Genomic DNA, 72,089 nt, shown 5'->3' with positions numbered 1-72,089 from the left:
GGAGGGCGTCATCGATACTCTAACATGAAAAACCAATGAAACCGAGACTGCATTGATAGGGGGCTCCATAGTGTTAATTATGGTTCCATTGTTTGTAGAATGTGTGCTACCTTAACATGGTTTGCTGGCAGTGATAAGGGAAACCAAATATTTTATGTAAAGTCTCAAGGAGGCGTCTTCTATCTCCGAGAAGACACTCTCATGTGCTCTATGTAGGTCAGAAGCTGCTGAGAAGAGTTAACTCTTTTATAATGAAGGTAATGTTGCTGTTGTCGGGATTATGGATAGCATGATGTTCATTGCAGGATCAGGCACCAATTGAGCTGTATTAACGTTGGGAGAGTTTTTTTTTTCAAAAGCCTGAACCTCTCTCTCTCTCTCTAATCAAAATAGGGAGTGGGGGTGGTTGGGTGGAACGTTCTCAGAGGCTCTTCAACTATTGAGAATCATGTAACCCGAGTGAAAAAAAAGCCATGGAATTTATCACCGTAACAGTGTCTGTTTATAACATCATAAGTGATTGTACATCCCCCTTAATGTTCAATGCAATCACTTTATTCTCTCACTGAGCTTCACTCACTGTTCATGGTGCCATCATTCCAGGGATTAGTCTGGTGAGACTTGAGAGAAAGTCTATCCACAGAAACCCAAATACTGCCTCAACACACTCAGGGATGATCACAATAATCCTTTTCTTTCACTTAGACATCACCGTTTCCTTCCTGTGTTATGAAACGCCATTATTTCTCTATGCACTACGACTGACATGGAATTTATAAGTTTCTTATATCTGTATGTCAGCATCAATAAAGCCAGCACCAGAGTTGCCGATGGAGATGTGCATCACACTCAGGGAGAATTTCAATGAGATCGAATACAAATAAAAGATGTAATGATCACCTACCTGAATAGAAATGAGCTGAACAAATAAGGGAAACTGATAGAGGAAGGGAGCTATCTTTACTTTTGTTCTTCTCTCACAGGATGTATGCAGCCCTGGTCAGGGCAGCATGTTAGGCCAATCTTAAACTGAGTGGCTGGTTCAGTTGTTCCACAGGACAGTAAAGAGTAAAACACATTGCTGGGGGTTTGTAGTGTTACAATTCAGGATAAATTCTCCTGCCTAATTAAAACCAGCAACACAGAAAAGATGCAGTAATGTGTGATAATTCTAGAGTCTAAGAACTATTTAAAGTAAAAATTAACAACTTTATTTCTTAAAGTATGACAGAGAATAATAATCGAACGAATATTTACAACTTCTTCCTCTAACCTATCTTTGACCTTCCCCCTCCACAATACGAGTCCGATAAGACTCCTAATTAAGATTTTAAAAATAAAACTTCTCATCTCAAAACCAGGAAGCTTTCGGTTCTTCTCCATAGTCCTGTCTTTTTTTCTTCGGGGGGATTCTACTTCACTAGTTACTAATCAATGAATATATTTTTAAGGGAGCTATTTTTCAGGCAGTCTTTGCTTGCTGGTAGCTTGGCAGCTCTGCTCTCACATGTTCAATTTTCCATGGTCTTGTACCTCCAAACTATTGGATTGTGTCATTGGTTTTTAAGATTATCAATATATTACATTTAAACTTGATTGGAGGTGGGTCATTTTGGGTATAATTTAAACTGTTTGGCTGAATTTGTTTTTGTCTCAAGACAATGAGCTAATCGAGTTGTTCGATCAAATGTTAAATTATATCTATTTTCAGAAGACTTGGTGCTGTCACGTGTTTTAAAGGTGCAGTACACCCACATATTCATCACTGAAGTCACACGGAAACCTGACTAGGTGAGGTTGACGCATTGACTTACCTAAAGGACTTCAGGCAAGCAGATGGGTTTTTATAACAAATGATAATGGTTGCTTTTAAATTCCACCACTTTCCTTCATGAGATATCAACAGACTATTATTCTGTGGCTCTAGATTATGAGTCAATGACTTGACTACCGTAATTATTTAGTGACCGACATGTGATTAGAAGGCACTTGAAACTGTTGCATCCAGATTGAACAAAGGCAAAAATCATGGTTTATTCAGTAGTTGGCCTGAGCCTGCAGACGAGACTGAGATATCATGATGGTGGTTTTGGACAGGATTGGTGAGTGGGGAGGACATGGAGAGGTAAATCCGTGAAGGACAAAACGGATTATGGAGTTTGAGAACATTCTGTGTCCTTCTCGCATATCAGTGAGTAATTTATAAATAGTAGTTTGATAGTTATAATTTATAAGGAAAGGATTTTTTGTTTGGAACTGAAGATATTGACTTGCACTTTCCAAAATTTGTGTATCATGAGCAGAAATTGAGTTCAACCTGGTTTAGTAGACAAATATAATGACTTACCAGGAACACCAACTATCGCAAGGATGGGATAGCCACCTTGAATAATCCAAAGGATATCCTGGATCCGTGATGCTAATGATATCCAAGGCCGAGTAAGCCAGGAAAGACCCGAGGATAAACTTCTGCTCATTGTTGGAACATTGCAGTCTAATGTTCTCAGATTCTGATCCATTGTTGGAACATTCCAGTCTAACGTTCTCAGATTCTGATCCATTGTTGGAACATTCTAATCCATGGTCCTCAGATTATGAATCATTATTGTAACGTTCCAGTCTAATGTTCTCAGATTCTGCTCTCTCCTCCCGCGCTCTCTCTCGAGCTGGTGATCCCTGTTAGTGCTGTCAGTGATGCTCCTACTCACATTATGTGATAGCAAATTGAACAAAGCCCGTTTATATTTCAACCATGGAAACTCTCCACTGCCATAATTAGGATCCACTGAGATTGATATTAATCACAGTCACTGAACAAATAGCTCCAGTTAACCCCTTTGAATTCAATAATGATTGTATTAAAATTCAAAAGAACATTTAACGTTTACACATTTGGCGTGGGATATGTGTGTGTGTGTGTGGGGGGGGGGGGGGGGAAACAGGAAGAAATATTTGAGATGGTAGTTTGATTGAATGTAATCATTCACTCTGGCTTAGATATTGCAGTAATGTGAAAGGATTGTCAGAAGTTAAACAAGTTTCTCGGCTTATAAATTGAAACATATAGTCTGTAACTACTGATCAGTGATTAATATGTCAGTAAAATATGTAGAGAACTTTTCTAGTCCATAATCTGACAGAAAATTGCTTATGACAACATGAGTGATAATAGACAAATGGCATGGTATGTTAACAGAGAATATGATGTGACACACAGTTCAGATGGTTATTCAAGGATCAGAGAGGGCAGGTAAGGGTCCTGCTGTTAATGTTATCGATGTCAATCAACTGTATTGAAGTAAATTTCACTGAATTTCAATTGCAGTGTGATTATGATATCGGGGCATGACTGCTGAGAGTAGAGGGAGGGAACATGTTATTTACGAGCCATCAGTATTGGAATTTTATTCTTCATAAATCATATGAAGATCAAATTCAAGGGTACATCTCCAATGAGGAATGAGGAGAGCCAATATTAACCACACAACCAGAAGACATTGGAACAGAAATCTGGCCATTAGACCCATTGAGCCTGCTCCACCATTCCATGATGGCTGTTAAGCTTCTCAAACCCATTCTCACACTTTCTACCTGTAACCCTTGATCCCCTTTACAGTCAAGAACCTATCTGTCTCACTCCTAAATATACTCAATGACCTGGACTCGACAGCCTTCTGTAGCAGTGAATTCCATAGATTCACCGCTGTCTGGCTGAAGAGGTTTCTCCTTATCTTTGTTTGTAAAGATCTTCTCTTTCCACTGAGTCCTCGGGTACTAGTTTCTCCTACATTGGATACATCTTCCCAAAATCCCCTCTCTCCCAGGTCATTTAGTATTCTCTAAGTTTGAATTAGACCTCCTAACATCCTTCTGAATTCTACCAAATACAGACCCAGAGCCCTCAAATATTTTTTATATGTTATGCTTTTATTTCCTGGCACCGTTCTCGTGAATCTCTTTGGAAAACGCTCCAGGACCAGTGCATCCTTCCTGAGATATGGGACGCAAAACTGCGCACAATAATCCAAATGTGGCATGACCAAAGCCTTGTAGAGCCTTAGAAGTACATCTCTACTTTTACATTTAAGCCTTCTTGAAATAAATACCTTCATTGTATTTGCCTGCCTAACTACTGACAAACTGTAAGTTTACCTTTCAAGACTCCTGGACAAAACTCCCTAGTCTTTTTGCCCTTCAGACTTCAGAATTTGCTCGCTATTCCGAAAATAGTCCATGCCTCTATTCATCCTGGCAAAATGCTTTCCCACACTTTCCCACATTGTACTGCCGCTTCTTTGTTCACTCTCCAAACCTGTGAAAGTCCTTCAGCAGGTGAATGTGAGGACTGCAGATGCTGGAGATCAGAGTCAAAAAGTGTGGTCATAGAGAAGCACAGCCTGTCAGGCAGCATCCGAGGAGCAGGAGATTCGACGTTTACGGCATTAAGCCTTCATCAGGAATGTGGGGTGGGCGGAAGGGGGCAGAGAGATAAATGGGGTGGGGATGCTGGCGCTGGGAGGAAGGTAGCTTGGAAGGCGACAGCTATATGAAGGTGGGTGATGATAGTGATAGGTCAGAGTGGAAGGTGGATTTGATACTTGGGAAGGTAGATGTATAGGTAGAACAATTCAAAAGGGCGGTGCTGAGTTGCATGGTTAGATCTGGGATCAGTTGGAGGGAGGAGAGATAAGGAAAATGGTGAAATTGTCCTTGATACCGTGTTTTTGGAGGGTCCCAAGGCAGAAGATGATGCATTCTTCCTCCAGAAGTCAGGTGGCTAGAATTTTGCAGTGGAGGAAGCCAAAAGCTTGCAGGACTTTGGCGGAGTGGGAGGGGGAGTTGAAGTATTCGGCCACAGGGAAGTGGGGTTTATGTGTCCAAGAGTGTTCCCTGAACCGGTCTGTAAGTTGACATCCTGTCTCGCCAATGTATAGGAGACAGGAGCAATGGACCGAGTAGAAGAGGTGTTTGAATGCACAGGATGTTCTCTGCCTGGTGTGGTAGGATCCTTTGGGACCTTGGGTGGAGGTGAGGAAGGAGGTGTTGGCACAGGTTTCATATCTCTTGCAGTGTCAAGGGAAGGTGGCTTGGTGGGGGTGTGTGGACCTAACGAGCGAGTTGTGAGGGAATGGTCTCAGCAGTATGATGATAGGGGTGGGGAGCGAAGTATATCTCTGGTGTTGGGGTCTGACTGTTGGAGGCAGAAATGGCGGAGGATGATGCGTTGTATCCTGAGGTTGGTAGGATGGAAGGCGAACACCAGAGAGGTTCTAATTTGTTGTTGTTGGAAGGGTGGAGTGCAAGGGCGGAGGTGTGGGAAGTTGAGGAGATGCGCTAGAGCACCCTCCTGCAGCCGAACCACCTCTTCAATGCTACCTGTCCCTCTATCTTTCTTTGCACTGTTTGAAAGCTTAGTCAGAATGCCCTCAATTCCTTCATATAGATAATGAATGCACAAAGTGAAAAGTTGTGGTCCCAACACTGAGTTTTGTGGAACACCACCTGATACTGGTTGCCATCCTGAGAAAAACACTTTTATCTCCACTCTATGCTTTCTCTCAGGCAGCCAAACATCTATCCATGCTAGCACCTTGTCTCTAATACCATGGGACCATACCTTTCTCAATAGCCTCATGCATGGCACTTTGTCAAAGGATTCTTGCGTGCAGAAGGAAACATCTATTGGTTCTCCTTGATCCAATCTGCTCATTACTCCCTCACTGTTTTCTAGCCGGTTTGGCAGGACTGATCTCCCCTTGATGAAACCATGTTGACTCTGTCCTATTTTACCAAATACCTCCAAGTATCAGAAATCCCATCCTTCACGATGGATTCCAGGATGTTACCCAAAACCAAGGTTAGGCTAAGCAGTCTGCAGTTTTCCATCTTCTACCTAACTCCCTTATTAAATGTGATGTCATGTTAACAATTATACAGCCACTTTTCCGTTTCCTGATTTTAGTCATTCCTGAAAGATTTCCACTTACGCTTGCACTAACTCTTCAGTTATCTCCCTTACAAGGCTGGGGTGTAGTCCAACTGGTCCAGGTGAGCTATCCACATTCAGGCCATTCCGTTTTCTAACATGCTCTTCTTGGCGATGACCACCATATTCAGGACTGCCCTCTCACTCTCTTCAATTCTTGAGAAATTACTCGTGTCTTCCACTGTGAAGGCTGATGCAAAGTTCCTCAGCCATTTCTTTGTTTCCCACTACTGTCTCTCCAGCATCATTTTCCAGTGGTCCATATTCACTTTTACCTCGCTTTTGCACTTTATATATCTAAAGAATCTCTTAAAGTTTCCTTTGTATTACTGGTTAGCTTACCCCCATATTTAATCTTCTCCCACCTTATTTATTTTTCCTTGCCTTCCGTTGGTCCCATTCTCCAGTTTCCCTTTGCCCTTCACATTGCTTGCGCTTTTACTTATATGAAATCGCTGACTTCCCTCGTCAGCCTGGTTGCTTCATTCTCCCTGTACCATGCCTTTATTGCTCAGCATGTATCTCTGCAGTGTCTCCTGAATTAATCTTGGAATTTCCTGCCATTACTGTTCCCCTGTCTTTCCTGCTAGACCCCTGTCCCGGTCAATTCTACCCACCTTCTCCCTTACGCCTCTCCAGTTTCCTTTATTCAGCTGAAATACTGTTAACTTTGATTCTGCTTTCTCTCTCTCAAATTGCAGAATAAATTCAACCATGTTCTAATCACTGCTTCTGAAGTTTTCTTTCACATTAAGCTCCCTTGTCTAGCCTGCGTCATTAAATCCAGTGTCATCTGTTCCCGAGTGGGCTCCACCACATGATGCTCCAAAAAGCCATCCCAGAGACATTCCTCAAATTCCTTTTCTTGCGATCCACTCCCAAAATGGGTTCCCATTGCACTTGCATATTGAAATCCCCCTATGATCACTGTAACTTTGTCTTTCCTACAGATCTTTTCTATCTCCTGGTGTATCTTGTACCCCAGCTCCTGACTACTCTTTGGAGGCCTGTGCAAGTCTCCAACTGTGATTGTCTTATCTTTGTGATTCCTCAATTCTACCCACGCAGATTCTACAACATCTGATTTTACTTCCTTTCTTACTAATGATTTAATTTCATTTATTAATAATGTAAACCCACTCCCTCTGCTAACTGTCTTTTCGATAGGATATATGTCCTTGAATATCCTGATCCCCTTGCAGCCACTTCTCTGTGATGCCCACACGTCATACCTACCAATTTCAATCTGTGCCACAAGTTCATTTACTCTATTCCTTATACTGCGTGCATTCAGATATAACCCCTTCAATCTTGTATTAACGGTTCCTCTTCTCATTTTCATTTGTTTGTCCAGTGTGCTTGAAGTCTGATTGCTTACACTTTCCATACACTGTGTCTTATTTGCGTCTGTGCTGGAGATTTTAATAACCTCTCCTGACCTCTGTACATTTACCTCCTCGTTTCTAATTAAACCCTATAACGGACCCCCGCCCCCCCCAACCCTGCCAACACACACACACTCCTAAGCAGTTTCGACCTCTGTCTACAGCCTTAGTTAGGATTCAATCGGACTGTGGTCCCAACACAAATAAAGGTACAAAAAAATATGCTTTTCTGTACCTACCAAAACATGAAAACTACAAAGATGCAAGTTTGTTAAAATACACTTACGATGTGGAGTTATATGAATTGAAATGTGAATTACAAAATTGAAAACACAGCCGAGGTTTTCAACTTTTATCAGTCATTATTTGACCCACAACTGAGATGCTGATCTCCCCCCTGTCAGTGATCCCCTCACTGAGAATCTCTCGCACTGTCTCTCACACCGTGTCTTGGGGGACTACAAGTTCCTATTGGCCCAGAATATTTAAATTAATTCACCTTCTCTCTGGAATAATCTATTGTTCTTTTGGCTCCTGTTCAGCGTCAGCAACCCGGTTCTGTGAAATTATTGGAGATAAGTGATCTGGGATGACAGCATAGTGCTCACAGGGTACGGCACCAGACAAAGGGCTTGCAATGAAATTTCTGTGTATTTCTCCTCATACTGTCTTCTGATATAACTTCAGACTCGTCTGACACCTCTTGTTCTCACTCACTCTGTGGCTCAGTTTTCTCTCCATTCCTTTTATCTCTCTTCACTTCCTTTTTTCTCTGTTAATTTTTCTCTTTCTCACGCACACGCACAGACACACACATTCGGTTCTCCCTGTTGACAAATTGTGCTGTTGGAGAGCTCGTCGGTGTACAATGGGCTAAATGGCCTCCTTCAGTGCTCTATCAATTCTGAAGTTCTCTGACCCACAATAAAGACTTCAGGTTCCTGGAGAGGCAAGCTGATCCTGCGAAGGACACAGTGTAGAATCATCCTTTATCTCTTCCTGTTGCCTTATATGCAGCGGACCTGAAATATCAGTTCAAAAAAAAAGATAGAAATTCGAGCAGTTGGGAGAACGTTCACCAGATGATTTTGCTGTCAGGATTTAACAAGCAGTTCCCACATACAAATTTGGATTTGCCTGATAGCAGCTCCTCCCAATTGACACGTACTAGCTCTGCCTGATACTGACGTAATTTGTCTTCCGCCAATTCAGTAGATTCCCACAAGGTCCTGACATATCCGTGTTCATAGCTATCTTAAATCTGAAGGAACTGTGCCCACTGTTTCTAAAATTATGTCCCACTGAAAAGTCAGTCACCTGGCCAGGCTCATAAGCCAATACGAGGTCCAGTATGGTTCTTCCTCTCGTTGGACTATCCATATACTGCTGCAGTTAACAAATTCTGCCCCATCTCAGCCCCTTGCTCTCATGGACTTCCAGTCACTATTTGGGATATTAAAGACACTCACTATGACCACTCTTTTTTTTAATACACCTTTCCTTAATCGACATACATATCTGTTCCTCAATCCCTCCGTGGCTGTTGGAGAGATTATAGTAACGCAGTGCTTGCATCCATCTTATTTTTGAGCTTGACCCATATTGCTGCACTGGATGGTCCCTCCTGTATGTCCTGTTCACGTGCAGATGTAGCATTTTCCCTGATCAGTAAAATAACTCGTCCACATCTTTTAGCTTCTTCTCTATCTCGCCTAAACCAATTAAACCCTGGATACTTTGAACGGCCAGTCCTTTCCCTCTCTCAACCAAGTCTCTGTAAAGCCGCAACATCATAGACCCATGTATGGATTCAGGCTCCCAGTTCATCGTCCTTACCCATATTCTTGCATTGAAATAAATACACTTTTGCCAAACTCCATCAGATCCTGACCTGATATTTGGTTTGAGTAACCGTGAGGTACATTCTCCTCGTCTATTCTCTGGTAATAGGAGATTACAAAGTACTGTCAGTAATGCGGAAAATAATGTAAACAGACAATTTCAGTTTCCTCCCTTGTCCCTTTAATCTGTACATTGCATCCCACACTGTCCAATTCCAATAAACTGCTGGGTAATTATTTTGCTTCAAGCAATCGTCTCCAGCCTCTCACTGCACATTCTTCAACTCGCTCTGGACCCATTGGATTGACAGTTTTCTGATCCCTCTCTCAACCAAATCTCTAATATTTGTATCATAGTTATATATACTCATCTGCCTTGCCTGTCACACTGCTCACATTAAAGTCAGCATACTTCAGACTTCCAGTCCCATTGTGTACACTCCCCTCTGCCAGTTTGTTGCTGGAATTGTTGCTTGTACTGGAATTAGTCCACAACTGCTCTTCAGTCACTGTGAACTGGAAAATGGACAATTTAAGAAGGAAGAAAGGCAAAATACAGGAAATCATAGGGCAGTAGAGCCTGGCATCGGCCGTTATTAGGGATTTAGAGTGCACTGCTAGCAATGAGATTGCAGAGTACCTGGAGGTGCATGGTAAAATAGGGCCGAGTCAGCATGGCTTCATCAAGGAATGGTCCCACTGACAAGTCTGTCAGAATTCTTTCAGAAGATAATGAGCAGATTTGACAAAGGGAGGATGTGATCTGATTTGCTAATAGGGAGTGTGTTAAATTTGAATCTGTGTTAAATTGAATCATGTTAATTTATTGGTTGTAACTTGCATAAGCAGATGTACAAAAACAACTAAAAATTGTAAAGGAACAATTCAATACTGGTTAAATAAAGTAAGGATGGAGGGTCGGGTGATGTGTTGTTTCTACATGATGTGGGAGTGATGGAGCCCACTGTGGTTTCCAGTGACCATGTCTGGAATAAATGTTGCATGCTAGAAGAACTCTGTCTCAGAGTCGATGAACTGGAGTTTGAGCTTCAAATATTGTGAGGCATCAGGGAGAGGGAGAGTTCCCTGGATGCTGTAATTCAAGAGACAGTTACACTCTTTAGATCAACTGACTTAAAGTCAGCCAGTGGTTAGAAAGCGGAGGGTTTGGCTATGAGTGAGGCAGGTAGAGGGATCCAGGAGGTAGAGTTGCAGGAGCCTCAGCACCTGTCCATGTCTAACAGGTTCGAGAATCTTGTTCCCTGTGTGGATGAGAATGGAGACTGCAGGGAGGGTGAGCTGATTGGCCTCAGCACCGAGTTGAGGGAAACGTTCAACGGGACAAGAGAAGAGAAATATTATTGTAATTGGGGATAGTATAGTTAGACACTATTCTCTGTGATCGCGATTGTGAGTCCTGAAAGCTGCGTCACCTACTGCTGTTTGGGTAAGGGATACCTCATCTGGGCTGCAGAGGAACTTGGAGTGGGAGGGTAAAGATCCATTGGTCGTGGTCTGTGTAGGTACCAACGACAGAGATAAAACTAGGGCAGAGGTTCTACTAAGGGATACGAAGGTCTTAGAACTAAATTAGAAAACAGAACCAGAAAGGAAATAATCTCTGGATTACGGCCGGAACCATGAGCTAATTAGCACACGGTCAGCAGGAAAATGCGTGGCTCAAAGTTTGGTGCGGGAGAAATGGGTTTGTATCATGGGACATTGACACCAGTACTGGCGAAGGAAGGCACTGTGCTGATCGGACGGTCTTCATCTGACCCGTGTTGGGACCAGAGTCCTGGCAAATCACATAACTCGGGCTGCAGACTGGACTTTAAGCTAAGTGGTGGTGGGGTGGTGTCAGTTATAGAGAAAATTAGAAAACCCGAATTAAAGGAGGGGGTAAGACTGCAGAACTCAAGAAGAAGGCGTTTGGTAAGCTTTCCTTTATTGGTCAGAGTACCGAGTACAGGAGTTGGGAGGTCATGTTGCAGCTGTACAGGACATTGGTTAGGCCACTGTCAGAATATTGCATGCAATTCTCGTCTCCTTCCTATTGGAATGATGTTGTGAATCTTGAAAGGGTTCAGAAAAGATTTACAAGGATGTTGCCAGGGTTGGAGAATTTGAGCTACAGGGAGAGGCTGAACAGGCTGGGGCTGTTTTCCCTGGAGCGTCGGAGGCTGAGGGGTGACCTTATAGATGTTTACTAAATTACGAGGGGCATGGATAGGGTAAATATGCAAAGTCTTTTTCCTGGGGTCGGGGAGTGCAGAACTAGAGAGCACAGGTTTTGGGTGAGAGGGTAAAGATATAAAAGAGACCTAAGGGACAACTTTTTCACGCAGAAGGTGGTACGTATATGAGTGAGCTGCCAGAGGAAGTGGTGGAGGCTGGTACAATTGCAACATTTAAGAGGCATTTGGATGGATATATGAATAGGAAGGGTTTGGAGGGATATGGGCTGGGTGCTGGCAGGTGGGACGAGATTGGGTTGGGATAGCTGAACGGCATGGACGGGTTTGACCGAAGGTTCTGTTTCCATGCTATACATCTCTATGATTCTATGACTCCAAGTTATTCAAATCTCCAGCACAGACGCAGCACCAGACACAGGGAGTATGGAAAGTGTGAGCAATCAAACTTCAAACACACAGGACAAACAAATGACAATGAGAAGAGGAATGGCTAAAACAGAGTTGAACTGTTATGTCGGAATGCATGCAGTATAACGAATAAAGTAAAAATGTTTGTGACTCATACACAAATTGGCAGGTCGCCATCACGGAGACGTCGCTGCAAGAGGATCAGAATTGGCAGCTGAATATTCAAGGATATGCATCTTATCAAAAGATAGACAGTTGGATAGAAGGGATGGGGCTGTCTTATTAGAAAGAAATGAAATTAAATCAATAATAAGAAATGAAGTAAGGTCAAGTGGTGTGGAATCTGTATCGGGAGACTTGAGGAATCAAAAAGGTTAAAAAAATGTAGTTGGAGCTTTGTTCAGGCCTCCAAACAGTAGTCAGGAGCTGAGGTGCAACATATACCAGGAGCTAGAAAGAAGTGTAGGAAAGACACAGTTACAGTGATCATGTGGGATTACATTACGGAGGTGGGCTGGGAATTCAGGTTGGTAGTGGTTTGCAGGAAAAGAAATTTATGGAATGTCGATGAGTTGGTTTTTGGAGCAGCTTGTGCAGGCATTTTAGTTCAGAGAGCTTAAGGAAAAGGAAATCATAGGAGGCAATGATCATAATATGATTGAATTTACTCTGAAATTTCATTGGCAAAGTTAGAATCAGAGGTAACGGTATTAGAGCTGAATAAAGGCAATTACAGAGGCATGAGAGAGGAGCTGGGTAGAATTGACTGGTAGAAGGGCCCAGCAGGAAAGACAGTGGAGCAGCAATGGCAGGAGATTTTTGGGGTAATTCAGGATGCAATAGAGATTTACCCCGAGTAAAAAGAGGCATGATACATGGAGAATGAGGTAACTGTGACTGACGAAGGAAGTCAGGTATGGCATAAAATCAAAAGAGAAAGGAAATAATGTGGCAAAGTGCAGTGGGAAACCAGAGGGTTGGGAAAATTACAAAGACAAAACAGAAGGCAAACAAAATAAAATAAGGAGGGAGATTATTAAATATCGGGGTAAGCGCGCCAGTAATATAAAGGAAGAAATGTAAGAGTTTCTTTCGATATATAAAGTACAAAAGAGAATCAAAATATGGCATTGGATTGCTGGAAAATGACACTAGAGAGATAGTAGTGGGGACAAAGAAAATGGCCGAGGAATTGGATAATTACTGTGCATAAATTTCATGGTGGAAGACACGAATAATATCTCAAACATTCAGGAGAGTGAGTGGCTAGAGCTGAGTATGGTGACCACCACCATGGAGAACATGCTAGGAAAAAGCTGAATGGCTTAAAGTTAGTTAAATTACCTGACCAAGAGGGATTAAATGCCTGTGTTATAAGGGAGACAGCTGAAGAGTTAGTTGAGGTGATGGTGGTGATTTTTCAGGAATCACTCGAGAAAGGAACGATCTTAGAACATTGGAAACCCCCTAATGTGACATCTGTTTTTACCCAGGGAGTAAGGAAGAAAAGACAAAAACAAATGCTTAACCTTTGTCGTGGGTAAGAGCCTGGGATCCCTTGTGAAGGATGAGATTTCTGAATACTTGGGAGTATTTGGCAAAATAGGGCAAAGTTAGCATGGTTCCATCAAGGGAAGGTCATGCCTGACAAATTTGTTGGAAATCTTTGAAGAAAAAATGAGCAGGCTCGATCAAGTACAGCCAATGGATGTTATCCACCTGGACGTCAAGAAAGCCTTTGGCAAGGTGTCACACAGGGGATTATTGATTATGATAAGGGTCCGTGGTGTTAGAGGCAAGGTAGAGGCGTGAATAGAAGCTTGCCTGTCTGACAGAAAGCAGAGAGTGGGGATAAAATGGTCCTTCTCAGGATGGCAGCAGGTGACAAGTGGTGGTCAGCAAGGCACAGTATTGGTACCATAACTTTTTTACCTTATACGTTAACAACCTAGTTGATGGAACTGACGGCACTCTGGCTAAGTTTGCAGATGAAACTAAGATACGGAGAGGGTCAGGTCGGAGAGAGGAGGCATAGAGGCTGAAGAAGGAATTGGCCAGGTAAAGGGGTTGGCAGATGCAATCCAACGTCTGAAAGTGTGAGGTCATGCTCTTTAGCATGAAGAATAGAGGCATGGTCTATTTCCTAAATAGGGAGAAAATCCAGAAATCGGAAGTGCAAAGGGACTTGGGAGTTCTCGTGCAGGGTTCTCTTAAGATAAGCTTGCAGGCTGAGGTAGTAGTTAGAAGGGCAATTGCAGTCATTATTGATGGCATTTATTACGAGAGAAATTGAATATAAGAACAGGCTGTATACAGCTTTGGTCAGACTACATTTGGAGTGTTGCGCGTACTGTTGAGCTCCATATCTCAGAAAGGATGTACTGTCCCTGGAGCATGTTCAGAAGATTTTCACGGGAATAATCATAGGAGTGAAAAAGTTTATTGTATGAGGAATGTTTGAGTCTTTGGGTCTATACATGATAACGTTTATAAGGAAGAGAGGAAATGTAATTGAAACATACAGAATACTGAATGACCTGAACCGAATGGCTCATAAGATGTTTCCATTGGTAGAAGAGACTAAGACGAAAGGACACAGCCTTAGCTTAAAGCGAACATCTTTTTGAACGTTGATAAGGATACTTCTTTAACCAGCGAATGGTGAATCTTTGCAAATTATTGCCAGAGAAGGCTGTGGGGCCAGGTCATTGAATATATTTGAGACGGAGATAGTTTTTTTGATTATCCAGGGAATGAAGGATTACGGGCAGAAGGTCGGAGAATGGGTTTGAGAAACTTATCAGCGATGATTGAATGGTGGAGTAGACTCAATAGGCAAACTTGCCTAATTTCTACTCCTATGTCTTATAGTCGTATGGTCTAAACCTTAAGGAGACACCTTACATCTCTGATGATATGGATTCATGCTCTTCATGAAGGTCAGAAGCTGTTGGAAATAGTTGACTGTTATAGAATGAAGGTATTGTGGCTGCTGCCGGGGTGGTGGATAATATGACATTCAGTGCAAGATCACACACCAACTGCACTGTATTAATGTGGGGAGAGTTTATTCAAAAGGGACCTCTCTGTCTCTCTCAATCGCTGTAGGGAGTGGGGGTTTTTGTGGGTAGGCGTAACGTCCACAGAGGCACTTAAACTATCCAGCATCATGCATCCTGAGTGAAATACAGTCATGGAACTTATCACATTCTCATTGTATGTTTAGAATATAAGGAGTGATTGTCCATCCCCCTCAAGATTCAAAGCAATCACCTCTTATTATCTCACAGCGGGATAGATCAACCTTTACTCAATTCTCATGGTGCCATCATATCAGGGATTAATCCGGTGGAACCCCTGTTCATTCTCTCTGTGATAAGGAGATCGCTCCTTATAAAGGAGATAAAATCTGTGCACAATACCCCAAACACTGCCTCAACAACGCTCTCAGAGTTGATCACAATAATTCCTTCCCTCGCTTAGCTGGCTCCATTTCCTTCATGTGACACAGGAAACCATTCATTTACAATGCACTGCCACTGATGTGGAACTTAAAACATCCTTACATCTGTAGGTTAGCAACAATAAAGCCAGCACCAGAGGTGCCTATCGAGATAGATATCCCTCTTGGGGAGAGACACAATCACAAAGAATACATCTAAAATAGTGAATGGCCACCTACCTGAAAGGAATTCAGCTGCAGGAATATGGGATACACGCAGAGGGAGGGAATTATCTTTCCTTTCGATCTGCCCTCACGGGATGTGTGCAGCCCTGGTCAGGCCAGCATGTTATGCCGACCTTGAACTTAGTGGCTGGTTCAGCTGTTCTACAGGACAGTGAAGAGTAAAACACAGTGCTGTACGTTTGTAGTCACACGGAGACTTGATCAGGGAAGAATGACCCATTGCCTTCTTTAATGTGCATGAGGCAAGCCGATATCAACAGATTATTATTTTGTGGCTCTTGATTATGATTACACTGTCTTCCCATGTTTCCCATCTTTCCATATCTGTGAAGAGAACGTAAACATCTCAAGTGCAATTATTTTGCAATGGATACGTGGTAAAAAGGGACTTGAAACAGTTGTATGTGGAGATGAACAAAGGCACAAACGATGGTTTATCCAGGAGTTGTACTGAGGCTGAGGCGGAGACTGGGATGTCACGATGGTGGTAGTGGACAGGATTGTTGAGTGGAGAGGATATGGAAATGTAAACTTGAGCAGGAGAAAATGAATCAAGGAGAACAGTCTTTTTAATCCTCGCATATTGGTGCGTAATTTGTAAATAATCATTTGCTAGTTATAATTTGTAAGGAATGGAACCTTTGATTGGAACTGAAAACACTGACTTACACCTTTCCAAAGTTTACATATCATGGCCATCAATTCAGTTCAGACCGTTTCACTAACCAATCTACCAACTGCAGATGCATCTGTCCATGACAGCATCAGTAAAACTGACCACCGCACTGTCGTTGAGGAGACAAAGTCTCATGGTCACATTGAGAATAAACTATATTGTGTTGTGTGGCACTATCACCATGCTAAATGGCACAGACTTCAAACAGATCTCGCAACTCAAGACTGAGCATCCATAAGACGCTGTGGTCCACCAATATCAGAACAATACTCCAGCACAATCTGTAATGTCATGACACAGCATATAAACCACTCGATCATTACCATCAAGCCAGAGGATTAACCCTAGTGCAATAGAGAGTGAAACAATGGGAAAAAACTGCTCAAGTATTTTCTGTACATAAAACGCAGGACAAATTCAAACCAGCCAAATACCACCAAATCACTCTACTCCCCATCATCAATAAAGTGATGGAAGGGTTCATCAATAGTACTATCAAGCAGCACCAGCTCAGCAATAACCTGCTCAATGACACCCAGTTTGGGTTATACCAGGGCCACTCAGCTCCTGACCTCATCACAGCATTTGTTCAAACATAGACAAATGAACTGAATTCCAGGACTGGAAAATCAAGGCTGCATTCTTTCAAATGTGGCATCAAGGAACCCAAGCAAAAAGGATATTGTGAGTAATTACTTCATTATTGGAGTTATACCTGACAGATAGGAAAACGGTCATTGTTGTTGGAGGTCAGTCATCTCACTTCCAGAATATCTCTGCAGTAGTCCCTCAGGATATTGTGGACGTAGGTTTGCTCCATGAGCTGAAATGGTCATTTCCAGACGTTTCGTCACCATACTAGGTAACATCTTCAGTTGCCCTCTGGATGAAACCTAGATACAAACATCTTCTGTTGCTTCATCAATGGCCTTCTCTCCATCATAAGGTCAGAATGGGGATATTCGACGATGACTGCACAATATTCAGCACCATTCGCAAGTGATCAGGTACGGAAGCAGTCCGTACCAAAATGCAACAAGGTCTGGACAATATCCAGGCTTGGGCTAATAAGTGACAAGTAACACTCGCACCACACAAATTCCAGACAATTACAATCACCAATAAGAAACAATATAACCACTTGGTATTCAGCAGCATATTTGTCACTTAAATTCCCCTCCCCACCATACTATCAATACACTTAGGGTTACCATTGACCAGAAACTCAACTGGACTCGCCACATAAACATAAGAGCAGATCAAAGGCTAGGAATACTGCGCGAGTAACTCACCTCCTGTCTTCCCAAAGCATGTTCACCATCTACAAGGCACAAGTCAGGAGTGAGATGGAATACTCCCCAATTGCCTGAATGAATGCAGCCACAACGACACTAAAGATGCTTGACACCATCCAGGACAAAACAGCCCAATTGATTGGCACCACAACCACAAGCATTCACTCCATTCACCACCAACGTTCAGTAGCAGCAGTGTGTACTATCTACAAGACAGCACCTTCCAATCCTACGAACACTTCCGTCTTGAATGACAAGGGCAGCAGGCTTTTGCGAACACCACCACCTTCAAACTCCCCTCCAAACCAGTCAACATGCTGAGTTGGAAATATATAACCATTCTTTCACTGTTGCTGGGTCAAAACCCTAGAATTCCCTCCCTCGTAGCATTGTGGATCTACGCACAGCAGGTGGACTGCAGCGGTATAAGAAGGCAGCTCAGCACCACCTTCTCAAGGGGGCAACTAGGGACGGACAAGAAATGATGGGCCCATCCAGTGATTCCCATAACCAAAAAATAAGTTTAAAAAGTTCCAAGTTGAAAACCTCCATGTGATAGGTTGTCTAATTTGAACATGAACAGGAAAGCAGTGTTTCTGATACTGGACAGTTTCGACCTTTCTGTTATTAGATGTGTGTTCAGTGTTCCATGACATATTGTTGCTGAGCGCTGTGATAAATTGCACCTGTTTTGTTAAATTCAACAACACTAGCGTAACAGGATCGATCCTTCAAAAATACCAAACTGAAAATGACAATCATCGTCGAGACAATGTACTCCCGCCAGATGAGACTCACAGATAGCAGCTTATATTCAACATATTACTGCGCTACTGACTGGCACTCAATTCTCCCACCGTCCGTATTACAGGGGTTACCATTGACCAGAAGGTGAAGTCAAATCAACAAGGGTTACAAGAGCAGGTCTGAGACTTTCAACTCTGCACTGAATAATAGACTGTATGACCATAAGGACATGAGATATAGCAATAGATTTAGGCTATGCAGCCTATCTCTTCACTCTGAAACTGTGCCATTTTGTCTTAGTCTCTAAGACAAGTGGAAATATCTTCTATTCTCTAACTGTATCAATCTTTGCAGTAGTCGGTCAGTTTCAATCAGATGCGCTCCCCCCCTTCTTCCAAATTCCATTGAGTCCAGACACAGAGTCCTCAACTGCCGCTCATATAACAAACCATCATTCCCAGGATAAATCATGTCCAACACCCGTAGATCCTTCCCCAGAACAGCTCACAATAATCCAAATGCCATCTGACCATAGTCCATTACATTCTGATCAGTATGTCTCCGCTTTTGTATTCTCACTCTCTTGAAATGAATGCTAACATTGCATTTGCTTTCCTAACTGCCAACCGAACCTGCGCATTAACCGTAAGAGAGGGCGAGGACTCCAAACTGCTTTTGTGCTTCAGATTTCATGAAGCCTTTTAGAACACAGTGTCTGCCTGTATTCCGCCTACTGAAGTGCATAATCTCACATGTTTCCATATTGTGTTCCATGAGCAATGTGTTTTCCCAGTGTCCTAAACTATCCAAGTCTTTCTGCAGCCTCTCCACTTCCTCAATATCACCTGCCCATCCAATCATCATTGTATCATCTACAAACCTAGCAAAACTGCCATCAGGTCAGATGGTTCACGTAAATGGCACCTCCTGAGTACCTAAGGACTGTCCACAATTGAAAAGGCACAACGCTCAAGATGCTTGATTCCATTGAGGTTTAAGCAGTGGCTTGACTGGAATTACAACTGCAAAGTCTTCACTCCTTGCACCACTGGCACTGACACCCTGACCACCATTTTATTATGAATTTACCCCATTCTGGTGATGCAGAACTTGATGGCGCATGATCCCAGTCTATTAATGGCAATCTGTCTCAATGCTGACTGTGTGGTGCTCACACCAACCAATGTCATTGTGTGTGAAGACGGCAGAGGGAGGTGGGGGTTGGGATGTCGATCGTAAATGACTGTGTGACTGTCACTGAGGGCTGACACTTGCCGTGAAAGCCCCAGATGTACCTGTGTCTGTTGTCACCGCTGCAGGTATGGTCAGTCTTTCAGTGAGTCAAATCAAAGAAAGTGATGGGCCTGGAGAGTGTTCCTGGCTGAGCACTCAGATCCTGTTTGTACCAACTAGCAGAGGTATTCGCATACAACTTCAGACTCTCCCTCCAGAAGCCGAAGTCCCAATCTGATTCAAGAAGGCCATCATCATCCGCGTAAGTGAGAAAGCACATGGAACGTGCTCTTATAGACGATGAAGTGCTTTGAGAGGCTGGTTATGGCCTACACCAACTCTAGTCTCCCAGCCTGACCTGCTGCCCTATAATGTGCCGACCCATGTCACGGGTTCACAACAGATGCCATACACGAGCCTGCACGCATCCCTGGAACATCTGGACAACAAGGACACCTACACCCGACTCTGCTCATTGACTAAAGCTCCACCTTCAAAATCATTATCCCTTACAGACTAATCACAAATCTCCGTGACCTTGGTCTCGGTTCGATCCTCTGCAACTGGCTCCTCAGGCTTTTGACACACAACCATGAAGATAGGTAAAAACACCTCTTCCACAATAACAATCACCACTAAAGCTGCCGAAGGATGTGTTCTCAACACCCAACAATACACCCTGTACACCCACGGCTGTACCCTCAGCCCACTACTGTCCTCCCTGTACACCCTAGGCTGTGCCCTCAGCACCTTACTGTATGCCCTGTACACCCACGGCTGTATCCTCACCCCCCCCCCCACTGTCCTCCAGTAACACTCACGGCTGTGACCTCAGCCCCTTAGTGTGTTCCCTGTTCATCCCACGGCTGTGCCTTCAGCCAACCACTGTACTCCCTGTACACCGACGGTTGTTTCTGCAGCCCCTACTGTTCTCCCTGTACTCACATGGCTGTGTCCTCAGACCCTTAATGTCCTCCCTGTACAACCACGGCTGTGTCCTCAGCCCCCTACATACACCCTGTACAGCCACGGCTGAGTTTCCAAATTCCAAACAACGCCAGCTACAAGTTCGCTGATGACATCACTATAGTAGTACAGATAATAAACAATAACGTGTCAGAATCTAGAAAGGCGATAGAGAGCTCGGTGGCATGATCTGTGGATAATGACCTCTCTCTCTAATCCGGCAAACATAAAGGACTGATCACTGACTTTAAGAAGAAAGGAGGGGAACATACCTCATCCAAATCAACCGTTTGAGTGAGTGCAGAGCATCAAGTGCATCGGAGTGATGATAACTCACAACCTGTCCTGAACCTCTCACATAGACCCGACAGTTGGGAAGGTTCAACAATGCCTCTCCTTCCTGAGGTAAAACAGGAAATTCAGCATGCGCTACATCTACAGATGCACCATTGAGAGCGTACTGTCCCGGTGCATAACACCTGGTATGGCAACTGCTCTACTCAGGACCGTGAGAAACTATAGAAGGTTGGGTGCACAGCTCTGACCAACACGGACTCTAACATCTCAACCATCGATTCCATTTCCGTGGCTCGTTGTCGCAGAAAGGCTGCCAACATCTAGCCCAGATTACTGAGGGAAGGGAGATAGGAAATAGCTGGGGCATTAGCAGATATCTTTGGAGCATCCTTGAACACGGCTGATGTCCCGGAAGACTGGACAATTGTTAATCCCCTTGTTTACGAAAGGTAGTAGGGATAATCCAGTCAATTATAGACCGGTGAGACTGATGTCAGAGGTAGGGAACCTGCTAGAGAAGATACTGAGGGATAGGATCTACTCTCATTTGGATGAAAATAGTCTTATCAGTGATAGACAACATAGTTTTGTGCAGGGAAGGTCATGTCTTAGCAATTCAATAGAATTCTTTGAGGAGGTACAAGTTGATTGATGAGGGAGAAACTGTAGATGTCATGTACATGGACTTCAGGAAGGCGTTTGGTATGTTTTCCCACGGTCGGGCTATGGAGAAATTGAAGTCAAATGGTGCGCTAGCCATGTGGATAAAGAACTGGCTGGGCAACATAAGACAGAAAATAGTAGTGGGAGGGAGTTTCTCAAAATGGTGAACTGTGACCAGTGGTTCCATTTACGATGTTTCTGGAAAGATACATGAATGAGAAGAGAGCTAATGGATACAGATCCTTAGAAAATAGGCGACAGGTTTAGATAGAAGATTTGGATCGGCGCAGGCTTGGACCATCGAATGGCCTGTTTCTGTCCTAGAATGTTTTGTTCTAACATTATCAAAGACCAATCACACCCCAGTAATGGTCTCCCACAACCTCTTCATCAGGCTAAAAGATATGGAAGCTTGAAAACACAGAGCAGCTGGTTAATTAAAAATTGCTTCCTGACTGTTATTAGACTGATGAATGTACTCTCTAATCTCAGATAATGACGATCTTGTTCATGTTGATCTCGCATCGCGCATGCCCTGTACAACGTAACCTGAATGCCTCTCAGACATGTTTTATAGCAATCGTTCTGCACATCCTTGCTTACTATGATCTGCCTGTACAACTTGGTACAGGTCATAGTAAATCCTCATCTTCCTCCCCCTAGCTCACTCCGAGCTCTCTCTGGTTCCCACCCCAGCACCTTCCATTCCCCGTCCTCAGCTCACTGTGTGCTTTGTATCTAACTATTTCTCTCACACTGTCTGCTTCCTTGTATTTTCCTTTTCTCTATCTTCTGTTTCTTTCCCTGAACTTACTATCTCCCCTTCTCCCTGTCCATGTGACTGTTTGTTTCTTGTTTTGTTTCCTTTCTCTGTTTTACTGACTGTCCTTCTGTTTCCCTCGCTGCTTTCTCTCTCTCCTTATACGTATCTGTCTATTTCTCCCTCGTTGTGATGGTGATGGCGTCTCTATTCTCTTGAAGCATGTGATGGCTTTTTGGTTGGATGTTGGCAATAAAATAAACTCAATTTTGGTATTTGGACATAATTTAAATTTATTGGTTAAATTTCAATTGTTGTCAAAACAGCAAGCAGAACTTGGATATCCATTTAACATCCAATTCTTACATCTAAATATTTTGGAACTACCTCCTCTCAGTGCTCTGCATACTGGCAACTGAAAGCATTCTATTCACGTGCATAATAGTGTGACGGTAACAGCTCTTCCCATGACCATAAGAAGCTACAGACGGTTGTGTGCACAGCCCAGACTATCATGGAAGACAATCTTTCATCCATTTAGACTTCTCATTGCCAGCCTTTCGCTGGCATCAAACATCTCTCCAAAACCGATAATGATCTCCTACAATCGCTTCCAAAATGGAGGAGATACAGAGGCTTGAAAACATAGACCAGTATGCTCATGAACACCTTCTTCCCCACCGTAATTACACTGGCGAATTAAAGTCTCTAACTTTTCAAATAATATTAATCTTGCGAAAGTCGCTCTTGCTTTGCACACCTCCTGTGCAGCTGTCACCTTGTATGCGTCACTCTGTCTCAGTGGCATTGAGGCTCAAGGTCTTCTCAAGGGCAATCAAATAAGTGAACTAATGCTGGCCCAGCCAGCGACACCTATATCCCATTAATAAATTTAAGAAGATGACGACACTCATGGAAGACAGACAGTTGGGATCAAATCGCTTTAAACATGATCTTAGATATATATAGTTTCCCTGAGTATCTGAAAGTAGAGTGTTCCTACAAAACCTTTCACAAGCTGATATGGCGTAAAGTGAAGTAGCATTAATTTATGTGGGAAAAAAATCATCTTTCTTGGTAAAAGGGAAAATCCTCTTCGGATTTCTTTTAGTTAGCGAAAACAGGACGTAATGGACGTTTTTCGGAAAGGGAAGTGGCAAAAAGCTATTTTTGAAAAGCGGGGTATACATGTACTGGCATGGGCAAGACATTCAGGAAGATGGGAAAAGCCAAAAATAAATGAGGTGAATCTCACATTTTATTTCCATCCCAGCTGATCATCATTCCTGTTGTTTGCTCTTTCTCTTCTATCTCTCTCTTTCTCTCTCGATTTAGCTCACTCCTTCTCCCTTTCAAAGCAGACTTCCCTTTCACCAGCATTATTCACACGATTTTCCAACTGTTTTCAGTTCAGGAAAACTCCGAGCACTGTCTGTTCTTTGCTTTGCATTTTTTATGCAATTTCACATCTCCAGCATCTTCTTTTATTTGGTTTAAACTTCAAATTTGTTATTCCATGGGAAGTCGGCATCTCTGCCAGGGAAGCATTTGTTACTCAACACTAATTGCCCTGACCGTGAAGCCATTCCACAAGCCAATATAAAGCGCATTGATGTGGGTCTGAAGTCACACTTAACCAAAACCGGGTAGTAACGTTAGATTTCTTTAAGGTCATCAGTGAAACAGCAAGATTTTCAGACAAAATCTGGGTGTTATGGTTGTTTTTCGTGAAATGCACTTTATTCGAATTCTTATCATTTTTATTGAAGTTCTGCCATCAGTTGTGGGAGGACTTGAAACAAGTCGCTTGAAACAATGTCTTTCGTTTAATAAGCTTTGATCTGAATTATATTCAGCGACATTCCTACTCTGATACATTGTCCTAATCATGAAGTAACGTCCGAGACAAGAACAATTTTGAGATTGAAATACTTGCAACTGGAAAAGTGGCCAGAAGAGAGCTTGAAATATAAAGTCTGAATATAATGGTTTGTTCAGACACAGCACGGACGCAGAGATGGAGATTGGGGATATCATGATCTGGTAGAAGACCGGGTTGGTGACAGAGAGAGCACGAGACATAAATCAATTCAGGCCAAAAGGGATCTTGAGGTTGTCCACAGTTTTGTTCTCAGATGTTTGTAAGGGAGTGGTCTGCAATTCAGATGAATGGAGACTGCAATTTGAATTGAAGATAATAGTTTCTTTCTCTGACAAATATTGATAAGAGAAATTGCAATGAAGTTCAAAATTGTTTATGGGATTAATGAATGGACAGAGGTAGAGAACACCAACAATAGCGAGAATAGGTTAGTAACACACCCACCACCCCGCCCAGAATAATAATCAGTACTGCTGATATCCGATATGGTAGAAATTCCCAATAGAGGGAAATGTTGAAAAGGCCCAAGGAAAGCCATTGGTGTAATTATCCAGTCCATTGTTCTCAGATTCAGATCTGTCCTCTCCACGTCTGTGCAGCTGCTGATCTTTGTTATTGTTCGAGCTGATACATCTGCTCTTACACTGGGATAGCGCACTGAGTGAAGCCCCTCACCAATAAGAGAGGGAAATGCTCCAGTGACAAAGTTACAATGCATGGTGACTGATATCAATCACAGTCACTGAGCAAACAGTTCTAGCTTTCAATACAACACTTTCAGTTCGCAATATAACTGGACTGGACTGGATGCTGACATCACTGGCTATTGGTCACATCTCCCATCACTAATTGCTCTAGTGAAGTCAGTTGTGAGGGAGAATGATGGATGCTTTCTTATACCAGGCTAGATGACTCTGCTCTGTTGTACGTTTGCAATGCTGCAACCATCTTACCCCGAATTTCCACCCCTCCACAAAAAAAAGAAACACAATCAGGACTTGTTACTGTGCTGATCTCTTCTCCACGGGAACAAACGCCAGCCAACACATTGTCACTGGGCACAGTTGCTCTGCAAATAGACAGGAAGTGTGGAGTTATCTGAATGTTCCTCCCCCTGCTCTAATAAATGAATGGACCTTCCATTCATAATATGCTTCAGTAATTAATTTATACAAATTGACAAACATCTTAATGCAGTGTTATTTGCTATAAAGCAACAATTTTTACACTTTTTCCCGCCAGTCCAAACTAAAAGTGAGCTTATTCTTTAATACTTGTGAATTAATGAGTCACGCTTGGCTGGGAGATAGGACAGAATGGGGGCAGTGGTTGTGGAGACTGCATGGGGAGTACAATGATATTCCCCAGTCATCATCACTCTTAACGTCAGATAGAATTAAATATAGTTCACAACAAGGATATTTTATAATTTATATTTTATGTACACACCATTTAATCATTGGGAATACAGATTGAGTAGGGTCATCGCATCTGAAGCATAAATGTTGATTTCTCTTCACAGATACTGCCAGACCTGCTGAACTTTCCCTACAAAGTCTGTTTTTGTTTGAAATTGATCATACTGTTCATATCTTGCAGGATGCTTACAATTAAAAACAGATACTAATAACAAAATGTGCAGGGCTATGGGGACAATACAGGAGAATAATAGTAGAGATATCGCTCATTCCAAACTGGAAGAGACAATGGGCTGCGTTTTCACCACCTTTGCTGTAATAATTCTATGTTATGCATTGAAAACTTTTGGAGAGTGGGGACACAAGCTTGTTCAATGAAGGACACAGAGTGTTCCATCATCAAAAATCTATCCCGATTATTTCATGGAGTTCAGCTGCCTCTAAAATGCATTAAAAAATACATTTCCAGAGATTTACAAGATGTTCAGAATTTTGTTTTACTTTCTATCTTAAAGAAGAAACAGATTTCGGCTGTAATTCTGGTGTCACAGACACACCAACTGTAATAGAAATAAGAAAGGACCACATTGTCCAAATTCCTCTGTTTGACAGGGCTCTAAATATCGATAATGTGTTGTGAGAACTTGTGTTGTGAGAACTTGTGTTGAAAATGTTGAAACAAAACAAAAGTTGCTGTAAATGCTCAGTAGGTCTGGCAGCATCTGTGCAGAGAAATCAGAGTTAACGTTGCATGTCCAGTGCACCTTCCTCAGAACTGATGGTTATACGGAAAATGTTGGTTTATATGCAGAAGGGACTGGATGGTGAGATTGGATGAGAAACCATCTCTGTTCAAGAAAATAGGGATCTGGATTCTATTCAAAATTAAGAAAAGATTTCTTGTACTCTTTCTTCTATCGCTTGATGCTTGTTCAGGTTGTACATGTACTATATATTTCTATATCTCCATCAAGTGCAGACGACATGGTTTTTTTTCTCCCCTACTGTGATGTTTCAACATTTTTGATTATTTTCTAGCATGTATTTGCTTCCAATTCAAGGTGGATATGAGAATATGGTTTGATCTTCTGCAGTTTGCCTATAACATCGAATTTAATTGAATATTTATCCCCATCACACTCGCTGATTTAAACAAACAATGAATGAGTCCACGTCCATCCTGCAGATGAAAAAATTCTTCAGCTTTGGCTATTGTAGGGAATGTTACAAAGAACAGTCCCACGCAAAATGCACTGGCTTATCCCAAATTATTACAAGGTTTATAATTAAAACATGTGGAGAGGCAGAGTGTAAAAGGTGAATTCAACAAAGGTGTCGAAAATGCTTTTTGTGGCTCCCTCATAAAATGTGTTAATTACATCACTTATAAATTCACCAAAATAGGGAAAGCAAGAAACTCGAATTGTCAAATCATCCTCTGAATAACATCTGAAGAACAGGAAGGAAATCACGGGTTGTTTGTGATATCCAGAAATGACGATTGTGAGAATGTGAGGTGGGGATCAGTGGAATGATGATCAATGTTGTGGATGACACAAAGATGAGCTGGGTGGATCACAGTCAGGAGGAAAGTGTTAGGCTACAGGAGGATATAACCAAATTATTCAAATAGCCAGAAAAATGGCCTGATGAAATTTAACAACGATAAATTTGAAAGATGCAAGTCAGAAGTAACAAGGCAAGTGAGTACTCAAAAGTGAGTATGAAAGAGGACGGCTAAATTTGCTTGTTTTTCTTTGCAGCAGGAAAGGTTGAGGAGGGAATATGGTACAGGTGGACAAGAGCATAAAGGGTATGGAGAGGATGGACATACAGCAGCTGTTTTCCTTAGTCAAAGGGTCAAAAATAAAGGGACTCACTTTTAAAGAGAAAGCGAGGGGTTTGAGAGAGGATTTGGGAATGTGTTTCGAACTGAGAGGGTAGTACGAATCTGGAATGCATTGTCCAGGAGGGTGGTTAAGGCAGGTAACCTCTCAAACGTTTAAAAAGCCATTGGATATGCACTTGCTGGCACAGACGTGATAGGCCTGTTTTTCACTGCATGATTCTTTGCAGTGACCCCCATGAACACTCTGGTATATTCTGAAACAATAAGCAATGGCAGTTGCTGCTTTGTTCCTTTGACTGTACTCAGTCAGTAGCTATATTACAAAGCAGCAGCATCTCATGCAGCTTCAGCACTTACTCAACCAAAGTCAGCCCAGCCATCTCTGGGAACATCCAGGGTAATTTACATACTCTGTGCAAGCATTATCCAACAACAGCACTGATAATATTCCAACTGTTTGCGACCATTATTATAGTTACAGCCATAATTTGAACACAGCTTTTCCTCCATTATAATACAGATCTTTAGCAATAAGGATGTTATTTCTCTGAAACATAATAAATTATTTCCCAGGTATTCCCTTTGACAAACAGCAAGTTTTCCTGTGTTTTCTTCTGCCAGTTGTTTCTCACAGAATTCCCCACCCCAACCTCTTTCCACTTTATCATTTTCTTGTGCACTGTCTCCCTGATCTAACACACCTCACTCCCTCACATCTCCCACACTCTCCATCCTTATTTTTTAATCCCTGATAAATCTGCGCCTAATCTCGATAATTTATTACAACTACCAACTCACATTTTGGACTGATTTGATTCCTTCTCTCGGCATGGTCATTAGACTGGTCGTGTCTGATGTCCTACTCATCTCGATCTTCTACTCAGTTCCTGATCTGCTGCTTTGGTTCTCACTCTCCTGGTTTATTCAAATCCATCTGACTTGCACTAACAAACCTCACAACAAGGATGTTGATGCTCGTCCAGTTAAGATACAACATGTCTTTTTTGTACAGGTGCTCGTTGCCTTGCAAGAGGTCCCATTGTTCCAAAAATCTGAAACCCCCACCCTTGAACTAGCTTGTTAACAATATGTTAAGCTATACTGTCTTCCACATCCTTCCCTCTATTCCACATGGCACGGGGAGTAATCCAGAGATTACAGAGGATTGTTTTCTTTCCCTCTCTCTCTCCCACCCCCCTCACCCTCTCTCTCTCTCTCTCACACCAACACCCCCCAACACACACACATTCAGAAGACAGAAAGACAGACACCAAATTACTTTGCAGAAGAATACAAATAACCTTAAAACAATCGGAATGATAACTCGAATGAAGGATTTAGTTAAAGGGAGGATGAGAGAAATTGCGCTTCTTCTGGATGTCAGTTTGCTCGCCGAGTTGGAGAGTTCATTTTCAGACGGTTCATCACTATACTAAGGAACATTATCTGTGAGCCTCCGGTGAAGTGTTAGTGTTTTTTCCGAATTTATATTTAAGTGTTTAGGTTTCCTTGAGTAAGTGATGTACCTTCCTGTATTGGTGACTTCATGGCCCGTTCTTTTTCTCAGAGAGTGTTAGATGGAATTAAAATCGATGTGTTTGTTGATAGAGTTCAGGTTGGAATGCTCTGCTTCTTGGAATTCTCGTGCGTGTTTCTGTTTGGCTTGTCCTAGATGGACCCAGTCGAAATGGTGTACTTCCTCATCTGTATGTAAGGATACAGACTCACTAGATAGTGGGTCATGTCTTTTTTTCTAGATATCTGTTGTTCATGTATCCAGGTAGCTAGTTTTCTGCCTGTTTTTCCGATGAAGTGTTTGTTACAGTTCTTGCAAGGCTCATTCTTCCTGGAGAAGAACAGACAAATATGTGAACTTACTGCAGTGCTCAACAGTATGAAAAAATGTTATAGAGTAAAACAGGAATACTCTGTTTCCGTTAGTTGGCATGACAGCATCATTGATTTCTAGTTTCAATATTTTTAGCAAAAGACCCAGGTTTGAGATAAGGAAAAACGTCTTTATTGAGAGAGTTGTTAGGATTTGGAATGGACTGCCTGGGAGAGTTGTGGATGAAGATTAAAAAGAGATCTGGATGTGTATTTGGAAATATGAATTTAACAGGCTGCAAAGATAAGGCTAGCAAATGGGAAGGGCTTTGGAGACATTCCTGGAGCCGATGCACACACAGTGGCCAATGGCCTCCTCCTGTACTTTAAAGTTTTGCACTCTAGCATGTGTCTGATGTGAATAAAAGTCAGTATCCGATTGTTTCCCATTGTAAATGCTCGCGAATATCTGATCATTCAGTGCAGCATAAGCATTTAAAATGCAAGTATTGCAAGACCATCTTCATTATATAGTCTAATTATTGCTCAGAACATGAATATTTTAAACGTTATATTCCAATTACGAAAACAAATCTGTCATTGCTTTGGCACAAGTCTCTTTGAACAGGCTTGTCTTTTCACTCACACGATAAAATGTGTATCGTTTTTGTTCACTGCCTGCATTTCAAATTAAATAACTTTTTTTTCTAAAATTAAACGTTTTCAAATTATTGTTCACTGACATTTGATAACACAAATCATTTATTTAGTTTAATATTCACAGTGCATGTTGAATTATAGCCATTTCTAATTCGCTGGCAAATAGCTGCAGCTTGTACATTTCAGTGAGAAATTAAACTGATTGATTGTGTATAAATGTATAAGAACGCTAATTCTATTTGATTGTTCAATCGTTTGCTCACCCTGAGCATTTAATCATTCAGAAGCCAACCGCTTTCAAAATGTTGGAGTGACAATGCATTGTTTTGAATCCTGACATTGTGTATGTAATTCTGATCGCCAAAAAAAATTAGATCCATGTTGGTTGTTCGATAGAAAATAAAATATACATTCTTTATTTCTGTGTCAGAAAATCTTGACAGGCGTTTATATTTTAGACCCATAAATATAGAATCAAGCTAATGTTTTTCAGAGATTATAGTACAGTCGAATAATCATAGTTGACGTCTTATTTTTGCCCAATTCACGCAACTTAGCAAACATCTGATTAATAGATGGGTCACCCAACAGATTGTATCTGAAGAAAACAGCAGCAAATTACAAGTCAAGAATCACGTTAATAACTGAACGTGGCGGAGCCTACCTGGTGTAGGACATCACACATAGTGTAATGGCATTCAGGTGAATGGAACAATGAACAACCTAACTGGAAGTTTTGGGTTAACGCCCCTCCCCAGCTTCCTGATCTCACACACATCACCCCCTCACAGATTCAACAATTGATAAGAATACACAAGCTGGATGACATATAAAACACAGAACAGTACAGCACATTGCAGACCCTTCGATCCTTGACGTCCTGCCGATCTTTTATCCTACTCGAAGATCAGACTAACTGACATACCCAGACATGCTGGTCCGGTGACACGAACAGTGCACAGTCAGCCATTCTTACTTCCTGTTCTTTTCTGATGTGCAGCTGCCTTGAAATGTCTGTTCAAACGAAACGGATTGAATGAAATTCAAACAGTCGAGAGGACGTTCATGACTGTGTATTTCAATAAGGATTTAATGAAGGATGAGATTCCAGAATAACATAAGCAATGAATGAAAAACAAGGTAACACAAGAAATAGCAGCTGAGTACGACATGTGGTTCCAAGTAGGTCTCCTGATATAACCGATAGGTTATCAATCCAGACAATCAGCTCTTGTTCTTTGGACCCAGGTTCAAATCCCGCCACCGCAGATGGTTGCAAATCAATTCAATAATTTTAAAATATCCCTAGAATTAAGAATCTACCTATGAGAATAGAACCATTGCCGATTTTCAGAAAAATCCATCTGGATCACTAATATCCTTCAATGAAGGAATCTTCCATCCTCACCTGGTCTGGCTGACATGCAACTCCAGACGCATAGCAATGTCATTGACTCTCAATCGCCCCCTGAAATGGTCTAGTGAGTCATTCAGTTGTACCAATCTTTACAAAGTTTCAAAGAAATGAAACCAGCTGGACCACCTGGCATCAAACTGTGTACTGGAAAAGTCAGCATTAGAAACATCACTGTAGAACCTCCAAAGTCTTCCTTACTATCATCTAAGGGGTAGTGCCAAAATTGGGACAACTGCCTTACAGACTAGTCAAGCAACAGCCTGACATAGTCATACTCATGGAATCATAACTTACAAAATTAACCCAGCCACCACCATTACCATGCCTGGATATGTCCTGCCCCAAAGGCAGGACTGATCCAGCAGAGGGGGCAGCTCAGTGAGAGAGAGTCGGGAGGTAGTTGGTCTGGTAGCCTCCAGAATTGACTCCAGACCTAATGAAGTCCCATGGCTTCATATTAAACATGGACAAAGAATTCTCTTACTGATTACTATGTAACGTCGTTCCTCATCTGAATCAGTGCTCCTCTATGTTAAACAACACTTGGAGAAAGCACTGACTGTGGCAAGGGCACAAAGCATATTCTGGGAGATTTCAAAGTCGATCACCAAGAATAGTTTGGCAGCAGTACTACTGATCACGCTGGTCATGTCCTAAAGGACATAGATTCTAGATTGGGTCTGCAGCACGTGGTGAGGGAAAGAACAAGAGGGAAAAAAATCATACATGACCTCATCCTTACCGATCTACCAATTGCAGATGTATCTGTCCATGTCAGTATCGGTAAAAGTATCGTGTGATGTTTTGAATAAACTCTATTGTGTTGTGTGGCACTAACAACATGCTAAATGGCACAGATTTCGAAGAGATCTAGCAACTCAAGACTGAGCATCCATAAGACACTGTGGATCATTAATATCAGTAGAACTGCACTCAAGCACAAACTGTAATGTCACGGCCCATCATATCCCCCCACTCAACCATTACCATCAACTCTGGTTCAATGGAGAGTGCAGGAGGGCATGCCAGGAGCAGAAACAGGAATATACAAAGATAAAATGTTAATCTGCTGAAGCTTCCAAACAGAAATACTTGCGTGCCAAATAACATAAACAGCAAGGGACAGACAGAACTGAGCTATCCCACAACGAATGCATCAGATTTAAGCTCTGCAGTCCTCCTAACCTGATCATGGATGGTGGTGGAAGATCAAACAACTCACTAGAGTAGGAGTCTCCACAAATATCCCCAACCTCAACGATGGAAAAGCCCAGAACATCAGTGCAAAAGATAAGGCTGAAGCTTTCGCAGAAATCTTCAGTCAGAAATTTTGAGTGGATGATCCATTTCAGCCTCCTCTCCTGGTCCCCATCATTACAGATAGCAATCACCCGTCAATTCGATTGACTGATATCAATAAACAGTTGAAGGCACTGGATACTGCAAAGGCTATAACGCTGATAACATGCCGGCAATAGTCCTGAAGACTTGTACTCCAGAAATTCCCGCTTCCCTGGACAAGCTGTTCCAGTACTGTTAAAAACCGACAATGGGGAAAACTGCTCAAGTATGTTCTGTACATAAATCGCAGGACAAAGTCAACACATCCAAACACCGCCTCATACGTGTACTCTCCATCATCAGTAAAGTGATGGAAGGGCTCATCAACAGTGTTATAAAACAGCACCTGCTCAACTATAACCTGCTCAGTGACGCCCACTTTGTGTTCCACCAGGGTCACTCAGCTCCTGACTTCATCACAGCCTTGGTTCAAACATAGAAAAAGGAAATGAATTCCATCCCTTGACATCAAGGCTGCATTCTGACAAATATGACATCAAGGACCCCAAACAAAAAGGGTATCACGGGCCAACACTCCATTATGTGAGTTATACCTGACAGATAGGAAGATGGTCATTGTTGTTGGAGGTCAGTCATCTCAGCTCCAGAACATCTCTGCTGTAGTCCCTTAGGATAATGTTCTAGGTCCAAACGTCTTCAGCAGCTTCAACATTGACCTTCCTTCCATCATAAGGTCGGAAGAGGGGATTATCCAGGCTTGGGCTGACAAGTGGCAAGTAACACTCGTGCCACACAAATCCAGACAATGACCATCACGAATAAGAAACAATATAACCACTTGTTATACAGCAGCATTATGGTAACTAAGTTTCCCCACTATCAAAATCCTGGGGGGTATCATTGACCATAAACTAAACTGGACTCGCCACAGATAAGTGCAGATCAGAGGCTAGGAATACTGCAAATATCTCACCTCCTGACTTCCCAAAGCCGGTCCAACATTTACACGGCACAAGTCAGGAATCAGATGGAATAATCCTCACTTGCCTGACTGAGTGCAGCCCCAACAACACTAAAGAAGCTTGACACCATCAAGGACAAAGCAGCCCATTTGATTTGCACCACATCCACAAGCATTCACTCCCTTTCACCACGATCGCTCAGGAACAGCAGTGTGTACTATCTACTAAACACAATGCAGAAATTCCACAAAGATCCTCAGAGAGCTCCTTCCAATTTCACGAACACTTCCATGTAGAATGAAAAGGGCAGTCAACTTTTGAGAACACCACCAACTTCACATTCCCCTGCAATCCAGTCAACATCCTGATTTGGAAATATATCGACGTTCCTTCCCTTTTGCTGGTTCAAAACACTAGAATTCCATCCTTAATCACTAGTGGGTCAACGCACAGCACGTAGATGGCACCAGTTCGAGAATGTAGCTCACCACCACCTTCTCAAGGGCAACTCGGAAGGGAAAGAAATACTGGGCTCATCCAGTGATGCCCACATCCAAAAAAGATTTTTTTTAAAAAAAGTAGTTCCAAGTTGAGCATCTCGATGGGTCAGGTTATCTGGTTTGAACACGAACAGGAAAGCAGTGTTTCTAATATTGAACATTTTAGACTTTTTCTGTTATTCGAAGAGTGTTCCATATTCGATGACATATTGTTGATTAGTGCTGTGATAAATTTAACTTTTTAGTTAAAATCAACAATACTGGTGTAACAGGCTCAATCCTTCGAAATGACCAGATTGCAAATGACAATCATCGTAGAGACAATGTACTCCATCCCGGTGAGACTCACAGATAGTAGCTTACATTCAACAGATTAATGGACTACTGGCTACACTGAATCCTCCCACCGTCTATTTCACAGGGGTTACCATTGACCAGAACGTGAAGTCAAATCAACTTACAAATACAAGAGCAGATCAGAGACTTACAATTATGCACTGTGCTGTTTTAGCATTGTCTCTTTGTCTTGTGGAAATATGTTCTACACACTGACTGTATCAATCTTTGCAGTAATCGATCAGTTTCAATCAGATGCCCCCCGCCATTCTTCGAAGTTCCATCGAGTACACACAGCCGCTCATATGACAAGCCGTCATCCCTCAGCAGTTCACAATATGCCAAATGCCGTCTGACCATTGCCCATTACATTCTCAACAGTATGTCTCCTCTCTTGTATTCTTGTTCTCATGAAATGAACGCGAACATTGCATTTGCTTTCGTAACTGCCAACTGAACCCGCACATTAACCATAAGGGAGGACGAGTGCTTCAAAATCCTTTTGTGCTTCAGATTGAATGGATCCTATTAGAACATAGTGTCTGTCTCTATTCCGCCTATCAAAGTGCATATTCTCACACGATTCCATATTGTGTTCCATCAGCTACATGCTTTCCCACAGTCCAAAACTGTCCAAGTCTTTCTGCAGCCTCCAAACCATCTGCGCACCAAACCATCACTGCATCATCTTCAAAATTAGCAAAACTTTCCTCAGATCCTTTGTCCAGTTTGTCCATGTATAATACATTTCCTGGCTCCCTAAGGACTGTCACCATCTACAAGGCACGACACTCAAGGTGCTTGACTCTATTCATGTTGAAGCAGTGGCTTAAGTGGAATTACACCTGCAAAGTCTTCACTCCCTGCCCCACTGACTCTCAGTAGAAGCACAACCTGCCCCGTTTTGTTGTGAGTTTACTTCATTATGGCGCACAATCCCAGTCTATTGATGGCATTCTGTCTGGCCACTAACTGTGTGGTGTCTACACCAACCAATGTCACTGTGTGTTGATAACGATGGAGGGAGTTGGGGAAAGGAATGTCTATAATGAATAACTGTGTGACTGCCAGGCTGAAACCTGCCCCGACAGCCTCGGATGTATCTGTGCCCGCTGTCACCGCTGCAGACATGATCGGTTTTCCTGAGAGTCAAGGCAAGGGAAGTGACGGACCTGGACGATGTTCGCGGTTGTGTACTCAGATCCTGTGAGGACCAACTGGTAGAGGTACTCACATACAACTTCAGCTTCTCCCTCTTACAAGCCAAAGTGCCAAACTGCATCGAGAAGATCACCATCATCTCCGTAATGAGAAAGCTCAAGTAACATGCCTTAATGACTACCGCCCAGTGGCTCTGACCTCAATAAACATGGAGTGATTTGAAAGGCTGGTTATGGCCCACATCCCCTCCAGTCTCCCAGCCTGACCTGATCCCTCATAATTTGCCGACAGATGTAACAGGTCCAGACCGGATGCCATACCCCGATCTCTGTACTCATCCATGGGACACCTGGACAACAAGGACACCGACACCAGACTCCTGCTCATTGACGACAGTTCCACCTTAAACATCATTGTCCCCTCCAGACTAACCTCAAAATTCTGTAACCTTAATCGCGGCTCCACCCTCTGCAACTGGATCCTCCGGTTTCTGACCAACAGACCGCAATTAGTGAAGATAGGTATTTGCACTTCGACCACAATCACATTCAACACTGTATACCCCAGGAATGCGTCCTCAGCCCCCGACTGCACTCCCTGTACACACACGGCTGTGTTGCCAAATTCCAAACAATGCCAGCTGCAAGTTCGCTGATGACATGCCCACGTAAATACAGATATCCACTGCTTTTCAGAAGTTCACTTTTCACCACTTCCCTTTCCAAATGATCTACATTAGGACCTGTTTTCGCTAATCAAAAGAAATCCGAAGAGGATTTTCACTTTTTTTTTCCCCCATACAAATGAATGCGTCTTCACTTGACACCATATCAGCTAATGAAAGGAACACTGTACTTTCGGATAGTGCGGGAAACCAGTATATGTCTAAGACAATGTTTAAAGCGATTTTATCTCCCTGTCTCTATTCCCTGAGTGTGGACCTCTTCTTATATTCCTTAATGGGATATGGGTGTCATTGGCTGGGCCAGCATTTCTTCACTTTTCTAGCTGTTCTTGAGAAGACCGTGAGTCATTGTAATCCACGTGTTTTATTTGATTTGATTTGATTTATTTTTAGTCAAATGTACAATGGAAAGCTTTGTTTTGTGAGTCGTGCAGGAACATGATAGTAGACATGTTTTTTTTTCTCTTTTAATCTTATGGAAGAAACAGATTTCGGCCTTAATACACGTGTCACAGACACACCAACTGTAATAAGACCTCAGTGTCCAAATACAACCAAGGTCAACATATGGACCTGTCAAGAAACATGAGATATAATGATATGCAAACATGCGATACAAACTGAAAATGGTGGAGAAGCGAAATAAAAAGATGAGGATGTATCTACACAGTTAACATATTGATTATGATGTGACACTTCTGAAAAATCAAAGGTTAATTCTGTACATCTCTGCTCAGATTGTGCCAGATTTGTGGAGTTTTGCTCCAACTCTTTCGATTTCTTTTTCTTTCTGAACTGTGACAAATTGTTTGATCTGAACGATAACAGCAAAGCCCCTGTCTCACTTGGATCTCGAGTAATTTTCTATGGAGATGAAATGAAAAATTACAAAGTTCCTATGTTTGACAAGGCTCTAAACATTGATGACGTATTGGATTGTGAGAACTTGCCATAAAAATGTTGAAACAAAAACAGATGTTGCTTCTGAAGATCAGTAGGTCTGGGAGCATATGTGCAGAGAAATCACAGTTAACGTTTCGGGTCCAGTAACCCTTCCTCAGAACTGATGGTAGCTCGGAAAATGTTGGTTGATATGCAGAAGAGGCTGGACAGCTGTTAATGGAGATTGTTAGTAGCTAACAATAGAGGGTGAGTAATGGAAGGCGATGTGAGAACTAGGCCTGGTGTATTATTGATCGGAGAAGAGGACATTGGGGAGTACAGGGCCGAAAGCTATTGAAGTTGATTTTGAGTCTGAAGGGCTGTAGGGTCCGCACATGGTAAATGAGGCGTTGTTCTTCCACTTTGCATTGACTTTTCCTGGAACACTACAGCAAGCCTGACTCAGAGATATTGGCCAGGGAACAGGATGCGGTATTAAACTGGCAGGCAACTGGATGCTCAGGGTAATTTGTATAGGTACACTTTGGATGTTCAGTGAAGCAGTCACCCAGTCTACCATTAGTTTCCCCAGTGTAGAGGAGACCACATTGTGAGCAGCGAATCTATTAGACTACATTGTGGGAAACATCGCTAAGGTGCTGCTTCATGAGTGCGGTGTGGTTGAGCCCTTGGATATGACAAAGGAGGACAGAAGTGCGAAAGTGTTACACCTTCGGCAGGGGCAAGAGAAGTGCATCTGTGGTGTGGGGTGAGGGCGGAATATTGGGAGTGAGTAAAGAGTGAACCAGGGTGTCCTGGTCCCTCCAGAAGGCGGACAAGAGAGAGGAGGGAAATACGTATCTGGTGATGACATCTTGCTGGAGGTGAGGGAAATGGCGGCTGATGATCCTCTTCATGTGAACGCTGGAGGGATCGTAAACCAGGACAAGAAGAATTCTCTCGTTGTTGCAGGAGGGTAGAGAGAGGGTGAGGATAGAAGTGGAGGAGGTGGGTGAGACCTGGTTGAGGGCCCTGTCAAGAACATTGCTAGGGAAATCCTCAGTTGAGGAAGAAGGTGGACATATTGGAGGCCACATTTTTGAAATTGATATCATCAGAAGCAATGCGATGGAGACAGAATAACTGGTGGAATGGAATGGAGTCTTTGCAGCAAACAGGGTGTGAGGATATGTACTCCAGGTAGCTGTGAGCGTCGTTGGGTTAATACTAGATGTTAGTGGCCTGTCGATCCCCAGAAATGGAAACAGAGATACTGAAGAAAGGAAGGGATGAGTCAGAGAAAGACTAGGTGAAAGCGAGGGAGGGATGCAAATTGGAAGTGAAATCGATGTATTTTTTTCCAATTCAGGACAAGAGAGGGAAGCAGAAACGATTATATCATTTATGTATTGGAGAAAGAGTTGTGGATGGGGCTGGAAAAGAACTGAAACAGAGAATGATCTACGTACCCCATGAAGAAACAGGTTTGACTGGGGCCCACGTGTGTATCCATGCACCCACCCTCTGTGTGGCAGGAGCAGGCTGAAGCAATGGGTCTGCCCAGGCAGTTCTGTTTGTGGATTTTCAGGAGGAGATTCAAGTGAGCTCTGCTATCAGAGGACCATCAGTTTGGGGACTGTTATGTGGGGGCAAGTCGAGTGGGGAATGACCAGATGAAATGTGGCCAGTTTATCATAGTTGATACAATGGCCTGATGTGCCATGGTAGGGTCATGGTCCAGCAGGTGACATGAGGAGGTATCTGAGAGCTAGCGCTCAGTCTCTGCAAAGTAGAGGTTAGTCCACCAGACTACAGCAGCACTACACTTACCAGCATAGGCTGAACAACAAAGTCAGGGTTGGATCAAAGCACACGGTGTACAGCCTGTTCGGAGTGTAACTTGTGGATTGGGTGAGTAGATGCAGAGAAACTAAAACAACCAATGTCACATCGAGCATTCTCAATGAACAGATTGAGTTCAAGCAAACGCCAGAGCGAGAGGTTCAGGTGGAGGAAGAGTATCGGAGCTTGGCAAAGAGTCTGTTGGACAGAGAGTGGAATCTTTGCCCAAAGAAATGGGCACCAAGGAGAAGACGGTGGAAGAATAGTTCAGCATCATTCCGTGCCCGAAATTCATTAAAATTGGGACAGAGCGGGATAAAGTTGAGACCTTTTCTAAGTGCAGAACATTCAACATCAGATACGACAGCAGGAGCATTTGGGGGAGGGGATGCAGTCAGAGTGCAGGGCACGGGTCGGGAGGCAGGTTTCAAAGGGTCATAGGCATCTCTGTATTACTGCATCTTATGGGCCCCATATATCTGATGAGCATGGCGAATGAGCCGGAGAAAGAAATAGAACTGTGGAGTGGTGCAGCATTGAGCCAATGGGATGTGATGCTTTTGGACAGATAAAATGTTGATACCACTGGCAGTGACATCACACGATCAGTCCTCAAAAAGTAACTGGTTGAAAATAATCTGAATCGTAACCTTATTGTAATGCCCTGATTTCATTGGGGTGACAATCAACCAGCAAGGCCTTACTTTTCTGACATTTTAGACCAAACTGTGAAAACATAATATATGTTGATATTATTAACAGGACAAAGTCATCCATGTTTTTGGAAGGTACTAGAAGGGCATAGTGTATTTGTCATTCCCAAAAGCTCTGGGGAAGGTGTCATTGCTCAGTGAGGAAATTGCCAGCACAGAATTTCCTCTGATTCCCATTGACCACAGTTTACTCAGGGTCCCTGATGCCACCTTAGTCAAATACTACTTTGATTCAAGGGAAGTGACACTGATCTCATCTCAAATGACATTGGAAAATCCTTAAAATAATAAAAAAGCAAAAGGATAGAACATGGCTTGTTTGAACAGTGTGTTCACTGTCCTCACAAAATTTAAAGGAAAGCTGATACATGGACTTCTGATTCTGAGGAGAGATTGATCCTATTTGTGATGAGGCTGTTTGGTTAAGCGCTGTGACACAGAGACAGAAAAACACTCCACTCTGTACCATTTGGAACAAAACCATCCTTCCACGGTGCATCAGGCAGTGACAGAAACACACTCTTGTCTGTTGCGATTGGACATTGATCATCCCAATCTCATCATTTGCTAATGATCAATAGCAGCACAGAAGCCAGCAGCTCCCATCATCCCAGTTGGAAAGCAAAAAGTGAACGCGATGGTCAGATGAAGTGGGAGTATTTGGGGAATCGGTGTAACTTACGGTGGGAGTGGCAGAAGAAAGGTATAAGGGAGATCATCGGTGGAAGAGTATGTAGCAGCAGAAGGGGTAGTGCAAGGAAAGTAGGAGTGTAAGGAAAGAGTAGGACGGAGGACGAAGAATGGCAGATGATGTTTTAGAGACAGAGAAAAACTTGTTTTTGAGGAAGCGGGATTGTGTGCAAAAACATCACTGTTCAGGAAAATCTAGATCTGGTTTCCATTCAAAATTAACAAAAGATTTCATGTACTTTCTTTTCTATCACTTGATTCTTGTTCAGATTGTACATGTAGACTATATTTCTGTATCTACATCAAGTGCAGACGACATGTTTCTTTTTTCTCATCTAGTGTGGTGTTTTTGAATTATTTTGCAGTATGTATTTGCTTCCAATTCAAGGTAGACATGACAATATGAGTTGATCTTGTGCAGTTTGTCCATAACATAGAATTTAATTGCATATGTATCCTCTTCACACGAGCTGATTTAAAGAAACAATGAATTAGTCTGTGTCCATCCTGCAGATGAAAAGTTTCTTCTTTTCTGGCTATTGCAGTGAATGTAACAAAGAACAGTACCTCCAAAATGCTAATGTTCCAGTGCAAGGTGCCAAAAACTAGTTCATCCTAAATTATTTACATGCTTTATGACTAAAACATGGAGAGGGGCAAAGTGTAAAAGGTGAATTCAACTGTTTGTCGAAAATGTTATTTGTGGCTTCCTCATAACGAATGTTAGCCACATCACTCTGTAAATTGACCAAAGTAAGAAAAGCCAGAGACTGGAATTCTCAAATCTTCCTCTGAATAAGATCTGGAGAACAGGAAGGAAATCACGGTTGATTTGTGATATTCATAAATGATGATGGTGAGAATGTGGAAGATGTGGGTGGCCAGTGGCAGTGGAATGATAAACAAAGTTGTGGATGTCACAAAGCTGAGCTGGTTGGCTCACAGTCAGGAGCAAAGGGTTAAGCTACAGGAGGATAGAAACAGATTATTCAGATAACCAGATAAATGGCCGATGAAATTTAACACTGATAACTGTGGGATGGCGCATATCAGAAGTAATAAGACAAGTGAGTACTCAAACTATGAATGGGGAGGGCTAAATTTACTCGTTTTTCCTTTGTAGCAGGGAAGGTTGAGGAGGGAATATGGTACAGGTGCATAAGGGATATGGAGATGCTGAACAGACAGAAGCTGTTTCCCTTAGTCAAAGGTGCAATAACAAAGGGACGCATTTTTGAAGTGAAAGGCAGGGAATTGAGAGAGGATTTGTGGAATGTGTTTCGCAATGAGACGGTGGTATGAATCTGGAATGCATTGTCTAGGAGCGTCATTGAGGGACGTAACCTCACAAACGTTTAAAAAGCCTTTGGATGTGCACTTGCTGGTGCAGACGTGATAGGCCTTTTCTTTGTTGCATGATTCTATGCAGTGGCAGCCATGAAGACTCTGATATATTCTGAGGCAATAAGCAATGGCAGTTGCTGGTTTGTTCCTTTGACTGGACTCAGTAAGTGGTGAGATTACAAACCAACATCATCTCATACAAGTTCTCACAATGCACTTCCTCAACCTAGGACATCTCTGGGAACATCCAGGATAATTCACATGCTCAGTGCAATCATTGTCCAACAATAGCACGAGCACTTTGCCCACAATTATTATAGCTACAGCAATATCATGGACATAGCTTCTCCTTTAGCTCTGAGGGTTCTAGTTCTCTGAAGCATAATAAATTCCTTCCCAGGTATTCACTTTGACAAAAAGCAGGCTTTCCTCGTTTTTGGAGCCAGTTGTTTATCACAGAATTCCCCACCCCACTACACCCCGACCTATTTCCCCTTTAATATTTTCTTGTGCAGTCTTCCTGATCTCACACGTCTCAATCCCTCACAGCCCCCACACTCTCAATCCTTATTTGTGAATTCCTGATAAACCTGCACCTCTTCTCTATCATTTATTCCAACTTACATCTCAAAATGTGAACTGATATGATTCCTTCCCTCAGCATGGCCATTAGACCGGCCGTGCCTGATGTGCTGTTCACCTCGACCTTCTACTCAGTTTCTGACCTGCTGCTTTGGTTACCACACTGCTGCTAATTCGTTTAAATCCATTCGACTTGCACTAGCAAACCTCCCCGCAAGGACGGTGCTGCTCCTCCAGTTAAGATGCAACTTGTCTTTTTTGTACAGGTCCTTCCTGTCCTGAAAGAAATCCCAATGATCCAAAAATCTGAAACCATCAACCCTGAACTAGCTTTTTAACATGTTAAGCTATACTGCCTTCCTAATCTTTGCCTCTTTTCCATATAGCAGGGGGAGTAATTCAGAGATTGAAGAGGATTGTTCGGTCTCTCTCTCACACACACATTCACACAGACACACAGACAGTTGCCACATTGCTTTGCAGAAGAATACCAATAACCTTATAAATAATCAGAATGATAACTGTAATAGAGGATTTAGTTAAAGAAAGGATGAGAGAAATTGCGTTTCTTCTGGATGTCAGTTTGCTCGCTGAGTTGGAGAGTTCATTTTCAGACGGTTCATCACTATACTAAGGAACATTATCTGTGAGCCTCCGGTGAAGTGTTAGTGTTTTTTCCGAATTTATATTTAAGTGTTTAGGTTTCCTTGAGTAAGTGATGTACCTTCCTGTATTGGTGACTTCATGGCCCGTTCTGTTTCTCAGAGAATGTTAGTTGGAATCAAAATCGATGTGTTTCTTGATGGAGTTCCGTTTGGAATGCCATACTTCCAGAAATTCTCGTGCGTGTCTCTGTTTACCTTGTCCTCGATGGATGTGCAGACCCAGTCAAAATGTATACTTCTTCATCCATATATAGGGAATACTAGTAATTGTGGGTCAGGTTTTTTTTTTCTGGCTAGTTGTTGTTCATGTATCCAGGTGGCTAGCTTTCTCCTGTTTGTCCAATGTAGTGTTTGTTACAGTTTTTGCAAGGCTTATTCTTCCTGGAGCAGAGCAGACAAAGATGTGAACTTATTGCGATGCTTAAAATTATGAAAAAATGTTGCAGAGTAAAACAGGAATACTCTGTTTCCATTAGTTGGCATTACAGCATCATTGATTTCTAATTTCAAGATTTTTAGCAAAAGATCCAGGAGTGAGATAAGGACAAACGTCTTTATTGAGAGAGTTGTTAGGATTCGGAATGGACTGCCTGGGAGAGTTGTCGATGAAGTTTAAAAAGAGAACTGGTTATGTATTTGGAAATATGAATTTAACAGGCTGCAGATATGGCTGGCAAATGGGAGGCGCTTGGGAGACATCACTTGAGTTGGTCCACACACAGTGGCCAATGGCCTACTCCCGTAATTTAAAGTTTTGTAATCTATCATGTGTCTGATGCGAATAAAAGTCAGTATCCGATTATTTTCCATACCTCATTATTTGGTGTAGCATAAGCATTTCAAATGCAAGAATTACAAGGTCAGTTTCATTATGAAGTCTAATTATTACTTAGAACATGAATATTTCAAAATTTGTATTCCCATTACTAAAAGAAAACTGTCTTTTTTGCCACAAACTAGCTGGGCGACCACCGGGAATGGCGAAGGGAGTAGGCATGGAGCGCAGAAATCTCCTGTGGCCATTACTCTCGAAAACAAGTATACCATTTTGGATTCTGATTTTGTGTGTGTATTGGCAGATGGGGGGATGGGTGTCAGGAAATCAGCAGTAGCCAGGTTGGTTGTATTACGACTGGCTCTGGGGAGTAGCAGGAAAGTATACAGGGTCTTAGGGATTGAAGAGTCGATTATTAGGAGGACAGATCAGAGATTCTGTGGCCTCAAACGGGAATCCAGGATGGTGCGTTGCTTCTCAGGTGTCAGGGTCCAGGATGCTTCTGAGTGGCTGCTGAATGTCCTCAAAGGGGAGGTGGAGCAACCAGAAGTCATTGTGCACGTTGGCACAAATGACCCAGGTAGACAAAGGAATGTGGTTCTACAGAATGATTACCGGCATTTGGAGAAAAGTTAAAAACCAGGACCTTGACAGTGGTAATCTCCTGATTATTCCAGTGTCATGAGCTAGTGAAGGTAGGAATAGAATGATATGGCAGATAAGTATTTCACTGAAGAATTGGTGCAGGGGGAGGGATTCATAATTTTAGATAATTTGGAGCTTTTCTGTGACAGAATTGACCTTTTCAAGATGGACTGGTGGCACATACACTGGAGGGGGGGGGGGTGACCAATATCTTCGAAGCCAGTTTAGATAATCCAACAAGGGAGTGTTTAAGCGAGATTGGCAGGAGGTGGTATCCTCAAGAGCAGGGAGGCAAATGTGAGGCTGGAAGGAGATACAGTATTCAGAATAGTACATTGAAGAGATAGATCAGGCTGGAATACGATAGGGAGCAAGGAATGCCTATGGATTAAATTGCATTTATTTCAATGCAAAAGGACAAACAGGTAAGGCCAAGGAATTCAGGGTGTGGATACGTAATCGGCGCTGGATAGAGTAGCTATTACAGAAACATGGCTGAGGGATGGATAGGACTGACAGTTTAATGTACCAGGTAAAGTGCATGAGGAGGTACAGAGATAGTGCAAAGAGTGGAGGGGAGTTTCATTTCTGATTAAGGGGAGTGTCACGGCAGTGATCAGAGATAAAACAATTGATGAATCATCCAGTGAGGCTTTGTGGGTGGAACTAAGACAAAAGAAGGGGATGGTGACATTAATGGGGTTGTACTATAGGCCCCTAAATAGTTAACAGGAATTACAGGTTCAAAAATATATACAGAGATTGGGGAGACTTGCAGGAACATTCGGGTTGTCATAATAGCGGTTTCATTTTTTATAACACAGATTGGAAATGCCAGAGCATTAAGGGATTTGATGGGATGGAATCAAGTTAGTGCGTCAGGAAACTTTCGTCAAGCAGTATACAGAGGGTCCTAATCGGAAAGGGGCAAAATTTGACCTAATCTTAAGAAATAGGTCAGGACAGGTGAGTGAGGTGACAGTAGATGTGCACTTTGGGACCAGAGACCATAATTCCGTTAATTTAAAAATAGTTATGGAGAGGGAAAAAAAATTCAAGTTCTAAATTGGGGAAAGGTTAATTTTGATGGACTTAGACAGGATTTTGCAGGAGTTGATTAGAGTAGTCTGCTTGCAAACAAAAGGACCTCCAGCAAGTGGGAGTTTAAGATCTATATTTCCTGTGAGTGTGAAAGGAAAGTTGACAGGAATGAGGAACTCTGATTGACAAGAAATGTTTAGGTTTTGAACAAACAGAATGAGGAGGCGTGGCTCAGGTAGAGCCAGCAGGAATCAAGGAAATCTCTGGAGGTACACAGGAGATATAGGAGTTTACTGAAGAAGAAAATCAGGTGGGCCAATAGGGGGTATGAGATAATCTTGACTGAGAACAATTGGGTGAATCCAAAGTGGCGCTTTAAGTATATTAAAAGAAAAACATTAACTAGAGAGAGAATAGACCAAAGTGGACACGTATGTGTCGTACCATAAGAGATAGGCGATGTCCTCAACAAATATTTCTCCTCTATGTTTACAGTGGGGAAAGACATGAATACATGGGAATTTGAGGAAATTAGTGGTAATATCTTGGGGACAATCCATATCACAGTAGCGGAGGTATTGGATATACTAGAATGTTTGAAGTTGAAGAAATCTCATGCCTTACTAGATATATCCAAGAACACTGCAAGGGGCTAGAGATGAATTTGCGGGGGCCCTGGCTGATAATTTTGATCATCGGTTACCACAGGTCACTGTGAGTGTCTTTTTTGTATGTGTCTGTGTATGTGTATACAAACTGCATCTCAGTATAGATTGAAAGATAAATATTAATGTACATATTTGTCCACACTGCTTGCCACGCATCTTTCCATCATAGCTTAAGTAAGTTTGCTTTGGTAAATTACTTTGCCAAAATAAATATATCTACCTGACTTGTGCCTAGCAAAGAAGCTGACCTAGTCTGAGAACAACATCATTGGCCATATCACCAACGTAGTTACATTTAAAATGTGTCATGACCAATGGAGGAGCTGGAGTAGAAAATTAAACAGAAACCTCTCCAAACCCAGTCTGAACAGGGATGACGAGAAATTCACAAAGGGCTGTTTGAGTGGGAATGCTCTTGCCCAGAAGTTTATGGTACCTGTGTGTTTGCATTTATTCAAAGCCGTGCTATTTGGACATTGGATGGTAAAGGACAATGAACTACAGACAGGAAAGTGAGGCTGAGACCACAACTTGATCAGCCACAATCTTATTGCCTGGTGGAGAATGCTCAAAGTGTCTAATGACCAAACCTTCTCCTCAGTCTCATGTTCCTATGTTCCATTGGGCCTCTCAAACCTGATGGACAGAAACAGTCGGAGGCCATTTACCCCAGTAACCTGGTGCACAGAAACAGCGGAGACAATTCAGCGGATGACGACTGTCACACATAGTTTGACATGGCGTTGGAAAATATTCTTCGGAAAAGAAAGGGTAGGTGACGGAGTGAATCATCTCACTCCTCTGTCTTTACAGAACTGTCTTCATTTGTTGGTCATGTTGCCGATCTTGATTCATTGTAAATACAGCGCCCATACCTCACCCAGAAATAGCCCACAAAATCCTTTGGTCTCCCTGACTGTAACATCCAATAACAGAATTTCCAGGAAAATAACTTCCCAGTAACAGAATGAGAGAACATCAGATATACAAATACGTCATTCTGGCCTCCTGACCTGTCTTTCCCTTCAATATGATCATAGCTGATCTGCAAAAGCCACAACGCCTCTCTTATGCTCCATCCCTGCAGCACTCAACATTCTGATGCCTCATATTTCCATTGTGCCCCCTTCCAAATATCTTCGTAATCTACCTCTGCTACCTCTCTGGAATACAGAACTCCCGACAGTCACTACCCTCTGTGAGAAGGAAACACTCCTCACAAACACACCGTGACCTATTGACATGAATAAAAGATATGAACATGTGGTAAGAGGGACTGGCCCTGATATCAAGGCAGGATTTAACTGTGGATGGTATCAAGGAAGCCGAATACAATGGAATGGAATGGGAATGAATTGTAAACTCCCCACTGGTTAGAGATATTCAGAGGACAAGGGAAGATATTTGTGATTGATCACAGGATATCTGTGCCTGCATCCTCAGGTAACTTTCTTCAGCTGTTTCAACTTCTTTCTCACATCTCATGGTCAGAAGTGGAGATGTTCTCTGAAGATCACGCAATATTAAGAATAACTTGTCACGTGTCCACTGCTGAAGCAGTCCGTGTCCATGTGCAGCAAGGCCTGAATAGCATCCAAACTGTGTTGGTAAAGTGAAGGTAACATTCATGTAACAGTCTTACTAGAAATTTCTCTTTCTAGTGTTCCACAGTAAAAAAAAGAGGAGCTCATTCAGCATCTCAAGATGGTTTCAACTGAATATATTCAACCCACTGAAATTGTTGAATATGAACAGGGATAGCCCATTCAGTCCCTACTGCCTATTACACGAGGAGGGAAGGAGTGTAGTCAGCACATCGAGTTGTTAAACAGGAACCAGAAGTTGCCAAGTCAGGTCTTTGAGCCTCTTCCATGAGACCAGGAAGAGGCCATTCAACCTGTCAAGTCAATTATGCAGAAACAGGAACTGCATATTGAGACAGTTAGAGTTAATTCAGAGCCTGGAGCTGCCTCTTAACCAACATGGGGGCTCCGGGCAGGTATGTGAACTATTGGGAATCAACTATAATGGAAAAATGTAGTTTTTCACATGATCACTGTCTTTTTCCTGACAAAATGAGTGTTAATCTCTAATCTTCAAGTCTAAATGTAAAAGCCTGTTATTTTCTCTCAGCCTGGAGAGAACATTCATTTTCCTCACACTTTCCTCATGATACCATCATCCCAGGAATAAGTTTGGTGCAAGTATATTGCATTATCTCAGTCACAATGTAATCATTCCTTATAAAGTAGCGAGAATCTGTAATCAGTGGCCGAAATACTGCCCAACCAACACTCTACAACTGCAGGAAGATGAATTTACTCCAACACTTCAATCATTTTATAATGAAGGACAACGTACCATTTACTGTCCTGATTACTTGCTGGCTCATGTGAATTGTATAAGCGATGACTGAACTTCCCAATCTCTCATCTTCTAATAAATACAAAATGAAAAGAACTGTATTTGCTGCTCATTTCAAATCATTTCTTTGCCTTGTGGACAGCTGCGCTCCAAGCACTGATACATCGGATACCCTATGTGCAATGACCTTTATTCCAGAGCAGAATCTTACTCTCTGTATTCTCCCCATTATCCAATTCTCATTACCATGTAGTATATTCACCCCTTACACAAGGATTCTAACGTTCTTCACTCACCTGTCAAAACCTGCCTAAAAATTCAAATACACTGTTCCCATTGGTTCTCATTTGTCGATGTCACAATCAACACCCTCCACAAACTCCAAGTGGTTTATCAATAACGATATCCCTTTCTAAAATATAGGCTGACTCCGCAAATCATATCATTATTCTCCAAAGATCTAGTTATTACGAATTACTAAAGAATTCTAAAATTTTCCCTCCCAACTGACATCGATTTATTCATCACTTGGTATGCTGTTTTCCATCTCGCTCCTGTTTTAAATGTTTGTGGTCACAGTAGCTACGTCCAAGTCTGCAGGATCCTTTCCATAACATAAAAAGCTTTGACATACTTTGCCCTCCCTCATAGAGTTAAGGAACTGACGGAACAGATTTATGCCATTGACCCATCATGACTGTAGCTCCCGAAAGAGCTACAGTGTTTTGCAGTCCCATTACTCAGTTCCCATCACTGAAATATGAACATATAGTATAGAATCTGTTTTGGTGGGATTGAGAAACAACAAAGGTTAGAAAGTCAGAAAACAGCGAGTGAGGATAAAAATGATCATGTCAGTATGTTAGCCAGTAACGTGATATTCCAAAAGGCTCAGTACTGGGACCATGACTTTTTACTTTGTAAATTAATGACCTAGATAATTGTTCTAAGGGCAATCTGATTAATTTTTCAGACGATATAAAGATAGGTGGAGAGACAGGTAGCATTGCGGAAATGGAGTGGCTGCAGAAGGGTTTAGACACGTTAGTAGAGTGGGCAAAGAAGTGGCAGATGGAGTACAATGGGGGCAAGTGTGAGGTCATGCACTTTGGTAAGAAGAATACAGGCATGGACTATTTTCTAAATAGGGGAACATTCTTCAGTCTGAACTGCAAAGAGACTTGGGAGTTCTCGACCAAGATTGTCTCAAGATAAACTTGCAGGCGAACTGCAATTGTTAGGAAACTTTTATATCACGACACAGTATGTTTTCAAATCTTATATTCACCAAGGAACTGTGAGTCGACTCATAAACAACAACATCTCTTTATTGAACACAATTACTATTAGAACAACAAATTTTACTATAATGTAACGAAACACACTACAAATTACCTTATGCTTTAACTTAACTTTGTATGATCGTATACCACCCCAACAGAACGGTGCCGGGCTCCATGTGCTGATTTCTCCTTCTTTTGGTGGACTTGGAGGCATCTTCTACTGTGGTGGTTATTCTCGATTTACTGACTAAGTGGGGTTTAGGCTGATGTGGAAGATGGGGTAGAAGAACACATTTTTATTTTTTCTCTTGTCTCTGGCCACATCAAAGGTGTGATGGGACACGATAACATCTAATGTTGGCACAACTCTCACACAGAGTGCTAGAAGCAGAGCATGGGATTAAAGACCACCAAGTCTCCCACAAGTGAGAGGGAAATAATTGTAGAAAAGTCTGAGGACTGTTGAGGCTAGATCATTAAACATCGTCAAGGCTAAGGAAGACTGATTTTTAAACAAGGGTTGGTTATAGGGAAAATGCAATAAAGTAGAATGGGGGATTATCAGAATAAATATAACGGGATTGAACAGAAAAGCAAACTCAGTGCGCGGATGGCTGAGATGCTTAGCAAAATATCCCCTTATTTTACGCTTGGGATTGCCGATGTAGAGAAGACCACATTGGGAGCACCAGATACAGTAAACTAGGTTGGATCGCAACACCTGGCACATTTTCCACAAGGACCATTCCCTTCGCTAATCTTTGGTTCGTTCCCCACTCCCCACCAAACCCTCCAATCCCCATTGACAACTGCCCCTGCAAACGGAAAAGATGCATCACCTGCTGGCACCCAATCTCCCTCACCTCCAAGCAACGCCCCAACAGTCCTTCCAGGTGAAACAGAGATTCACCTGCCTCCGTTCCAACCTAGTGTACTGCATCAGGTGCATCCAATGTGGTCTTCTCTACACTGGGAAGACCAAACATAAACTAATGACACATTTTCCCAACCATCACAGCCGGGCCAAAAGGGACCGACGTGAGCTCCCAGTCACCACCCAGTTCAATTCCCCTTCTCCTGCTCTCCTCATCCCCGACCATTTCCTTCTCTCTTTATCTGCAGCTCCCCCTACCGCCACCCCCAATCCTGAAGAACGGTTATACCGGAAATATTGACTTCTTCACCTCCTGATGCTGGCTGGCTTGTTCCGTTCTCCAGCCTCCTGTTTGTCTATTATTACACAGCACGGTAAGGAGTCTAGTCTGCACAACAAGCTGGGTAGCAGCTACCATGAGTACCGAATAATGAACCTCTTCCCTGGGATGAACAGGGGGACATGAAACCCATCAAGCGGTTGACACACGAAAATAAGAAACCATTCAGCCCCTCCAATGAAACCAGCTTGAGATGCTGAATGAGCACCTCTTTCTATACTGTTACACTGAAATAGGAGGATGTCATTGATGCTGCAACACGACAAACCAATGAAGCAGAGACTGCACAGACAGACTGGCCCAAGTTGTTCCTCCTGGCTCCATTGCTAATGGTATACATGTGTTACATTAATGTGGTTTGCTGATGGAGAGGAGCACATCGGATGGCTTGTCGCAAGTCGTAAGGAGGCAGCTGCCATCTCCGAGAAGACAGACTCGTCTTCTGCATGGAGATCAGAAACTTTTTGGAATGGCCAACTCTATAAGAGTATAGCTGCTGACATGTTTGTGAACAACATGATGCTTAGTGCAGAGTCTCACTCCAACTGTACGTTGAGATGGTGAGAGTTCATTCAGAATCTGCAGCGTTCTCACAACCAACATTGGGTCTCCACAGAGAGTATAAACGATCAGAGAGTCATAGAGATTAACAGCAGGGAGTCAGGCCCTTTAGCCCCAATTGGACTATGCCAACCAAAATGTCCATTCACGTTAACTCCATTTCCCTGCACTTGACCCATATCCTGCTAAACCTTTCCTATCAACGTATCTGTACACATATGAAAACATATACTGCAGGAAAACACGTTGTATTTCACGCTATCATTGTTTGTTATGGGAATAATGAGTCCTGGTTCAAGACGCTCAAGTTTTATTGCAATCACTTTTTAATCTTTTGCAGCATTACAGATAAAACACTCATTGCCTTCACACTCTCCTCATGGTACCATCACTGCGGGGATTAGTCTGGTCAAACTCCTTTACACTATCTCACTGTGACAAGGAGATCATTCTTTATAATGTAGAGAAAATCTTTTCACAGTGCCCCACATGCTGTCTCAATATCTCTCTACAACTGCGGGGAGGTGTCTTCACGCATATATTTGAATCATTTTTCAGTGAAGGACATTATACAAGTTACTGTGCTGATTACTTGCTTCTCTGTCTGAATACTGTCAGTGACTCATGACCAAGGGCATTCAGCTCCTTTTCACCAAGAGCACTTCCCATCATCTCACCTGCTCTTAAATACAAAATGAGAAGGATGGTATGTTTTGCCAAATCATTACTTTGCCTTGCAAATCGCAATACTTCACCACAGCCACGCCAACAGCAACATCACTACTGCCATTGGAGATGTTTGGAGATGTTGAGGAGGCGATGGTCTAGCTGTATTATCTCCGTATTATTAACGCAGCGACCCAGGTAATGACCCAGAGCACCGATTCAATTCCCACCGCAGCAAATATTGGAATTTGAGATCAATCAAATATCACGAATTAAGAAACAATGAAACGATTGTCAGGAAAACCTACCTGGCACACTGATGCCCTTCAAGGAATGAAATGTATCACCTTCATCTTATTGGGCTTACATGTGAGTCTCGACCCATAGCAATGTTGTTAACTCTCGGCTGCCATTTGAAATGTCCAATCTCAACCACTCAGTTATATCACTCACTATAAAGTCTCAAAGAAATTAAACCAGACGGAACTAAGTATTGAACGCTTACAGCCCACAAACTGCAGTGGTCAGGAAGGCAGCTCACCAACAGCTTCTCAAAGACAATGTGGAAACGGAAGTACATGCTGTCCCAACATCCCATTATTGAATTTTTAAAAAGATGATTACTCTGAGGAAAGGGAGACAAAGGGACATAACTCAATTCAAACCGTGACTTTGATGTATACCATACATGGACAGGATTTTCGTTAATATGGCAACAGGAAAAAAATAAATAAGATTAATCTTGATTTTTATTTCCATTCCAGCTGGTCATCAACAATTCCTCAATTTGCTTCTTTCTCTCTTTCTCTATCTGTTCAACTCCCTCCTTCTCCCATTTACAACAGACATCCCTGTCACCAACATCATTCCCACTATTTCCCAGTTGTGTGCAGTTCTGATGGATGATCATTCGATTCGAAATGTCAATTCTATGTTTCTCTCGATCCGAGGCTGCTAAATCTGTTCGGTTTCTCTGGCACTTCATCATTCTCCTGATCTATCGCATCATTCTTCCCGCCGCCCCTCCCCCCCCCCCCCCCAACCACTCACCCCCAACGTTTAGTGTTGTCATTGGATAGGTTGTCTTCATCGCTGTTCAGGGCACAGTTTACCTCATTAAAGGTCTTTACTGTGAGGCCATTCCTTAAGGCAGTATAGAGTCAAGCACATTGTTTTGGACCTGATGTCGTCTTTATCTAGACCAGGTAATAATGTTAGATTTCTTTACCAAAGGACATCAGTGAAATAGATTAACTTATCGACAAAATGCTAGTGGGGTTATATTAGTGAATTTCACTTTTATTTCCAGTTCCTGCCATCTGATTTTAAGTTCTCTCATCATCTGAGATAGGATTTGAATCAATGTCTTTAGTGTATAACCTGGACCACTGAATGATGTGGCCAGCAACATTACTATTCTGACACAGTGTCCCTGACATGAATTTACTTTAGAGACAAGAACAAGGTCATGATGGAAACATTGTAATGAAGAGAGTGATTAGAAGAGAGCAGGAACCAGGAAGTCTGAAATTTTCCAAGGCATGTATAATGGTGTATTTAGCAACGGAACAAACGCCAAGCTGTGGAATGGGGATACCATGAAGCTGGTAGTGGATCTGTTTGTTGATGGAGAGAATGTGAAGACATAAATCAATGCAGGGCAAATAGGTACTTTCGGTTTGTGAACAGTCTTGTCCTCAGATGTGTGTGAGGTCGGGGTGTGGGCGGTTTTGAAATTTGTGGTAATGAATGGATTTGCATTTGAAACTGAAGACAGTAGTTTCCAACTATGCCAAATATAGTCAACAGACATAGCACTGAAGTTCACCATGGCTTACGGGATTAATAAATAGATAGAGATGGGGAGACTTACCAGGAACACCAGCAATAGCAAGCATGGGATAGTAACCAGCCTGAATAATCAGCAGTACACCGCGCATCCGCAGTGAAAATATGTTCCAATACCTGGAAAAATAGTAAAGACCCAAGGATAAACTCCTGTCCATTGTTGTAGCATTCCATCCTAGGGTTCTCAGATTCTGAGCCATTGGTGCAGCATTCCAGTCTACTGTTCTCAGGTTCTGATCCATTGTTGGAACGTTCCAGTCTACTTTCAGATTCTGACCTCTCCTCTCTCCGTCTCTGCAACTGTTGATTACTTTTGTGTTGCAGATGATGCATCTGCTGCAACAATGGGATAAGTCATTGCAACAAGCCCCTTACTAATAGAAGAGGGAAATCATCCAGCGACATCATTAGGATCCATTGAGACTGACATCAATCACAGTCACTGAACAAAGAGATCCAGTTAACGCCTTGCAGTATGGTACAAATAACAATTGGACTTGATTGAATGTTGACACCACTGACTATTGATCACATCTCCCATTACCAATTGCTCTCGTAAAGTCAGTTATGAGGGAGAATGATGGATGTTTCCTTATAACAGGCTAGATGTTTCTGCTGTGTTGTCCATTTTCAATGCTGTAACCATCTGAACACCGCCCTCCCAACACAGCCACCCACAAAATACGCAATCTAGATGTAGTTAAAGTTCTGATCTCCCCTCAACTAGACCAGAGACCAGCCAATAGATTCTCAGTTGGAATATTTGACCTGACCATACACAGGAAGTGTGGATCTGTCTGGACAGTCTTCTCGTTGCTCTAATAAAATAATGTTGAACCTTCAACACATAATGCTATTCAGCTTTGTTTTAGATAAACTCACAAACATTCGAATCTACTTAATTGGCATCAAAGCAAGAAGACTTACATTTCTTGAATTCAGCCCAAAGCCATATGTGGCATGTTGTTGCAAAACCGGTCCTTTTACAAGGTTATGTTGTTTTTATTTTGATGAAGTGAGACGAAATGAACCAAGATTCCAATATGTCTGAACATTGAAAGTTTCATTGGGATCCTTTTGTTTCTTTCTAACAGCTAATGCCTCAGCCAGAAGGCTTTCTCGTCTTTCATAAGAAACTTGTATAATCAAGAGGACGTGGCCAACTCTCTAACTGGACAGGTCTGACCAGTTCTGGGGTTAGTTAAGTCAGGGTCACTGTTGGAACTGGACGCTCTCCTCCTCCTTCTGTCCTTCTGACCTTATAACCTGCAAGCCTTTGTGTCAGTTTTACGCTTAGGGATAAGGGGTTTGCTTATTGGGATTGTTGCTAGTATTTTGGAACAGGATCTTAAAGTCTGGATAGCCTGTCGGGGTTATACAGGATTAGTTATTCAAGTATGCTATTTTTGGTTTCTTGTGCTTCATTCGGTAATTTGGTAAAGAAATGCTATTTGTTTAAACTCGACAGTCCGACCAGCTAGTTCACTCAAGGAAGATCCACTCTCCACTAACTTTTAAGAAATAACAAAGTTACGGTCTGGGTTAGTTCTGTGGGGTCGGGCCTGTTCTATAGCAGAATGGGGACCAGTTGCAGGATTTAGGCAGCGAGTGGCAAGTATTAGTGTCTCCAATTTCGTGTGTTGATTTGATGGGAATAAAGAGCTTTAGATAGCAATGGCTCTTGCAGGAACCAAGGATGTTTTGGAGGTGGAAGAAGTGACCTTGGGGTTTTTAACAGAATGCACATAAGTCCAAGCTGCGGGAATTAGTGGGCAAGCTTGTGTTGAAGCTACCTCCTAATGTGAGGAAAGATGAGATGATTGCAGCAGTAGCTCAGCATTCCAATTTACTGGAAACTCCATCAGGATCTGTAGAGATGAGCAAGCTTCAATTGCAAATGACGCAGCTTGAGTTCAAAGTGGAAATGAAGCAGTTAGACTTACGGCTAAAACCAGAAGAGAAAGAAAGGGAATGAATAGGTTTAGCAGAGGAAAGCAAAAACAATGAATGTCCTTAGCAGGAGAGAAAGAAAAATACAGAGGGTTTGTGCTTCGAGAAAGACACTTAGGATGGAAAGTCAGCTTAAAAGGATGGAGATGAAGGCTGAAGGTGAGCTTAGAGAAGAACAGAGTGAGGATGAGCACAACCATGGTAGTCAAAAGCCTGGTGAGAAACATATTCACTCCTTGCCTAAATTTGATGAGTAGGATATGGAAACCTTTTCCATTTCATTTGAAAAAGTGGCTAAAACAATTGCAATGGCCAGTGACCATGTGGGTTTTGTTGATCCAAACAAAACTTGTAGGTTGATTTCGGCAAGTATTTGCAACACAACACTATCAGATGAGGGATCTGGGGTGTATGAGGAAGTAAAGAAATTGAATATGAGCTTGTTCCAGAATTTGACAGACAACGTTTCAGGAATATAAGGAAGGATCCTGGTCGAACATATAATGAGTTTGAAAGGATCAAACAAAGGAACTATGATACCTGGAAAAGAGCTTCACAATGCTCTGACAGAGACAATACTTTGGAGGAGTTCAAAGATTCACTGCCTGACATAGTGCAAACACATTTGGAAGTGCAGGGAGTTAAAACGGCAAGGCTGGCAGCTTAAGTGGCTGATGATTATGAATTGGTCCATAAAACATGGTTTGGCATCGAGAATCAATTTCAGTCCATGAGGGATAGAAACTGGGGCAAAGAGAAATCCTCACGTGGGAGAGAAAGATAGATCTCGAAGAAGGTCATAAGGATGACTTCGCACAGGCTAAAAAGGAAATAAACAAATAAGTTGAAAATGTCCAGTGTTTTCATTGCAATAAATTAGGTGAAATGAAATCGCTGTGCTGGGGGGTTCAGAAAACAAATATAGATGCAGGAAAACAGGACAGGCTTGGAAGTTTTGTTGGGGTGGTAACAGAAAGCACAGTGGAAGCTAGAAAGCTGCATCAGTGTGAATGAGCTGATCAGAGGTTTGTTAAAGAGGAAGTGGCAGATCTGCTTCGAAAATATAAATGCAAAAGGAAAGTTTACAGACATAGGGCATGTAAAGAGGGTGCAATGTTAAGGGACACAGGATCCTCTTAGTCCGTGATGCTAAAAGATCAAGAGATATATATTCCAGAAGGACAATTTCCAGAAAAGGTACTGCTAAAGGGAATTCACCTTGAGACAAAAAGCGTATAATGATGTAAAGTGAGGATCAAGTGTCCAGAAAGGTGTGGAGAAATTGGACAAACTCTCAGCTCCAGGAATACAATCTATCCTTGCAAAAAATACAGCTGTTTCAGCGGTAGGAGTACTGCCTACACTGGTTGAAAAGCCATTGGAGACGCAGGCAACGGAAGGAATGCAGGAGACTTATCCCGGAAGATTCCTGAGTGTGGGTAACGAAGCCCCAATGTCACCAGTTGAAACAGGAGATATTAAAAATGTAAAGATAAGGAAGCTGAAGTGGCATTTACAGAGACTTTGTTCCATCACATAGTTGTGAAAAAAACTATTGAGCAAACAGGGCACCATGCAAATATTTTAGTTCATTTAAACTAATTGAGTTACACCAGATAGATAAAAGGTTAAAGCAGTTTTATCAAAAAACATATAGGTTCGGAATTTTTAATGTATCCCTGAGTGTTATTACACTAAAAATGATGTCCAAATGAGGACATTTGAGACTATCACATACTCAAGGAGATGATAATGGGGCAGAAGTTCATCAAATCGTATTGCCAATGGGAAACAGAAAAGAAGTGATGTGAATGGCGCATGAGCTACCACCGAGAAGTCATTTAGAAGTGAGGAAAACACAGGCTGAAACACTGAGACACTTTTACTGGCCTGGACAGCAACAGAATGTAGTTGAATTTTGCCAGACATGTCACACATGTCAGCTAATTGGAAAAAAACACAAGCGATAATAAAACCTGCCCCTTTCTTCACTATTCCTGAATTTGAAGAACCTTTTACAAGAATCTTGATTGATTGGCTACGTCCCTGACATCAAACAAAAAAGGTTGGCACCAATATTTGTTAACAATAATGGATGTATCGACTAGATTTCCAGAGGCCATCCCAAGATGCAGTATCACAGCTAAAAGAATTGCAAAGGAATTACTCTTTTTAAAAACTAGACACGGACTACCATCAGAGATACAGTGAGGTCAAGGTTCAAACTTTACATCTAACTTGTTCACTATGATGTCTTAGGAATAAAGTAATTCGAAGTGACTGCATAACATCCAAAGTTGCAGGGAGTGCTAGAAAGATTACATTAAACATTGAAGACCATGTTGAGGGCTTAAGATCAGGATTATTCAGATGATTAGGGTGGGGGAATTCAATTTGCGCTTTTTGTGACCAGAGATGCACCAAATTAACAGAGCAAATTAAATCCATGTGAATTATTTTTTAGGGCATGACGTGAGAGGACCATTAATATTGATTAAGGAGAAAATAGTAAATCAGAATTCAAAGGCCATACATTTGGACTAGGTCTCAAACTTTAGGGAACTTTAGTGCTGGGCAGTTGGCTGCATTTAAAGGTCTTTCAACATGCAATAAAGCAGGAAGTGGACAGGGAATCAAAAATGCAATATTTCGATCGGGGATAAGGTATTACTGTTACTTTCAGGTATAGGTGAACCGTGAAAAGCAAGGTTTGTGGATCTTATCAAATACAACGGATATAGAGTGAGGATAACTACTTGATAGGGACTCCAGAAAGAAAAAAAATCCTCACAGCGTATCTCATGTGAATATGCTCAAAATGTTCTTTGATGGGGAAGGAAAGCAAGACGTCAAGGTGTTAATGATTACGGCACAGAAGTAAGAACCAACTTCAGAGGATTCTGAATCGGACATCCTTCAAATTAAAGTGGACAATGAGGTACTTGTATAAAATTGAATGATTTATTGATTTACCTTCATGAGAAAAATTGAAATGATCATCAAGAGTTATTACTATCAGATGTGGAGTTACGCAGATATTAACTTGGAAGTACTCACCTAATTATGCATAATTTAGCTATAGGAGATATTGTTATGATTAAACAACATCTTTACAAGCATAATCCTCTAGGAAGTTGGCACAGGGTCAAAAGGAGATTGAATGCAAACCCTAAGATAACACAATCAACATGCGCTAAAGTGACTGGAAATCACTCATATTTATGGTGCCAAAGCCAAATGGTACCCAACAATTATGTGTGGACTATCGTAACGTCAATGCAATTAAAAAGGTTAATGTATATCCAGTTCCACGGTCGGCCGACTGTTTTGAAATGTGGGACAAGCAACTTGCATTTGGTATGAAAAATGTGCCGGCCACATTTCAGGGACGTACCAATATGTTGCCTGCTTATCCAACCTGTGGTTGACATCGATGACCTTGTGTTTTCAGTGACTCATGGAAGGAATGCTACAGCATCTATCAGACATGTTAGATTGAGTTCGGAAGGCAGGCTTGGTGGTAAACCGAGCGAAAAGTGAATTGACCAAAGCAAAATTCACCTTCCTTGGCCATGCTATTGGACATAGATAAATGGTGCCATGAGATTTAAAAGTAACGGTAATTTGGGAATTTTGCATTCTGTTGACAACAGGAGCAGTTCCTGGGATTAAGTCGATTTAATCGAATGTTTGTACCTCATTTTCGCAGTGTGACTTCTCCACTCACTGAATTGTGAAAGAAAGGCAAGAAGTTTCAGTGGACAGAGGACGTCAGAAGGCATTTGACGCATTTGAAATATGTGTTAACCACGACCCACGATCAGACACACTTGTGCGAAGATTTGTAGCTCGGGTGCTCGTTGTTGTTGTTCTGTTCGCCGAGCTGGAGGTTTTTTTGCAAACGTTTCGTCCCCTGGCTAGGCGACATCATCAGTGCTTGGGAGCCTCCTGCGAAGCGCTTCTTTGATGTTTCCTCCGGTGTTTATTGTGGTCTGTCCCTGCCGCTTCCGGTTGTCAGTTTCAACTGTCCGCCTTAGTGGTTGGTATATTGGGTCCAGGTCGATGTGTTTATTGATGGAGTTTGTGGATGAATGCCATGCCTCTAGGAATTCCCTGGCTGTTTTCTGTCTGGCTTGCCCTATGATAGTAGTGTTGTCCCAGTCGAATTCATGTTGCTTGTTGTCTGCGTGTGTGGCTACCAAGGATAGCTGGTCGTGTCGTTTCGTGGCTAGTTAATGTTCATGTATGCGGATTGCTGGCTGTCTTCCTGTTTGTCCTATATAGTGTTTAGTGCAGTCCTTGCATGGGATTTTGTACACTATATTCGTTTTGCTCATGTTGGGTATCGGGTCCTTCGTTCTGGTGAGTTGTTGTCTGAGCGTGGCTGTTGGTTTGTGTGCAGTTATGAGTCCGAGGGGTCGCAGTAGGCTGGCTGTCAGTTCCGAGATGCTCCTGATGCAATGAAGTGTGGCTAGTCCTTTTGGTTGTGGTATGTCCTCGTTCCGTGGTCTTTCTCTTAGGCATCTGTTGATGAAGTTGCGCGGGTATCCGTTTTTGGCGAATACCTTGTATAGGTGTTCCTCTTCTTCTTTTTGTAGTTCTAGTGTACTGCAGTGTGTTGTGGCCCTTTTGAATAGTGTCCTGATGCAGCTTCGTTTGTGTGTGTTGGGGTGGATACTTTCATGGTTTAGGACTTGGTCTGTGTGTGTGGCTTTCCTGTATACCCTTGTAGTGAATTCTCCGTTCGGTGTTCTCTGTACCATCACGTCTAGGAATGGGAGTTGGCTATCCTTTTCTTCTTCTCTCGTGAATCAGATTCCTGTGAGTGTGGCGTTGATGATCCGGTGTGTTTTTTCTATTTCCGTGTTTTTAATGATTATCAACAAAGACGGCATACTTAAACTACTGGACTTGTGCCTCACAACACACTTCACATTCAACAACCAGATATATGAACAAATCAACGGAACACCCATGGGATCACCAATCTCGGGACTCATAGCAGAGGCAGTTCTGCAAAGGTTAGAACAAACAGTCCTACCAAAATGTGCAACCCAAACTCTGGGTCAGATATGTCGATGACACGTTTGTTATCATTAAAAACACGTAAATAGAAAAAAAACACACCGGATCATCAACGCCACACTCACAGGAATCCGATTCACGAGAGAAGAAGAAAAGGATAGCCAACTCCCATTCCTAGACGTGATGGTACAGAGAACACCGAACGGAGAATTCACTACAAGGGTATACAGGAAAGCCACACACAGACCAAGTCCTAAACTATGAAAGTAACCACCCCAACACACACAAACGAAGCTGCATCAGGACACTATTCAAAAGTGCCACAACACACTGCAGTACACCAGAACTACAAAAAGAAGAAGAGGAACACCTATACAAGGTATTCGCCAAAAACGGATACCCGCGCAACTTCATCAACAGATGCCTAAGAGAAAGACCATGGAACGAGGACATACCACAACCAAAAGGACTAGCCACACTATCATACATCAGGAGCATCTCGGAACTGACAGCCAGACGACTGCGACCCCTCGGACTCATAACGGCACACAAACCAACAGCCACGCTCAGACAACAACTCACCAGAACGAAGGATCCGATACCCAACATGAGCAAGTCGAATATGGTATACAAAATCCCATGCAAGGACTGCACTAAACACTATATTGGACAAACAGGAAGACAGCTAGCAATCCGCATACATGAACATCAACTAGCCACGAAACGACACGACCAACTATCCTTGGCAGCCACTCACGCAGACAACAAGCAACATGAATTCGACTGGGACAACACTACTATCATAGGGCAAGCCAGACAGAGAACAGCCAGGGAATTCCTAGAGGCATGGCATTCATCCACAAACTCCATCAACAAACACATCGACCTGGACCCAATATACCAACCACTACAGCGGACAGCTGAAACTGACAACCGGAAGCGGCGGGGACAGACCACTATAAACACCGGAGGAAACATCAAAGAAGCGCTTAGCAGGAGGCTCCCAAGCACTGATGATGTCGCCTAGCCAGGGGACGAAACGTTTGCAACAAACACTTCCAGCTCGGCGAACAGAACCACAACAGACACACTTGATCATGCAAAACCATTCAAGGTGGATTTTAGTGCGAATGATGTGGAGTTTGGTGCTGGACTCCTGCAGGCAGATGACGAGAAGACAGAGAGACCCACTGGGTATTCCTCCAAGAAGTTCAATGTTCATTAGCAGAAATATTCAACAGTTGAGAAAGACACTGTAAGATTTTGTTGGTATGACAACATTTCAGTGTTTATATTAACAGCAATGTATTGGAAACAACCATTTACACTGATCATAACTCAATGAAAGCTTTTTGAGAAATGTTCAGACAAAAATGCGGGACTGAACACAGAACACAGAATACAGAACAATACAGCACAGAACAGGCCCTTCGGCCCACGATGTCTTGCCGAACATTTGTCCTAGCTTAAGCACCCATCCATGTACCTATCCAATTGCCGCTTAAAGGTCACCAATGATTCTAACTCTACCACTCCCACGGGCAGCGCATTCCATGCTCCCACCACTCTCTGGGTAAAGAAACCACTCCTGACATCTCCTCTATACCTTCCACCTTTCACCTTAAATTTATGTCCCCTTGTAACACTCTGTTGTACCCGGGGATAAAGTTTCTGACTGTCTACTCTATCTATTCCTCTGATCGTCTTATAAACCTCAATCAAGTCATCCCTCATCCTTCTCCGTTCCAACGAGAAAACTCTCGTTCCACTCTCAACCTATCCTCGCACGACCTATTCTCCATTCCAGGCAACATCCTGGTAAATCTTCTCTGCACCCTCTCCAAAGCTTCCACATCTTTCCTAAAGTGAGGGGACCAGAACTGCACACAGTACTCCAAATGTGGCCTAACCAAAGTCCTGTACAGCAGCAACATCACTTCACGACTCTTGAATTCAATCCCTCTGCTAATGAACGCTAATACACCATAGCCTTCTTACAAGCTCTATCCACCTGAGTGGCAACCTTCAAGGATCTATGTACATAGACCCCAAGATCCCTCTGTTCCTCCACCTGACTAAGAACCCTACCGTTAACCCTGTATTCCGCATTCTTATTTGTCCTTCAAAAATGGACAACCTCACACTTGGCAGGGTTAAACTCCATCTGCCACTCCTCAGCCCAGCTCTGCATCATATCTAAGTCTCTTTGCAGCCGACAACAGCCCTCCTCACTATCCACAACTCCACCAATCTTCGTATCATCTGCAAATTTACTGACCCACCCTTCGACTCCCTCTTCCAAGCCATTAATAAAAAGTACAAACAGCAGAGGACCCAGAACTGATCCCTGCAGAACTCCACTTGTAACTGGGCTCCAGGCTGAATATTTACCATCTACCACCACTCTCTGACTTCGACCGGTTAGCCAGTTTTCCAGCCAATTGGCCAAATTTCCCTCTATGCCATGCCTCCTGACTTTCTGCATAAGCCTACCATGGGGAACCTTATCAAATGCCTTTCTAAAATCCATGTATACTACATCCACTGCTCTACCCTCATCCACATGCTTGGTCACCTCCTCAAAGAATTCAATCAGACTTGTAAGGCAAGACCTACCCTCCACAAATCCGTGCTGGCTGTCCCTAATCAAGCAGTGTCTTTCCAGATACTCATAAATCCTATCCCTCAGTACCCTTTCCATTACTTTACCAACCACAGAAGTAAGACTAACTGGCCTGTCATTCCCGGGGTTATCCCTATTCCCTTTTTTGAACAGGGGCACAATATTCGCCACTCTCCAGTCCCTGGTACCACCCCCGTTCACAGTGACTGTTAGCTGGAGCCTGTTGCTACAGCCACACAATTCGAAAATTGCGCACGTGGCAGGTCATGAAAACATGATTTCCAATGCATTGTTGAGACATGAGTGACAAATGGAGGCACTCAAAGATGGAAGTACCACACACTGAATCTGGATGTAATTGTGCATGTTTGCATGTTTTTAGTAAATGAAGGCACATGCGCATTGCAGAGTACGAACTACTATTTTTTGTGAGTTTTGAAAACTGAAGCTATCTTGGATATTGAAAATTCAGATATTGGGGGAGGTGTCACACAGGTAGTATCTTTACAAGTTTCTGGTGTCCTTGATTTTTTTTTTCAGAGAGGTTCTAGACGACCCAATGTTCCAACATGTCTCAATATTGAATGCTTCATTGGGGTCCTTTGTTTTTTGCCTAACAGATAATGCCTCGGTCAGAAGGCTTTCAAGCCTTTTAGGAAAACTGGTGTAATCAAGAGGATGTGGCCAGTTCTCCAGCTGCTCAGGTCAGTTCATTTCGAGGGTTAGTTGAGTCAGGGTCACTGTTGAAACTGGACCCTCTCCCGCTCCTTCAGTCCTCTGACTTCGTAAACTATAAGCTCGTTTGTGTAATTTTTACTCTTTGTACTCAGGGGTTTGTTTATTGGATTGTTGCAAGTAATTTGGATCAGCATCCTTAATTCGAGGTGGCCTTTCAGTTTTAGATAGGATGGATTATTCAGGTGCGTAGTTTTTGGTTCGTTGTATTTCATTCCTTATTTTTACAAATACATTTTGTTTGTTTAAAAGTCGGCAGTCGGACCAACTAATATCCACTATACACATACCTTCACCAAATGGCAACATTACGGACTGAGTTACGTGGTTAAGAATGTTTTGAGTGGTTCTGGCCTGGCCCATAACAATGTACAATTAAAGTAATGAAGTAATGAGAAAGGGATGGAATGAATATGATAATGGCTATGAGACAGAAAGGGCTGTGACCAGTGGCTGAGGAGACCTGAGGGGAATGCAGGAACATCTCCCAGTCACGAGTATTCTGCCAAATGGAATGAAATGCAGGGCAGAACAAGATAACAGATGATCTTTGGTACATGGAATGCTGAACGACAATGTGAACGGAATAGGACAATTTTAAATGTGATGTACATCATTATATTTTATATATAGACTGTTTAATCACAGGTTATGCAGGTTGTTAAGATTGTTTATATCGGGACGGGATATACAGAAATAAAAACAGTCACAGATTACAAAATATGTTGGGTTACAGTGAGTTACAGCTGAGTAAGAGTGAAGACACAGCTCATACTGAGCTGGTACAGAGATGATGGGCTGCATGACAACCATCATAGTTTTAATTATTCAGAGAAACGTATTGAAAATGTTCAGAGACTGAGGAGACATGTCTAGTCATAAAACACACAGACAATATCGTAATTAATAAACTATTCCTACTTTTCATCAGGTGTAGCTGTCTCTAAAAGGCCTTTTAAATCAAAATCACATTGGTGAGATCCGAGCATTTATTTTCAGAACTTAAAGAAGAAACAGGCTCCAGTGCAATACTTGTGTCACTGACACAAGTGATAGGAACAGGAATGGGGCGTATTGTCCAAATATAACCAACATCCAGACCAATCAAGAAAAAGCAAAATATTAGAGAGAGTGGAAATCTGAAATGCAAATGCAAAATGATGGAGAAATGCAACAGATGACACAGGATCTTGGCAGAGAACCAGAGTTAACATATCGAGTCTTATATTACCCTAACTTGAACAAGTTACGTTGGACTCAAAAAAAGTTAATTCCACGTTTCTCTGCTCCGATATTGCCTGAACAGTGGGATTTCTCTCCAGCACTTTCAATTGGTGCAATGGCAGGAAACAGAGTAAGGGTGGGCGGTTGCTTTTCGAACTGAAGGCTTGTGCTCAGCAGTGTTCCACGGAGGTTGGTTCTGAATTTTCATTGTTTGTCATTTATGTAAATGATTTGCGTGAGAATATCGAAGGCATGGTTCGGAAGTTTGTGAATGACACCAAAACTGGTGGCACAGTGAACAGTGAAGACGTTTTTCTAAGAATGCAAATGGATCTTGATGAAATGGGTCAGTAGATTGACAGATAGCAGATAGAGTTCAAGCTGGATGAATGTGAGGTGCAGGTGATAGTGTGTGTTTGTTGCTGTTTGTTGCACCAGGAATGGGATGATTTTATTCCCCATCTCCTGGGTTCAAAACATCGATATCCTTCATGGTCTTTGAGAGGCCTAACCCTCTCTGTGGTTACCCTCGTGCTGTTAATGTAGTTGCACAATATTTTTGGATTATCCTTAACCTTATCTGCCCATGCGATCTCATATCTCCTTCTTGCTTTCCTGATTTCTCTCGAAATATTTCCCCACACTCTTTATATTGACTAAGAGATAAAATTGATTAAAGTTGTCTATATCTAAAGTAAGGTTTTCTTTGATTCTTGAATAAAAGCTCAATAACTGTTGTTGTCCATTGTTCCTTAATCTTCCCTCCACTCTAACAGGAACATAATGTCTCTCAACTCCCTTCGTCACACTGTTGAATGCCTCCCACTTGTCAGTCATTTTCTTTACCTGCTCACAATCTACTCCAATCAATCTTGATAAGTCCTTGTCCCATGCCATTAATATTTATGGTACTCCAATATATAAAAAAATGAAAGGCTTATTCTTTTCCACAACCATTACGAAACTAATAGAATTATGATTGCAATGCCCAAAACATTCCCTCACGTTTACTTCAGTCACTTGCTCTGCCTAACGCACAAAAGAAGGCCTAGTTTTGCTCCTTCTCTGTTAGAATCATCCGGATATTGATGAAGAAAATTTTCGTGAACATATTTGACAAATTCATCACCATCAAACCATTTAACGCAGTGGTAGTCCCAATTAATTTTAAGAAAATTAAAATCCCCCATTATTACGCTTATATATATCCGAGATGTCCCTACATGTTTGTTTCTCAATTTCTTTCTTACTGTTGGACAGCATATGGTACAATACAATCAACGTGTTCTTTCCTTTCTTATTTTTAATTTCGATCAATATATTTTCACAGGACGGTTTTTCACAAAAGAACATTTAGTGCAATCTGTTCAAAGTGGACTTTTTAAAATTTTAAATACTACCTGCATATTTTAATTGGATCATTTTTCATAAATATCGCCCCCAGTTCCAGCAGTAATTTATTCCTTTCTCAAAAATGGCAGACCGCCCCTTCCCTCTGCATATATTTCTCACCCTTTCTATGACACTTAATAGCTGGAAAATTGAATTGTCAGTCTTGAAAATTTCTCAGGCGAAAGTGATAACTGCAGATGCTGGAAGTTAGAGTCGAGAGAGTGGTGCTGGAAAAGTATAGCAGGTCAGGCAGCATCCAAGGAGCAGGAAAATCGACGCTTCAAGCAAGAGCCCTCCATCAGCCCATTCCTGATCAAGGGCCTTTGCCCAAAACGTTGATTGTCCTGCTCCTCCCTGATCTGCTGTGCTTTCCCAGCACTACATTTCCGAGTTGAACATCTCTCAACCAATTTTCTGTAGTACAAATGATGTCCCGATCCCATGTTCTTAAACATGCCCCGAGTTCATCAGCCTCCCCTGTAAGACACTCGCATTGAAATAAATGCAATTTCGTGCTTTTGAATTACTATATACTTTTGACTGTTTCGTTTTTCTTTTCTAATTGACGTGCTCTTCTCAGATTCATAAACTTCTCCATCCATCCTACCATTTTTAATTCGACTTGGAATATCCCCCTTGTCAACTCTATCAACATAAAGACTCCCTCCAGAGAAGGAGCAAATCTCCCTGCTAAGATATTGGCTGATTTCCAGTTTAGATTCGACCATTACTTTCTAAACAGGTCATTTCTATTCTAAAAATAGATTCCAATTTCCCAAAAATCGAAATCTCTCAACAACACAGTCGCTCTTCAGCCATTGTTTTTTCTCCGTTAACCTTTTGTTCCTTCCCAGTTGGGTTTGGCATTGGGAGGAAACCAGAAAGTATTGTTTTAAAGGTTTTATTATTAATACTCTACCTCACCTCTTAAGTTCACGCTATACTGCTTTAACCTTTCCCTAAAAATATCATTCCTGTCAATAACTACAATGATGCTGTGGTTCTGTTCGCCGAGCTGGAAGTTTTTGTTGCAAACGTTTCGTCCCCTGGCTAGGCGACATCATCACTGCTTGGGAGCCTCCTGCGAAGCGCTTCTTTGATGTTTCCTCTGGTGTTTATAGTGGTCTGTCCCTGCCGCTTCCGGTTGTCAGTTTCAGCTGTCCGCCTTAGTGGTTGGTATATTGGGTCCAGGTCGATGTGTTTGTTGATGAAGTTTGTGGATGAATGCCATGCCTCTAGGAATTCCCTGGCTTTTCTCTGTCTGGCTTGCCCTATGATAGTAGTGTTGTCCCAGTCGAATTCATGTAGCTTGTTGTCTGCGTGTGTGGCTACCAAGGATAGCTGGTCGTGTCGTTTCGTGGCTAGTTAATGTTCATGTATGCGGATTGCTAGCTGTCTTCCTGTTTGTCCTATATAGTGTTTAGTGCAGTCCTTGCATGGGATTTGGTACAATATATTCGTTTTGCTCATGTTGGGTATCGGGTCCTTCGTTCTGGTGAGTTGTTGTCTGAGCGTGGCTGTTGGTTTGTGTGCCGTTATGAGTCCTAGGGGTCGCAGTAGTCTGGCTGTCAGTTCCGAGATGCTCCTGATGTATGGTAGTGTGGCTAGTCCGTTTGGTTGTGGTATGTCCTCGTTCCGTGGTCTTTCTCTTAGGCATCTGATGATGAAGTTGCGCGGGTATCCGTTTTTGGCGAATACCTTGTATAGGTGTTCCTCTTCTTCTTTTTGTAGTTCTGGTGTACTGCAGAGTGCTGTGGCCCTTTTGAATAGTGTCCTGATGCAGCTTCGTTTGTGTGTGTTGGGGTGGTTCCTTCCATGGTTTAGGACTTGGTCTGTGTTTGTGGCTTTCCTGTATACCCTTGTAGTGAATTCTCCGTTCGGTGTTCTCTGTACCATCACGTCTAGGAATGGGAGTTGGCTATCCTTTTCTTCTTCTCTCGTGAATCAGATTCCTGTGAGTGTGGCGTTGATGATCCGGTGTGTTTTTTCTATTTCCGTGTTTTTAATGATTATCAACAAAGACGGCATACTTAAACTACTGGACTTGTGCCTCACAACACACTTCACATTCAACAACCAGATATATGAACAAATCAACGGAACACCCATGGGATCACCAATCTCGGGACTAATATCAGAGGCAGATATGCAAAGGTTAGAACAAACAATCCTACGACAAGTTCAACCCAAACTCTGGGTCAGATATGTCGATGACATGTTGGTAATCATTAAAAACACGGAAATAGAAAAAACACACCGGACCATCAACGCCACACTCACAGGAATCCGATTCACGAGAGAAAAAGAAAAGGATAGCCAACTCCCATTTCTAGACGTGATGGTACAGAGAACACCAGACGGAGAATTCACTACAATTGTATACAGGAAAGCCACACACACAGACCAAGTCCTCAACCATGAAAGTAACCACCCCAATACTCACAAACGAAGCTGCATCAGGACACTATTCAAAAGGGCCACAACACACTGCAGTACACCAGAACTATAAAAAGAAGAAGAGGAACACCTATACAAGGTATTCGCCAAAAACGGATACCCGCACAACTTCATCAACAGATGCCTAAGAGAAAGACCACGGAACGAGAACATACCACAACCAAAAGGACTAGCCACACTACCATACATCAGGAGTATTTCGGAACTGACAGCCAGACTACTGTGACCCCGAGGACTCATAACGGCACACAAACCAACAGCCACGCTCAGACAACAACTCACCAGAACGAAGGATCCGATACCCAACATGAGCAAGTCGAATATGGTATACAAAATCCCATGCAAGGACTGCACTAAACACTATATAGGACAAACAGGAAGACAGCTAGCAATCCGCATACATGAACATTAACTAGCCACGAAACGACACGACCAGCTGTCCTTGGTAGCCACACACGCAGACAACAAGCAACATGAATTCGACTGGGACAACACTACTATCATAGGGCAAGCCAGACAAAGAACAGCCAAGGAATTCCTAGAGGCATGGCATTCATCCACAAACTCCATCAACAAACACATCGACCTGGACCCAATATACCAACCACTACAGCGGACAGCTGAAACTGACAACCGGAAGCGGCAGGGACAGACCACTATAAACACCGGAGGAAACATCAAAGAAGCGCTTCGCAGGAGGCTCCCAAGCAGTGATGATGTCGCCTAGCCAGGGGACGAAACGTTTGCAACAAAAACTTCCAGCTCGGCGAACAGAACCACAGCAACGAGCACCCGAGCTACAAATCTTCGCACAAACTTTGAACTACAATGATGTTTCTCTACTCAATCTCACCTTTCACAACGAGCTTGAAATGTTTCGAGATGTTATTAATCTTAGCACAGGGAAAGAAACAAACCCTCCTCAATTAACTGCCACAGAATCTTCTGTTAATGCCCCTGATAGAAAAGTCCACTGAAGCAATAATTCTACTAAATCTTCTCAAACGCTGCTGAACATAAGAATCATTCCAAGTGTCCAATAATTGATTGTTCTTCCATTTTCCTCAGAGATACAATATCCTTCAGCTGTTCGAAAAGCTGAAAAACATTTTGTTCGAGAAATAGCCACCGGAGACATTTGAGCTATTTTCTTATCTTTCCAGAGAGACACACATCTATATGACTGATATGCTGGACAATATTTTGTTTCTAAATCTTCCAGCCATCCACGCTGTGCCTTATATGTGACCTTAATAATATTATGCCGAAAAGCAGAATTTCTATGACACCTTCTGTTAGCTACAGACAATAATGTTAAAATCGAAAAGATATATACATATACGTATCAGACATAGAAAACGTAAACAAAATCAACCATTTAGCTAAATAAATTAATAAACATATTCCTCTTCAATAAAGTCTGAGAAGAAAATAGTCTTCTCCAGAGCTAAAAATGTGTAGGGTTCTCCAGAAGGAAGATACACCTCCTTATTTTAATTAATTAATTTTACAAAACAAAAAAACTTCTGCAGTGTGATAAAATAAACATTTTAAAACCTAAAAAGACATTTCTCTTTTTTTGTAAACCACCCTTTAAAAAACCTCTTTTTAAAAAAAGGTTCGTTTGAAAGAAAATTGTGAGTTTTTTTGCTGTTTTGTTTGTTTTTGAATGTTACTAAAACAAAATAGAAATAATTATGTTTAATTAATAAACGATAATATCAACTGCAAAAAGACTACATTAAATATTTAACTGCCTGCAATCCCAGGAGCAGCTATAAGATCCATGCTGCTCTAAGAACATTTTTTGAAAATGTTTTTGCAACATGAAGTAATTTGATTCCAGTTCAAGGTAGACTTGACGATATGATTTTATCTTCTGCAATAAGTCGATATATATAAATTAGTTGAATTTTTATCCTCATCACTCCAACTCTTTCAAACAAAATTGTGCATCTGTCTCTATTGTAGAAGCGGAAACTTCCTTCAGCTCTGACTATTGCAGGAAATGCTACAAAGAACATAATCACGGTCCACGTGGAACACAACTGTTGCAGAGAAAGCCATTTAATCCTAATCCAATACTAATTACGTACAAGCTTAATTAATAAAACATACTGAGGAGCATAGTATAAAAGTAGAATTCAGCTCCATATCCAAAATAAAATTTGTGGCTCCCTCGTGCAAAAGAACTCAACTGCATCACGCTGTAAATTCACCAAAATAGGAAAAACAAGAGAATGGAATTCTCAATGATTTCCCTGTGAACAACATCTGAATAACAGGATAAAATCAAGACTTAGTTGTGAACTTCATAAACGATGATGATGAGAATGGGAGGGATGGTGTTTGGAGGGAATGATAAATAATGTTGTGGATGACAGAAAGATGAGCTGGTGGTTCACAGTGAGGAGGAACGTGTGAGGGTACAGGATGGTATAAACCGATTGTTCAGGTGGACAGATCAATCGCTGATGAAATTTTACACTGATACCTTTCAGAAGTAACAAGACAAGAGCGTACTCAAACTGAAGAGAGGCTGGGTCTACTTGATTTTACTTTTAAGCAAAGAAGGCTGAGAGGTGCTCCTGATGGAATTGTTTAACAACATGAGGGGTCTAGACAAGGAAAACAAAGAGTAGTTCTTCCCCTGACTAGAAGGCTCAATAATAAGGAAATAATTCATTGAACTGAATTGATTGAAATAAGACACTGTTATTTTCCATTCCACTCGTCATTGTGCTCAAACACAGGCACA

This window comes from Chiloscyllium plagiosum, unplaced genomic scaffold (genome assembly GCF_037043375.1).
Source record: "Chiloscyllium plagiosum isolate Xiang-an unplaced genomic scaffold, Cpla_swu_hap1 HiC_scaffold_39, whole genome shotgun sequence".
Lineage (NCBI taxonomy): Eukaryota > Metazoa > Chordata > Chondrichthyes > Orectolobiformes > Hemiscylliidae > Chiloscyllium > Chiloscyllium plagiosum.
The sequence above is the reverse complement of the archived record's forward strand: the minus strand, read 5'-3'. Positions refer to the sequence as shown.